Raw genomic sequence first — 50,840 nt, 5'->3', positions numbered from 1 at the left:
CTTTGTTCAAAATTACACAAGGGGAAAGGCTAGCAGGCTAGCAAGGACAGCGAAGGAATAAATATGCGTCGTAGACACGCCGTTCCCTGTCTGCCCGGGTTGGGGTAAAACGGTGTTCCAGGATATGTTAGCACGGTCTGCGTTGTCCTTGGCCATGGCGCGGAGTTCATCCTTGGTCACATTCCGCGGATTCGCAAAACACCGAAATTACTCTGCGCGTAGATTGCAATCTTCTTCGCCTTCGCCAACGGAACACCGTAACGGAGCACCGTGAACCCTCCTCGAGTTTGCTGCTGCTCGAAATAAAGGGGTTCGTTGCTGCCGACGTCTCGATTTCTTAGACGCAACACGTTCACCTGTCAGACCTGCGGCAGCCGGTATAGTACGCGGGACGCGGACGCGGGCACGAGGCGTTGTTCGCTTTTCGTGCGAACGATTCCGATTCCGTCTAGACGGGAGATTGTTAGAAGCGGGAGCAAAACGGAAAAACTCTTGCAAAAACTGGCAAAGGAAGAACGGTCGCTGCATGCGAAGGACACCCGTCTGGCAGGAACCGTGCAGAACGAGAGGAAGCAAAGAAGAAGAACCTCTGTTACCAGTTGAGGGGTTTCTAACTGTGTGATCGAACTGGGCTAGCTCGTGTGGAAAATGAATGTGAAATTTATTTCAATATTAAAAAAAACTATTGAAAATAAAATATTATAGATCGGGAGCATATATTTAAGTTGATTAAGCAGTTGTTTTAGGTATCAATGTTTATGTTATCATTTTTTTAAATTTTCTTTTTCATAATTTAGTTTGCGTTGTTATGTTGCATTTAGCTATCATACTTTGCTGCACAACGATAGACTAAGGCAAATATTCTTTCTAATTAAAAATTGCATAAAAATGCCATTAAAATATGAATTTCAATCTTAATAGCCGCTCGTTTGAAAATCTTCACGTCGGCATCCTATAATGAGAATACTTCAGTTTCCAAGGAAATACGTATTATTCTCAACAATAACTGCTTTGCCGATTGATTTACGATCGCAGCTTTAACGTTCTTGTTCTCCAGTGCGTTCTCTTGCATCCGCTGACACAAGAAAGAATCAAAGAAGATTACCCAATTAGAATCCAAAATCAATCTCTTTTAAGTTTTGTGAGCGGTTCGCAGTTTCGCGAGAAACGGCTGCACTGCGCGCCGCCCAGCGTCAGTGGCACGTTGCGCCCATGATGACATAAGAAAGCAACAAAAAATACACACAGAAAAGCCATCCCTCCAGCACACAGGCACATCATGCACAAGCTTGCGCATAAAATTCCATTCTAAGGTCACCCATGCGTCTCGCGCGTTGCAACAGTTCGCATCCCGCCGCATAGCCAAACAAAGAAATGAATGAATTCGTGTACGGGAAGCCAGCAAGCAAAAAGGAGAGAGAAGGAGAGAGAGAAAAAAACTGTTCAGCGAGGGGACCGATGATTTGAAATTTTATTGCCCATGTCTGGCGGTGGCGGCAGGAAAGAACCAAACGGTACCCGGCGTCTGCAAAATTGGGCAGGGGCAACAGCAACAACAAAAAATCGGGGGGAGACTGCGGACCGCCGGACAGACGGACGGACGGACGGAGACCACCGAAGCGACCGAGCGCGCTGGTCCACGAAATGGAAGTGGCAAAGCGGCTAGCCGAAATGACCGAAACCAAAACCGGAGCAGCATTCAGTGCAGCATAATTAATGGTTCGCAAAAATCTTCACTTCCAGCAAGTCGTTTAGCGGAATGGCGCGGAAGATTAAGGCCACGTGCGGGGAGAGGGCGGATCGTCTAGAATATCGCAGACAGTCTGCGCGTCTAGCGTCCGTCCCGCTGCACAGACCGCAGCAGGGTCGGTTATGCGAGGTTAAGATGAGCAAGGGAGTTTTTGTAGCTGTTGCTGTGTTACGTTTTTCCTGTTTATTGAGTGGATTAGATTTCCTTCCAGACGGCCAAGCGGCAGCAAAGTAAACAACCGGGATGAAGAAAAAAACTGATCCAAAAAGGGAAGGGCGATGATGCGTCCGTATGCTTCGTCTTTGTTCCGTCGGTGTTGGCATGTTTCATAACCCCTTTTTGGTCGGGTTCGGTAAGCATGTTGACGGAGAGTGTTGCGTTTAATCCTTTCATCGATACATTACTGTTGACATTGCAGTACTTTGTATCGGTTGTCTCGATGAATTGGCCGATGAAACGCAATTCTTTATACGTAAATCCCCCTCTGCAGGGAGCTGGAAATAGAAACAAAGCGACGAGCAGAGCATTTGCAGCAAGAGAACGAAAGAACGGAAAACGAATGATCGGGGAACACGTGTTTCGAGTTGCCGAGGGAGGAAGTTGCTTTTTTCTCAAATGATGCGTAGCACATTATGCTGTAGACGGATGAGTTGCAGCATGTTTGGCCATTATATTTTCATTATATCATATTATATTATTTGTGGGGAGATATTTCAAGCATTTGCACAACAATTGCGCGTACATCGTTCAGTACATTCGCGCTCGCACCAAATGGAGGCGCCCCGCCTCTGGTAAATAAAAGAAGCATCGTTTCGGCACAAATGTCACATAACCGCGGCGACCCGGGCGTAACATCCAAGCGTGCATTGGAATATTGCAGCCCTCCGACCGAGCACAGCACCACGCCACGCTCCAGATTTACACACTCTATTTACACCGATTTTGCCTCACATTCGGTCGGTCGTAGTTGGCGGTGGTGGCGACGAACCCGGCCAGAGGACAAGCGACGAACCGTGTGTGTGTGTGTGTTGCGTTCTTATGCTGTTGTACCATTTTTGTGACGTTTCCAAACCCTTTCCATCATTTCGTCCGACGGGACGGGAACAGCATTCCTCCTGTCCCTTCTGTCAACCCCAAAGCATCCCCTCCTTTGCTAGTCTGTCTGTCTGGACGAGTTTGCCCCCATGCACAGCACATGCTTTTTAGCGAATTCGTTCGAACAGAAATGCATTGGAGTGGGGCAGCAGCAGCAGCAGGGAAGAGGCGGAAGGCCGGGAAGCCAGACAGAATGGGAGAAGAGCGAGAGAAGCACACGATGGTAAGCGATTTGCAAGCGCCGACTGCCGGGGCCGACACTTCCATGGAACGGAAGCAGGGTGCATGCCTGGTGATTGCATCGTGTGAGTGAGCGTGAGAGCGAGCGAGAGAGAAACAATAACGAACGCCAAAGGGGGGGATTTCAGGAAGCGTGAACATGCGCGCGCACACACACACGTGCAAAGAAGCGTTCGTTCTTTCGGCGAGTGAGTGCGAGAGTGAGTGAACGCACGCATAGAATGTGAGGAGATCTCACCGCGCGAGAATGATGCGTTGTGGCTGCACAACACAACGAATGCACCGGCGGGTGATCGAGATGCAATGCATGGGGTGAAACAGTGGGGAGGGGTTGGGCATGGTGGTGGGTGGTTTTGGTTTGAGCGCATCGGACGTCGGAAGAGTTCAGTGATCGGACCAGATTGACCTTGACGGATACGGGCGCACACTAACGCCTGAGTCGTTAACGACCGTACAGCGCGTTTGTGTGTTCAATATGCAAAATATTATAGGCTGGCGGGTGCCATGCCATGTGCATGGGGTCTCTCTTTCTCTCTCTCTCGCTCTTTCTCTCGATGGGGTGCGCTAGATGATGCGCAAAATGCCGGCTCAGTCCAAAAACGTTCTTGTTGCGCTCGATTTCCTTGTCTTTATTGGAATGTATTTTAGCACTCATCTGACACTGACAGGTGTAGTGTAGGGAAAAATGATGAGCAGAATGGATTACATTATTTTAAAAATATTTCCCATCAATAACACTTATTTTTCTGTAGCTTAGAATGCATATTTATGAACAATTCTGTGGAAAAGTACAACATTTAACAAAGACTTCTTCACTTACTTGGCAAAATTAAGCACAGAAACGAAGCGAAAAATTGGAGCTCCCCACAAAATTATATCATCTGCCCCAGGTAGACGGTAACCTGATCCCCGGACTAGAGGTTAAGTCTATGAAAATACACCGTCCAACGCCCGGGCTCTGTCTCGCGCGTCAACCCAACCTTGTCACCTATGCTTTATTGAACGGTCCTCCTAAACGGTCCCCTTGTTGGCTCGCTTCACAAACCATTGGCCTCCAGGCCGCAGCATGACCGAACCAGAAACCCTCGACACACTGTCAACGATGCCCTTTGCTGTGGGGAGAATGGTTTTCAAAATTTTGCGCGCCATTTTTTGTGCGTGTGTGTGTGCGTCTTCCCCCAAAATATAATGCTTTCCATGGCACACTCTGTGCCACCAACCGTGTATACACCACATACATCGTTTGAGCCAAAACTTCGAAGGTCTCATCCCCGCCTGCTCCAAAACCGTCCTTCGAAACGGCTCCGATCGAGTGTGCTCTTATGTATTGCTCTCTTTCTTTCCCTTTCTTGCTCTCGCTCTCTCTCTCTCTCATTTTCGCTTCTACGCATTCTCCCAGCCTTTTTTGCCAGTGCTTTATTTAGTTCCCGTTCCCTTCTGGGCAAAATTTCGTGTACCGGTCGCAGACGCAGACAGTTTTGCGATTATGTAATGTGTGTTTGGCTGTGTGTGCACGAAAGCACTCCGAAATCCCGCACCGAACCGCCACACGGTGTAAAGGACGACGAGGACAACGATGGAGGTGTTTTTGCAGTTGAGTTTTGGTGTCTGCCGACGGCGTGTGGTTTGGTATTGGTGAGTGCTCACATTCCTGCATGCACTGCGGTGTGTACAAGCGTTCCTTGACCTTTGCCGGCTGGCGTGTGTTGTTTTTTTTTTTTCGGGGGTACGCCAATGTATCGTGACGTTTCGCCGGGCAGCAGCAACATGGTGTAGGGGTCCGCTGGGGATGTTGTCGGGGTTGCCGGTGCAAACCAGACCGAAGGTCCAGTGCGATCGGCAGTCCTTTTATTTTACCCTCTTCCCGCCTGAACTTAGCCGCCATGGAGGCGTGTGTGTGTGTGTGTGTGAGCGTGCTTGAGTTTGGGATTTGATTTCGGGTTGTTGTGCCGTAATTGCGCCGAAACGCAGCAAGCCGAGCGAAAAATAAAACAGACTGAACAGGGGGGGGGGGGGACAATAAACAGACGCGGTCTGGTGTTTTTGTTCGTCTTATTCCGTCCGCCGGGTTGGGTTTGGTTTTAATGATCTGTGCCGATTTAATGGTTTGCATCTGAAATCGCTTTAAAATCGTGGGAATGTATAATGAAATGGTTGTGTAGAAAATGGAGATAAGAGAGCTGGAATAAATCTGCAAACAAAGTTATTATTTTGTAGCTTTTATTGAGCAAGTTTGAGCGTCCCTGAATAATCTTCAAAATGGTTGATTAGGGCGAACTTGCTTAAGTAAATTACTCAAAACATTACCCACAACTAGGCACCTCCATCGCTTTAAAGGCTTTTTTTATATCTTCATTCGCTTCAAATCCTTACAACCAAATCCCCATGCATGCTCATAACTCAAGTATTTGAACAGCACTTGCACAATGGTCCAGACGGAAGAGAATCCAATCGTTTAGTGAAACAATAAAAGGAAGGAACGTTTAAATCGAGTGCGCGCGCGAAAAAAAAGGAAGGGGACCCGAGACCCGAGACACATCCACCAGACGGACCGAGGGGCTGTGGACGCTGGACCCGAGCTGGTCGGGTCGGATCGCACAAAGTGTGAATTGCATCCCGACATGGATGTTGGCGAGTTCGGTGCCACCCTAGGTGCTGGTGTAGCTAACGCGTTTGATATTTAACGTCTTTATGGTGAGAACACAGTGGGATAGATGGCTGGACAAAATATGAAAGGGTCTTATAATTGGTGGAAGATATATGTTTCAATCAGCTTTTAAATGTAAATTAAAAGGTAATTGGAGGAAACTATGTGAGAGTTAGGGCAGACATTTTAAATAAATTAAACAAATGGACACCTCTCTCCCACTGTGTGAAGCGCTTAGAAGCATCCGTTGTTCGTCGAACGCGAGTATCGTCTGGCTGAATGCGGGTGCGGGTGAGACCGTAGACCAGAATTGAACTGTCCCCGGATCGACGACTCGGTTTCGGAAGAATAAGAAATTACGTGACGCGACCAAAAGAATTAGGGTGTGACAGGCAACACCACGGGAGAGAAAGAGACCGACCGTACCCCCATCAGCTTGTGGACCGAGAATCTGGCACAACAGGAGCACAGGAGATGCGAGATGCAGTGAGGATAATTTGTGCGACAGAAAGTTCATGGCCCCGTGCTTTGTTGGCTGGCAAGCTCAAAGGGAGCAAAACGATGACGATGAGCAGTGAACGACCAGTGGTGGATCAGACACAAGCATTCCGGACGCTATACTGTCAAACGTAAACATTATGCAGTTTTGCATCAGAAATATAAATATATTGAGCTGACTGGAATGACTCCCCTGTAACTGTTATGAAGTTGGTACATAATTGATTCGCGGTACGATCCCTGACTAAACCCCTGGATCTACACGATAATCGTACTGAACCATGGAGCAACGATTGGATCCATCAAAAATTACTCTTTTGCTTCCCTAAACACACGTATTCCAACACGTCTGTCTGCGAAGAAAGAAAGAAAAAAAACCCATCCAGACACAACAATCACCCCTTGTCTTTGTCCTTTGCCAAAAGACGTCGTTTGTCTAGAGTCGCTGGAAAAGTGGAGCTGGCAAAACGAGCTCTAGGGGTGTGTGTGTGTGTGTGTGTGTGTGTGTGTGTGTGTGTGTGTGTGTGTGCGAGAGTCAGTACCAAAACCCCGACAGACATTAAAAGCGGAAGGATAATGTCTGAGGATAGTCACCGCATCGTCGTCTCAGCACGCTCCATTCGCCAAAGCCAAAGCCAAACAGCGGCACACAAGGGAGCTGCTGCGAACGTGACCATCGAGTTGGTTTGGATGCGTCCCCGGTGTCGTTACTATTTGAATAGGATCCGTAATTCGAGCGGGAAGGCAGAAGCGGTTGTGTTTTCGGCCACGGAAAGAACTTGCGTTGTTCATTTGCGCGACGTCACTTTCGGCCAGGAAGGTTGGGCCAGACAGATTTTAAACGCCGTGCTTCTTTTATTTTTGAGACTGGCGGCTGGCAAGGATGGGAGTTAGGAGCAAAGGAGTTTGCCAAAATAAAGGGGTTCGCTAAAATCAACACAAAGCAAATAGTGTGGTGGAATAATGGCTAGTCCGTAAGAATATTACATCATGCTTTGTTAAGGTGGAAATTGGAAGGGTATTGTTATGTGTGTTGGAAGTTTGGCAGATTGGAATGAGGAAGGAATTGGGTTGGAATTAGAAGATGAAAAAGGTTGTTGGACTAATATTAATAATTTAGAGTCATTTTGATTGGTATGAGGAAGGAATTGCTTTGAAATTAGAAGATAAAAAAGGTTGTTAGACTAATATTAATAATTTAGAGTCATTTTAGAGGGAATTCTAGCCCTATTTTGGCTTTGTTATGATATAAATACACAAACTATATTCAAGTCATCAAAAACGTGATTCAAGATCCATTTCTGCTGAAACCTTTGTCTAGAACGAACACACTTCCACACAGCTGAATAAATGAAGCGTTGGAAAAACGTGACGAAGGACGGGATGTGCTGAGTCCTCCTCACGTCTGCATCCTTGAGCAGCGAAACAGACTAAGGATCAACCGCGTGCCTGCGTCTGCCTGGGTTAGTGGATCGTACATTTTAAAACCATTTTTACTCTACACCGTTAGCACATGGCAAAAAAGCAAACACACACCAGGTGTTTCACCAGGCCTAATGATGAAGCAGTAAAAATGGGGGGTTTAAGCCTGGAAATATGGCAGGAAAAACATACACTTCAACAAACGACAACAGCGCAAATGCATGCGAAATCATTAGCGTAGCACCAATTCCAGGAATGGCCCGTGTTGTTCTGGTCATTGCTTTCTGAGGAAGAAGAAATTGCTGCACCACCGTGAGTGAGTGAGGATTAGAAGGATTAAGCGTGCATATTTTAGCATCGAAGCGATTACAAAAGACTCAGGCAGTATTGTGGAGGTCAACATTGTCGTGTGTTGTACGTACTCGACGTCTTGTTTGAGAGTTTTTCATTCTTTCATTCTTCTTTTTTGTTTAATAATTGCTGTAGAAGCGCATCATCTGACACATCAGCCACTGTGTGGGTAGGATTGCATCATGCTGCTATTTGTGTTACATCCTCTTACTGTCTTATCCACCGCGCTCTCTTATCTGTGGCAACTGCAGTTGCCGAGGGACCTGTGATACCTTGCACTGCCGAAAGACACTGCCCTGTTTTCGGGGGTGTTAAATGCACCGCGCCACAGGTCACAATTGTTTGGTGTGCACAACGTGAGCGCAGCAGCGGTTGCATTCGGAATTTGCGCCAACAATCTTATCAGCGCCAAGTTACGCAAGTCGCTGCATCGCGTCAATGAACGATAGCGCGTCGTGGAGCGCGCGTGTTTATGTGTTTGTGGTTCACAATCCTGCACTTTCATGCCGGATGACTTTGTATCACTTGCACTTGGGTGCAATGTGCATTGAAGCAAGCCATGAAAAAAAGGGTTGCCGTTTGACGTCCGCGGCGGTCCCGTTGTGGGTCAGATGGGTGTTTATTGAACTAGATTCCAGGTAGCATCGTGCTTTAAATTGTAAATAACAGGGGGGAGACTTAAATGTTTTATTATTAAACCATTCGATCTACAAAGTTGCTCAATATTGAATTTCATCATAAAGTTCAGTTCATTTTAATGGCCCGATTTGTTTTTTCCCGAAACACGCGACTAATTTGCGCAATAAAATCGCATTACAACGTGGTGGCAGCGCAATTATAACCTCTCACGTTACAGCACAAGCACTTTTACGTGCGGGAATGGAGTGTGCGGTGGGAAGAATAGTGCGCAAAACGGGGTGGCGGATGATGATATTGTCGCGTTTTAATTACGAGCCGTGTGTTTTTTTTTGCGGGCCTGTAACGGCGATAGTAAACACACTATTTACGCTCGACACGTGTTGAGTGAAGATTGTTGTTGTCGTTGTGTAGTACAAAGGGAAACATGGGCTGGGCAGTAGCGTGGCAGAGGAGCTGGACGGGATGGAAGCAGTTGACTAGAAAGCGTGTATCACTTGTCACTACATTGAAGCACCTTCTCCGCGGGGACGCAGGGAAGGGGTGAACAGCACACGGGCAAGAGTAGAAGGCGCATGTTTGGTGCGATTTGATGCGTAATGTGATGAGGCGCACGTTTTCCGCCTTGGGGCGAAACGCGAGCACTTTGGCGCAGGTGAGAGGAATTAATGGGTTGAAGAATAAAAAGGGCGAACCTCAATGTTATTAGAATCGGAACAAGAGACAAATGGTCACGTTCCGAAAGGGATTCAAAGAAGATAAACATATTCAGGGGTGGAAGAACTCACGCCTTTGCGTCCGATTGATCCATTTCTCAATCCACCCATCAGTTGAAATCGCTTAAAGCGCCCCAGCCCTCAACCCTCAACGCACCACTCCCTTCGGGCGACTAATTTTCAATTCAATTTTCCTACCTCAACGCGCGCGCACTCGCGCTTTGCATCGGTTGCACGCGGCCCGACAAGGTGATGGCACTCGGTTTCGGTTCGGTTCGGCCGTCGGAAAACGTGATCCTGCAGCCCCGGACACGGACACACACACACACTGGATTGCTTCCAACCACGAAGTTGGGCGACCGATCTCTGATTAGATTAACTAACGCGTGCTCGCCGGATATGACGGTGACCAGTGCCGTCAATGTGTGTGTGTGGAGATGCAGATTACACAACGGAACACAACACAACTGTGGGCGATCACGAGGATTCATCACGAGGAGCTGGTTGTTGTTTGGCTGGTTAAATGAGGAAACAAGGCGCCTAGGGAAACTGTGTAATATCCTTTTGTAAGCATTAATTGTTGCTTATTGTTGCTGCTAATTGAAAACTAATAAGACAACCTGTTAAGGAGTTTATGCAAACAACGAACCCTCAACTAAAAAGCAAAAGTGTTTTTTCTACCCTCGAAATGCAACAAATCACATGCCTCCCTTTTATTTGTAAAGAACTCCCTTGCTCAACCCTCCACCGATAAGCTTCCACTTCCGTAATCCATCGACGCGCAAATAGGAGGCGCATTTCGTTCGGGTTCTGTACACCACTTAATTCAACTAGATTCGGCACGTTTTCCGCTCCTAACTCGAGTCGGACGGCCTGGAAACGTGACGGCATGAGCTGATGGGGTTTGCTGCATCAGGGGGCTGGGCGGAATATACATTCGATGCCACCGTGCACTCCGGGACCGATCGGCCAGCGGCGACACGTGAAGTCCACTCGCCATGGCCCAGAGAAATGCATCGCCGTTGCATCAACTGCACACGTCGTCGGCGGGCGTCAAGAATTGGGGAGGATTCGTGAATGATGAATAGTCTATACGAGAGCAGGGTAAAAAGGAAACACTAATAAGGCGGTGGCGATGGAATTAGGTTAGAGATTGTGTTCAATTATTCACGCGTTTTGCACGGGGGCGTTGTCGCAAAAATCAATCCAAACTGTCAATAATTATTTAAATAAACACAATTGCGCAAAGAAGATCCTTGTTGCTGTTGAGCAACAGCTCTAAATCTACATAAAAAAATCCACCCCTAACGCTCCTAATTCCCTAGTAAGCGCAAACAAACGGGCATCACGCACGGGAAGGACTTGTGGGGCGTGCTTGCGTATGGCATACGCCTCACGTTCCCTGTCACGTGGCGTAGCCCGATGCCTTCGGTGGATGGTTTCGCGGTTTTTTGCGCTTGACTGTTATGCTTCTTCTTATTCTTCTTCTCTACACGTTTGTCCATCCCGTGCCCGTGCCTGGTTGGTTGCTTCATCGAATTACACAATGACCGGAGGACATGATATTACGTGTTTGCTGTGGGCATGAACATTGTCCGAACGATCCGATTGCAAATATCTTGTCTTTCTTCGTGCCTTATCGACGCTCTGACGACGGGGATGGTCAGGCATGAGAGAGAATGGAAGACGGTTTTCGGGGCAACCGGGGAAGTTCTTGTTCGATTTGTTAATCCAGTTCACCTGGAAGCGTTCGCGTGCGCGACGTTTGGTAGCCGATTGAAATTTAAATCGAAAGTGTGTGTGTTTCTGGAGCGCTCTGACCCGGGGAGTGGGACGTCTTATTGTGATGACGGCAGCCGTTTGAGGGTGGTTTGCATGCGTCATGTTCAAAACGAAGATCATGCGAGAGAATATTCAGTTCGAAATCTCAAGCAGAAGATTGCATAAATAATGAGGTTAAAAACGTTTAATCTGAAACGTGCGCCACATCCTGTTCTGATTCTGATTTGATTTACTTAACAGTTATGCAAAGTTGGTGTTCCTGGACGTCTTCAATCGGCATCAAGAAAGGTTCCATTTTGATATTGGTAGTAGATCGTCTGCAAAGATGCATTTAAACACTGAAGAAACTTAAAAATAGCTTGTTTTTTTTTAAATAAAATCTGTCATACTCTTGAATGATAAGAAAGCTTAGCGAAAGCTTTCTAATTAGCTAATGTTCCCTCACTTGTCATAATTCCATCCTCGCGTTTGACGAAGGAAAGGGGTTAAAATCCTCTGAAGGAGCTGTCCAGCTGTCCAGATAGTGCCACACCACACGCGGGACACGTCCTTTGTGCGACGCTAATGATCGACACGAGCTACATGATACCCGCACATCACTCCCCCCTCGCCCCTACAACCCTTTCACAGCCCTTCCTCCACGGTGTCACGGTGTGTTTACGATCTGAGGCCACGCGAAGCGTTGGAAAAATATTCCATCACACGGCGCTGTCGACGACGCTCCCGGCGAGTCCGATACCGTTTTACCGTCGCGCCAATTCGAACGCAAACCTCCCTTTTGCATGTAGTGTAGGACCCGTGCCATCACGTGGCCGAACCACGTGGGAAATATCTGCCGTTCCCGTCCGCAAAACCGACCGATGGTGATGACGATGGTCGCGCGATTTGGCGCTGCCTCGTGCAGTTTTTTGCTGTTGTTGTTGTTGTTGTAGTTGAAATTCTCGTTACAATATTCCTTTCTTTCACTACCTCCCACCACCCTCCGTTTCGGTCTAATCTTTGGCACATGCCACACGCGCCCACATAAGGTAAGCATTGCGCAAAACCGTTTCACTTCTACAAAGAGGAGCGCGGGGTTGAACAAAACGCGCTCGACTGCCGTCCGACGTGTGGTTGAAAAACGCGACTGAAAAATGCTAGCGTCGTCATCATCATCATCATCAGCAGCAGCAGCAACCGCAGTGCCGGTTACAGGCGGTTCTAAGAAGCTGCTCCGATAGTCTAAGCACATTCTCAGCGACTGGTGCACCAGCCGTCAACAACGGCAGCAACAGCAGTCAACGTGAGGTAATCGAAAGGAAGGAAGCGCACGTTATGCAATTCGCGCGGCAAGTTCGCGCCATCACGGGGCAGCTACAATGTGCCCGCGTGTTTGATACCGTTTGTTGCCGCGCTCCCTCTCCTCCCCTCCCGCTCCCAAGCAGAAGCGCTGTTCGCGCGGTGGTCGCGTTGTTGTTGCTGATTGCGCAAAAAGCGTGCGCTGGGTGGGCCTACCATACAACACACGTGTCGCTCGCTGATAATTGAATCATCCCCAACGCGAGGCCGGATACCCCATTCAAGCGCGTTCGTGCCCGGCCGTGAACGCGGCCATTCTCGGGACGCACGATATACGACGGGAGGGGGAAGAAGGGCAGTCGAGGGCAGTTTGATTGTTGTATCTTTCAAGCCCTATCAATGACTTCTTTGCGCGAACTATCGACGAAGCCCGCTAATGGAGACGTAAGTGGCGGGGTTTTTTTTTATCAGTGTCGACGATAGTGAGGTGAACGAAACGGAGCAGCAACAACCCTTTTGGGAAGTGTAGTGCAATTTGAAATGATGTAACAAATGAGGATATTAATCTCTGGACGGGCAAGACAGTGATCAAGGTTGATCGATGGGATGGGATTGGAATTATCAAGGTGAGAGGTAGTTGGAGGACCATTCATGATTTATACCTCAAGAAGAAACCGAGGAAACCTCTTTCTTATCGTTTATTGAATTACAAAACAGTTAACTTGATCCAATCCCTGGGGTGTGCAGTTTCAGCACCTTCAGCAACAGCTCCCCCGATTGCGTTGATTGCGTTGCAAATATATTCCATATATTCCATTGAAGCCTGCACCAAGCCCTGCTCACGTGGCATCTAGCGTCCGGGGTAAAAACAAAAACACTTCTCGCATCTCGCAACGGAAAGCGCCTCCAACGTGACCGCCGCCGGTTCGGTTCAACTTCAATGCTGCTGGTTTGCTCGAGACCCAGCGCGGTGGGCTTCTCCGCGGTGACCATAAAAGGTTAACGGCGTAGAACGCGCACCGATTCCGGTAACCTGTTGTGTCAGAATTTTGTGACAACCCCTTCTTCCGGGGTGCTGGAAGGTGGTTCATCTGTCGTAACTGTCCTCTTCTTACATAAGCTGTGACAGTATCTGTGACTCGACTTGTGAGCTTCCGCGAAAGAAGACACATGTGCTGAAGATCACCTCATGCGTGGCGATGCAAAAGAATCTGGTTCTCCGTTCCCCACCCCAACACACAGAGTGTTTGTGGAGGTTTTTGTATAATAAAATTCAGCTCGCGTTGCCACTGCCGCTTCTTTTGCTGACCTTCGAGTAGTCACTGCGCGGAGCTCCGGTGGTGGAGCGCGATGGTCAATGAACGAATTAAGGTCACGTCATCGTAACGTCCGCACCGCAGAACCACTGAATGTGGAATCGAGGAGTTCCAATCGGTAGGTGCTTCGTTAACACCGAACCACTTTGTATCGTGCTAGGGGATGGGATGAGATAAACGACAAGTTGGAAACTTGATCTACACGCTGTGGTTCTCTCAATCAGTTAGCAGAGTAGTTAAAACAGTAGGAAACCTTCCAAACGTTTTGGATGATCAGGAAGATGTCCTAAAAGTTGCTAGCTAAATCGTGCTGTGACACTTGAAGTTGCTCATTTACCAATCTATAATAAACGATTACTACACCAGCAGGCTTATAAAACAAAACGGTTTATGTATTTATGAAATTGCCCATAGTGTCAAAACCTTTAGAGATTGGTATTTTGGTTGGAAGGAAACAATACATTCTTTGATTATAATTGGCACAACTTTTACGTTAATTTTTGCATGTGTTTATGCATGCTCCACTCTTGTTCCTATGCAAGCGAATGTGTAACTTTCTTTCCCAAATCGGAAAGGTTTGGACGCTTTCTAAAACCCATTCACCAAAATTTCGACCAGCCATGCTGATTGGGAGGACATGCTGCTGCTTGGTTGGTCTGTTTGGTTCGGTTAATGCATACTAAACTCTCCGCTAATCGATCTTGTACGGGTTTGAATAGATTCCACTCACGAATGATCACAATAAAAGAGAAAGTTCTTCCTTCTTGAGAAGAAAAGGGGAAACCGGGCAAAGGAAATAGTTTATCATTTGCGGTGTTTTTATAGTCACAAAAAAGTGTAACATAAGAAACATATGAACTAGTACCGTTTAGAGCTAGAGCAAGTAAAGCAGCAACAGTGCGATAGCCGCTCAAGTGCTGCTGGAACGAGGAAGCTAAGACATTGAGCGCTCTCCGTGTTTACCAGACCGTCTAGTCAAGATTGTTACGAAACCTCTGACGTTTTTGCGTTGTTACAGCAAGCCACAGTCATCCTTCTCATTCACGTGGAGATTGTTCTTGGATCGCGCACACTAACTCGGTGACGATGTCGGCACTGTCACTAAGTGCTCAGAAGGTCAACAATAAACACACTACTCCCTGTCGTCGCTTGATAGTGGAGCAGAAGGGGAGATGAAAATGATTGCGTTACGAAGTTGTTTATCGACACGCGGTGTGACGACATCGAACCCGGAGTCAAGATAACCGTTTCGGAACGCGAGGCCGCGTCACTACGATACGCGCGAGGTAAGGGAGTTTCCTTGGTGAGCAAGCAGTCTACTCACGCCGGCCGACTAGATCGCTTCTCACGCTGTGAGTGGCCTCACAGTCCGGGAAACGTGCTTGTGCTGTGCTGCATCATGATCATCATCACGTAAACAGATCACTCTCTGCTCGCTGTCAGTTCTACTAGACATCGGAGGGGGATTTCGTCATCGGTTGTTGGAGCTCTAGAACGGGAGGTTGCACAACGTGAAGTAACGGACTTCCGCATTACGGTGTAGCGTTCTCGTCGTTACAACACCGTTCAATGGGCGAGTGAGTTAGAGGGAAGCATCTTCTGATGGAGTTCAGGATAGAGATGATGATTTTAGAACATGAACATTCAATGAGTATACATACATAGTATACATGTAGAATCACACCATAAGGCATACTCATCTCAACGCTACAAAACGTTTAACGTAGATCAACAAGAAATGACATAAAGCAACAAACTGCAGCATAATCGAAGGATTATCTCCGATTACTTCTGTTCATTTATTGGGTAAAGTGGTTCGCTGTTTGTACCGTTTTGTTTCCCCCATTTATGTCATCGTACCTGTGATGCCGAACGAAATTTCTAGCCTTACGGCCGCACTACCACCAGTGCAAAAGCGAGAAGGAAAGTGTGGCACTTATAATTTCATTCAATAAAACAGTTTTCTCCCACCAGCACACACCAGCCTGAGTAAAAGATCAACAAAAGAGAGGAGCAGCGAAGCGTAAAAGGTAAACAAAGCAAAAACAAAAGGCTCAAAAGAGAAAAAAAGCACGGGAAAGCACACAACACAAATGCGTCACCTGAGCAAAACTTTCCCATCGAGAAGGAGCAGGAGGAGGGAGATGGTTTCTTGCCCACTCTCACCCCTTTTAATTCGACATTCCATTAGGGAAAGGGTGAGGAAGTAGAGAGAAGGGGCGAGAGGGAGCTGTGACGCATTTCTGTGGCAAAAGCTCACACGGCAGTCAATCACCCGAAAGCCACGCGCACGATGTCCGTGGCCGATGTCAAGGTAAAACCCGGTCAACTGTCCCCACAGAAAGCTCGAGCTTCGAGGAGGAGTTTGTGAGTTTGTTTGTGTGTGTGTGAAGCAGTGGTGGTGGTGGCTAACCGACTGACTCAGAAAGGTATTCGGTCGGGCCTTTTCTATTGATTCGCCGCCCAAATTTCGGTACGGTTGTGATAGAGGAGCTTTTTTCGAAATTCAGTTTGATCTGTTCAAATTGTAGAAGTTGCATTAACTATTATAAAACGGATATTAAACGGATATGGGTCATATCTTGACCACGAGAGAACCGAATGAGAATCGAACGCAGGTCCTTTCTTGTGCTATATCGAACGCCTGACTATAAACCGTTGGGTAATGCCTCATGAAGTCATGTTGATAGTGGTACAGTAGGCGATGCATGAGTATATGATATTCCCCAAAAAGATGTAACAATTGCGTCATTGATTGCATTTCCTGTTTCCTGGAAGCTGAAAGAAGAAGAAAAACTCAATCTCAATGACTGATTGAAACTTCCAAGAAAATGTACCCAAATATCCCCCCCAGAAAAGGAAGTGTTAAAGTTTCACTCATCCACTGCAAAAGCTCCTTAAACCACCATTCACTCGTCCCATCGCGTTCCCTACCGGGTCATGCGTTCCCATCCTCCCCCCGAAAGAGACAGTACATTAACCTCCGGGTATTACATCCTCGTTCATCCGGATTTCTCTCCCCAAACGTCAGCCGGTCGAGTGATATTATGCATAATTGAAAACAGTCACCGGGCACGATCGCAATCGATCGTGCGGACGGACGGTTTCGTTGTTGACGCCGTTTTGTCAAACAGCGAGCGCGCGCGATCGATGACCGGAACCGCGTGAGACGATGGGTTTGAACTGACGGAGAAAGCGCTCAACAACAACAAAAATGACAACAACTTCGGTGGCGAAAATTCGTCTGTCCCCTGGGCGGTATCGCAACTTTCGGTCCGGTCAATGCACTCCGATGCTTGGGTCCGGTTGGGGTTGATCCCTGCCACTAGGACGCTCCGAGAAGGCGAGCGAAAGAGAGAGAAGGAACGGGAGAGCCGGTCTGGAAAGTTTTAGGGGAAGCATCATCGTCACTCGCGGCGGATTTCCCTTCCGGCGTACATGTCGGTGTGCGTATGTGTCCGTCTGTGGTCTGTTTGTTTGGGTGAATTTCTTTTTCCCGCGTGACACGATAACTGGTTACACAAAGAGATGACACTTGCCAGGGCACACCTTTTTATCTGTTTTTTTTTTCTCGCCACCAAAAGGGGCAACGGTTTCACCCTCGTACGTGGTTGTGAAAGCAGATTATGTATTCTAGCACTCCCCGAAAAACACAAAACCGCATTACACACACACACGCGACCTGTCCTGTAAATGGTTATTTAATTGCTGGTGACTGCAAGAGACTCCAACAGTCAGGTTTAGGTGAATATTAAAAGGGCACGAGGCACGGTGCCAGCAGCAGCTGGTTATCCTTCCCGGTGGACAAACTGCCCTATCAGTTGCATTATCCGGCGGTGGTTTGAGAATGTAATACCAATAATCACATCCATCAAATGCATTACACGAACCGACGAACCTTGATTGCAACTAAGGCAGGGCAATGGTGTTTTGCATTTTGTCCACACTCTTTTTCCCCCCATTAGCCGCACAGCGAGTCAAACAGGATCCTGTTTCGGGAAAGGAAATGGGCGGGAACCTGTGTATGAAAATATGAGCCCGCCCGCTGCAAGAACGCGATCGTGATCGATCAAGATTGGGTGCAAATGGGGAGCTTGCTGGGGCAAAATCCCGGCACACATTACAGTGCCGCTTGAACTTGCACTTGGCGACCATGGAACGGAATGCGAAAACGTCCGCCCTAGACGTGGAATGTTATCCGCTGGTGGTGTGCGCCCCCCAGCGTATGTTTGGTTGGTTTGTTTGTTTGTTGCGTTGGGGCGTTGTCAGTGTTGGGAAAGCTTTTTCGGACTCGAATGGCAAGGAAGTAAGCGGACAACACGAATTGCGAGATAAAAGCCCACCCTGTTTCGTATGATGGAGCCTGTCCGGATCGCTTTGTGGGTCATGATCGGTCGGTTTGGCGCTGGTGTCGGGTTTATTTCCCTTGGGGGGCGCGATTCGTTGTTGATCGTAAGCACATTAGACTCCGCTGACAAAGTTGCTGGAGGATTGTTGCAAGCGTTGTTATTAATGAGGTTGGTGTGCTTAATAAGAGCTAGTCTAAGTGTATTGTAAAATGTGTGTCATTGCTCCAGAAACGGAGGAACTGCATGCACCGAAGATTCGTCACCCAATTTCCGGTATGAATAATACGGCCAGCATAAGCCATGTAATTCCTGATTGCTATTATGATACGGTTTCACATCACACCTCCCGACCGGTAACAGTGAGTCACTTTCTACCACGGAACGAGGCGGGAAGCGCGGCCAGCTCTCGATGCTGTAAGCACGTTCCCGTGGCGCAAAAGTAAAATCGTCCCAACCCGTCACGTTTCCACACACACACACACACTCACACACACACACGGTGGAGAAAGAGGTTAGTGCCCTTTCACTTACCCAACTCATTTGCACTTTTTCGACGGTTTTTCGAGTCAGGAGTCATTGGACCGGACAGGACCGGAACCGGACCGCAATCGGTCACTCGGATGGCACTTTCTCCACGCGGTGGCCGGCTGCTGACGTCGTACGCAGTGGTTCCCGCGCGTGTTTTTTGGGTAAGCGGGGAATTTCTCCCCATTTGGGTGGGGGAGGCAGTGGGACGACCTACAGACGTCGATGACCGCAAGTGGCCGCGATCACGAGGTCGGGAAACAACAGAGAGACAAACATGTGTGTGTATGTGTGTGTCCCTTTTGTGTGACGAAGTTATGTCGCTGCCGGAACGCCACGCAAGACGCCACGGGCGAAAGCGATCGAAACTGTTGTGTGAACTCGCCCCAACAACACACACACACACCATCCCCCGGGTGGCCGGGAGGGGAACACAGGGAACTAGGTTGCAGAGGATTGCCGGGGTGTAAGATGTTTGCACGATCAGTTGGAGTGAAAAGTCAATGTGCTTTCGCTGGGCTAAATGTTTTGTGCACCGTTTTCGTTTCCTTCTGCTTCTTCGCAGCCCTGTTGTTGTTGTTGGGCGTGCGGCACCGAAAGGAAAGTTTTTTTTTTATCAACACCAGAGAGTGAGTTCGCAACGGCAGGAGGGGGCAACAGATGTTGATAATTCCAACAACGCAAAAAACAGCAACCGAAAAATAACAATAATAATCAGTACCGGATATTTTGGCGAAGCAAGGTAAAGCGGGCCATGTTCGTGCCGTGTCCGCCATTGCTAATGGCCATTACTTCATCGTGTCTCTTACCGGCAGAGCTTGTAACCACCGTCCACGGGTCCTTATTGTTTACATGGCCTCTGGATGAAGGTAATCTGTTGCTGGTGGGCAGTAAAGTGGGTTGTATGCGTTGTTTTATATGATGTTTGGAAAGCGCCGTTACTTCATATGATCATCATGGTTGGTATGGTAAAAGTAAGTTAGATAATTGTATGTAAGGTATAAAACAATATAAAAAGAAGGAAATTAAAAAGAAAAGAAGAATGATATTAAAACGAAAAACTAATAAGAAAACGAACAAAAGAAAAGCGAATAAATTGAACAAGTAGGAAAGAAGAGCAGACACAAACAACAATAACTGGCACACAGACATGGAAACACTCCTTAAAATTGATTTATTAACTCTACCATATTTTATGTTTTATGTTTTTTTCATGCCATGTTTTACTTCTATTTGTATTCTATTTATTCTATTCATTGTTTTATTTTTATTTTTTATTTTTGTTTCTTTATTTTTATTTATTTTTTATTTATTTTTATTTATTTATTTATGTTATATTTTAGTTTTATTCTATTGTCCTATTCCTCTCTCTCTTTCTTCTCTTGTTTGTTTTCTTCATCTGTTTTTCTATTTTCATTCCTTTGCACTCTCGTCAACGCCTTATATTGCTCATTTCTGATCATTTATGCATTGTTTTACCGCACTTATCGGTTTTATCTGTTTGTCCCCTAAGCACTCTAAGCAGCCTAAAACTGGTCAATCTGGTCTCCAGCTTCCTATCCTCTAGGGTGTGTTTGCTCGTGTGTCCACAGCGGCGGGGCGTGCAGAAATGGAGTAGAATAAAAGAAAACCTGCCGCACCTACCGCATAACACCCACCGAACCACATGCTCGCTCCAAACACTGACACACACACACACGGAACAACCCATTTCGTTGGGGCGATAAAAAAAGGAGCTGGATGCATTTATTTTGCAACGACAATTACAACCAACCGGGTGGATGGCGAGCAGGGTTGGAGAGGCCACGGCGGTACGCCAAGACCTTGCACGTTTGGTGGCTAAAGTTTATTTCCTTACAGTGCTGACTGTAGTACTGGTTCGCCCGCACCGTTCAGGCGGTACCAGGTTGTCTCCTATACCGCGGCCGGCATTCTGAAAGCAAGAGCGCGCGCAATTTAGCTAAACCGCCCTAAAGCCAAACGGTGTCAGGGGGGCGTTAAAGCCAGGCGAAACGGATTCGTTGCAACGGGGGTCGGCTTTTAATTTTGTGATATATTTTATGATCCGCTCAAACACACACACACACACACTTCCTCGCGAGCGGTTTTGTCGGTTTGTGGGCCAATGCCCCCTGGGTGTTTGTGGATATATGTGGGGTTTGCAGTATGAGAAATGAAATATTAGGTGAGTGGAAGGTAATGAACATATTTTCTGAAAATATATTCTAAACAAGCGAACTTGTTCTTTCGAACGTGCAAACAAGTGCCAATAGCACAAGGTTCATGGATTTTTCTCACACTGCAAGCCGCACAATCAGCCAAAGATAGTCCGTTTCGGGGCAGCAAAAAGAGCTTTTCCATGTCAACCACTATCAACCGTATCGACCTTTGCAATTGTTGTATCCCAGGCACCATCTTGTGGGAGTGCAGCTTGACCGAGGGGAAGCAAGCAGAGAAGGTTGATTTGTGGCTTATGGCCGCTCCACAGCCGCAACGGCGCATGAAATCGTGCACACACACCCGGGGTCCAAAAACCGTGATAAACGACCGACCGATGGTGCGCGACACGGCCACTTGCACTTTGGCGCGCGTTTATCTCCATCACGGTGCACCCGACTGCCGTGCGCCGTGCTGCAAAACAGGCGAACACCCACGGCTGACGGCTAACGCCCAGAACGAGGTCAGAGAAGAAAGTAACGGCCAGCACAATTAGCATGTCGCGAACGGTTCACCCCCTAATGCCACCGTTCTCAACGCGCAAATCCTCATTCCAGGCTGGACCGGTTTCCTTCTCCTTCACACCTCCCCCCCCCATGTGGGTTGGCGTGACCTGAGGACTAATACTGCTCGCCCCCCGTTTCCTCGCCCTGCTAAGCTTGCAATTAAACACAAAATTGACATGCTCACGTCCCTGCGAGGAAAGGAGGCTTTTGTACGGTGCGCGGACGAAATCGCACAACAAATATAGTACAATAAAAGCTGCCAACCAACTCCCAAGGCGTGCACACAAACGCTAAGCTCTGTGATCCTGCATTAACATGTGGCGTGTGGAAGAGAGAATAAAATGGCGTTGATTTATATCCCGTCTCGAAGGACCTACCGTTGAAGATGGGGGGCTGGGTGGAGCTCGGAGGTAAAATCGGGAAGCAAATCGACCTTTGTACGCGCTGGAGTTGGTTCTTTTTGTGTTCAAAGCCATTAAAATGCATCTATTAATTGGCACCGAATGGTCGGCCGACCGTGGTGTAGTGGGCGGCCTCGTTTCCCCAGTCCAGTCCCACCCGGATGGAATGTCACCAGCCTCGTCAATTCCACCGTGCATTTGATGCCTAATCCCAAATAAACTGGAACGATTGCGTTCGAACGAAAGAGAAGGTGGAAATATGATTCCCGCCGACCATCAAGCAAGCGTGGAAAAATGAAGCATCACCGTTACCTGGGCAACAACATAGACAGAAGAGGAAAGCCCCGCCCCGTTGGATGTATGTTTTTTTCACTTCATTTTCTTCTTCGTCGCTTTTCGCTTTGTTATTTTTTGGGGCCGGTGAAAGTAGCATAAAAATGGAAAGTGCACATACAGAGCGCATGCACGCGCGCACGCACGCACGCACGCACGACCCAGCGCGGTGGAAAGTAGAACGCGCACACCCCATGCGCCCAGCGTTAGCACCTTTTCCGATTCCGAAAGTGGAGATTTACTTCACCGGCATGAATTACACACATCCCACCCCCTGTGTGCTGTACACAGTATTGAATAATAATGATGCTAGTTGCATTTCCCTTCCTCCATCCATTCCGGAAGGCAGCTCCGAGAAGGAGTGACAAATGGAAAAACCGCGCTACCAGCGGGAAGAAAAGTGAAGCGAAGCCCAGTGAAAGGAAAACAAGCGCTGACCGCATTTTCGAAACGCATCGACTTTCCAATCATTTCCCACCCGTCCAGCTTGCTTCTCTTTCTCCCCCCTCCCCTCTTTTGCTTCTCTTTTGCTACCATTTTCGTGGAAGTATTTTAGGTCGCGCTTGTGTGCACTCTTCAGCGCCCAACCAACGGCTGAAGCAATCAGCGAAGAATCCTCACCAAGGGGTCGGTCTTAACGAGTCGATCATTACGAAACCTGTCAACGGATTAATTGCTTCCTGTTTTGCGCGACCCGCCAAGTGGCAAGGATGCACAATTATGCCCACCCATCGTCACAACAGCCTGCGGGGAGGAGTGCCCGCGGGATTGCCCTTTTATGGGAGAACGGTGCGGAGCGTAAATTATGCCACCCAACAAGGTTGAGGAAATGCTGCTGGAGTCAGAGTCAGACAAGAGAGCAATGAAGCTGGAGTGGAGTTAATTTTGGTAAAAATATTAAGATAATGATGTGTTTTCCCTTTTTTATGAGGTTCTTAACATGTAATTAGGTATTCTTATATTTTTTCTTGTGTTTGAACTAGTTTAAGTTTTCGCTTAAAAATAAAATCATTATTTTTATAACCCACATTTGCTTACATTTTATTATTTTATTTTATTTTATTATTTTAAAGTGTTTTTTGAGCTGTCGTTTATGTTTTTTATCTCATTTTCACACTTCTGTTTGAATTAATATTTGCTTGTATTACTCTTTTTACAGCTTTTTTAAGCCATTTTAATTTTTTTCCAATTATTCTATTTTTTAATTACTTTTTCTCTTATTTTCCTTCCTTATTTTCATTATGCTTCTTTTTTTCTACGTTTACAAGTTCTTTGCTTGTTGATTTCCCCGTTTGATCCCCATATCCATTATACATTCCATACCGTTCCACCATACACTGTAAAGAGATACCACCGACGCAGCTGCATTACTTAAAAGTGGAACAAAACCGGGTTAAGTACACCCACCCGACTAACCCGGACCCTCCCATCTATATGCCCTAATATCAGCATTCAACCCCCGGGGCCACGATCGCACACGCTGTTATGTTTTGCTTCGCAATCGCGTTCCATTTTATCCGTCGTCGGGTCGGGGTGGGTTCGTAATTTCACTGCGCCCTGCATTACTATATCTCCACCTGGGTGTTTGATTTGTTTTTCCTCTCGGTGGTGGGCAGGTGTACCGGTGTAAGATACAGCAACGCGTCTGGAGCGTGAGTAACTGAGGGTGGAACGGTGGAGCGTTCCTGGGACAAATATGGAGCGCATAAAGATAGCCGCTAGACGGTGTATCGAAACGACGGGAGACTTATTTCGTCCAGCATAGTTTACCTATTTAAACCACTGTTTGTGTTTTGTGCTTAAAATTAACTATTGAGCATAATTAAATGCAAAAATAGTCTGCTGCTTTAAATGCTGCTCAATGAATAAGAAGTTCTTCCGCTGATCCTCCACTTTGTGTGCATCGGAAAGTTAATCTGATCAAAAATATGCAAAACAAGATTCCATCGATTGCTTTCTCATAATTTATGCTTCACTTTCACAAGACGCCAACCGCACAAACGAGAATGAGCGTCTCACAGCCCCGAGGAACGGGGACTGCCTGTAAATCGAAATTTTATAACACACACACGCACGCACGATCCCTCTTGCTCTCTCTCTTTCTCCATCGCTCCCATGGCGCTCGAAATCGAATCTCATCGCGGCCGAAATCGTGCCAGCGGTGGTGCCGCATACGCGCTTAGTAGGTCAGCGACGCCTCTGCAATCGCGATCACGTTACACTTTCCACCGGCAGCTAGGCCGAGGGCTCTTCCGGACCCTAGCGGTTCTATACCGGTTTCCCCCGATCGAATCCAACCGTGGCTCTCTTTCTCTTTCTGTCCTTTCATTTTGCTCTATTCTCACGATCGCGTGATCGCACGCTCAGCGATGCCGCGGAAGATCGCGTTTAGTGCGGGATCAAGTGGGATGGGGGATGAGTGTGTGTTGGCAGTTGTGTTCGTTGGGTTCGAAGCTTTCGATGGGAGCAAACGCAACGGGAATTTCTAATGCTGTGATCGAGTGGCCAAACGCGACCGAGAACGCAGCAAACACACAAAAGTGGGATAGTGAAAGTAGACGCGGGTACGGGCAGCAAAAATAGGTTATGACATAATTAGGCTTGCTGCGCCCCATCGAGCCCCACAACAAGAACGCAGTTTCTGAGCGATGAAAAGCTTAATCTTTATTTAGCATCGTACACTGGACGATTGGTCCAAAACTTTGCCTTTCTTTAGCCGCAATTTCGAAATCTCTCTCTCTGTCTCTCCCCAGCGCTGAGAATGTGATGTAGCAAAGTTTGCAAAGTATTATGCGGCGGACACGTGGCCCTAGCACATGTCTCGTGTACGGCCACGCTTATGCCAATTCGGTACGGTACGGTTTTGGTTTCCTCGCGACACGGGCGACAATTTTTCTGTTCTGCCGTTTTGCCATTCCAGCTTGGCCAGCTTGGCGAAGGAAAGGTGCTATTTTCAGCACTCCGAGAGCAAAGAGCTTTCTCAGCGCGCGAACACAGTACGCCGCGATTACGTGGTACGGAGGATGGCCACAGGCTGGCAACGTGACTGGAGAAAGTTTGGAGTGTTTCAGCCCGAGTCCTCTGTGTGGCTAAATTTATCCCGCAAAAGGGCGCAGCGAGCTGTGTGTGTGCTCGAGATTGATGGTACTGGAATGGAGAGCATTGCATCACTTCCATGAACTACTAAAAGGAGTTTAGAGTAAGAAGGAATAATTCACCTGGATAAACAAAAATATAAATCATTCCGGATGTGCTTTTTTGGTAAAACAAATACATTGATGTACTATTTTTTGTTAATGCTCTTTAATCATAAATTACGTAAAATTAAATGCCAATGACTGAATGGTTAAATGATGTGGGAAATAACATTGAGTAATGGTAATGATACATCCTGGTAAAACAAAAAGGGACCAACAATACAATACATATTGTCATCAATGGACTATCGTTAGGCTCCAACTCAAGCAATAACAACGTAATTACACAAAAAAGTCCACTCCAACACATAACAAATTTTAACAAAAAAAGGCAATCCGATGAAAAAAAGAAGTTATTTGAGTGCATTTTTTTGGGTCTCAAGCATTACTTTTTCTCTATCACACTTCACGATTCTACGCCGCCCATTCCAATCGACCGCCTCGATGACGCACGACGCCGCGGCGATGGTGAAAGTAGGTAAATCTCATCGCTAAAGCGTTTTCGATGCGACCGGATAACTCCAGCGGACTGTGTGTGTGTGCATTTTTTTGGTCCTTCCCCCGGCCATGATATGTGGCCACGGTTCTCAAAAAACGGCCCAAAGGGAACAGAATCCCTCTCTCTCCCCCATTCCAAAGGCAAACAAAATCCGCCCGCTGGCCATAACCGAGATAGATAGGGAGAGAGTGTGGAAAAAATGGAGCTAAACACGGATATTCCTCTCTAATGCATTTGCGGACGCAGTTTTGACACCGTTCCGACACCGGCGGCGGCAGCGGGCAGGTGAAAGTTGATAGAAAGATCACTTCTTTCCCTTCCGATCCGATGCTTAATGGGCGGAGAATGAGAACAGAAGAAAAGCCGACGACAATTAAATGCCTCTCTAATCACCACAAAAAAGTGGCTGGTTATACTTCCATCCATCTCTTCTCCCCGTTAAATGTCACCTGGTTGAATGAAGGCGACTGCTTCAAAGTGGAAAATAAGGTCATACCTTTTGTACCCTCTCGGGGTGGTTGGTAATGGCGAATGGGGAAGCCAGTGTGACAGTTTTTAGCGTTATCGTAGCTCAAAGTGAAAGAAAAGAGGTAATTAAAAACTCTCATTTATCTGTTAAATTTCGACCGTTTTTTGGGGGCTTTAATTAGCACTAATTAAGCCACCCAGAAGAGACGTTCTAAATACTCTACTCCAATGGATGACACAAGCTGTGACACATCTGGAGTGCATTGCGGTGAGCATTTACCTCACACCTTGCATCGAACGAGGTCGTTGTGTTAAATCATCGATGAGTGTCCTTCGCTTGCCGTCCCCTCTTGGTCGTGTTATTACGATTCAATGACGTCATCCAGGCTGGACACGTTGTAATGTAATGAACGATAAATGCAGATATAAATAAGGTAGCATCACATGCATTTGCGTACGACACCAGCGTGTCTCTTTGTGTGTCAGCGCAGCGTGCAAATGCAATGCAAATGCTGCTTCTAATGCGCTCATCGGACGCGCTCGGCCATCTCGGGATGTGGTGTTCCGGCCTGCCGTGTGTGCGATGCATGTTGAAGAAGTATATCACCATCGGGAACGGGATATGATCGCCCGGAGTTCTTATAATGCGAGCTTTAAGAATAGTTAAATAAGAACATTTATATTAAATGATAAGAAAGCGCATAAAAGTCGCAAACAGAGCAATAAAATGTTATTCAACAGAACAGAAAAATAATAACGGCGACGGCTATAAAATGAATTGCCCTGAACCACCCTGAAGGGAGCGTAGAAATAGCATCACTGTACAGCATCGTCACTGATAAAGTTCGACCGTGGAGTGCTCGCGCCAGCGTTAGTTAGTAGCCAGCGACAGTGACAGCCAGCGAAGGACACGCGCAATCAAGCGAACCAAAAACACATTTCGCTTTAAGGCCTTAGATTTCCTGGATGCAAAAAGCATGGCGCTACCCCATTATCGCGCCTTCCTTGAGCATCAAGGGCTTGTTTGATAATCTGAGGTCTCTCTCTCTCCTCTCTCTATTTCTCTATCCTGCTCAAATTACCTAACAAGTTGTTGGGAAGGATGCAACATCAATGACACTGTACTGTGGCCTTATTGCTCGCACCTTTCAATGCAACAAAGTTAATCCGTACATGATGATGCCGGTCAAAATCCGGTGCCAAACACAATCTATCATCCGATCCCGGCCTGTGTGCGGGGCCAATCGGCAATGAAATCATAGTGCACGATTGCATCAAGCGGACAAGGAAGACGGAACAAACCACAACGGCAGATAAGCTCCATCTAGGGGTTCTCCTCGTGATGCACGCCTCAGCGATGGTCATGCCCTAGAGTGAGGATCTTGAACTCGGCCACTTCCACACAATCACACACACACGGTCCAGACGTCTCGCTTCCTTTCGCTGCAGACTCACGCGTCGGCAATTATTAATGATGTTATTCAATCGACGATCGAAAACGAAGACAAACGCTGCCGGGGGAAGGCGAGGAGCATGGGATGGGAAGGGTTTAAACTAACTAAAGCAAACCTCCGCCACCGAACACGGGCACGGGAGAACAAAGAAGCGAGAACACTCCCGGCTTCCCGGAAAGTGTGTCCACCACGCTGCCCCCGGCAAAGGGAGAGTAGTCGAACGCGGCCATTAATATTCGCATGAAGATTCACACGCACGCACGCACGCACGCGGTGGTGACGCGGTTTTTAGCGGTGCCGCAAAACTTGCCGGCCAACGGCTTTTGGCATTGGCGCAGGCAGACGCGCGCTTCGGCGAATCGGTCAATGCGCCGGCAATTAGTATCTCTGCCCGCAGGGGTTGGTTCGTGGTACACTTTCAATTAGCTCAGCCTCCCTCCCTGGTGAATGTCGCCCCGTTTTGAGGAAGTGTCTGGTGTATCCAGCGAAGTGGCGGCTCTGCCCGTTCTTGGAACTCTGGTGGCGTGATGCTGCAAAACGATCGGCCGCGAGTCGGTGCATCATGGTCGTTTCAATCCATTAAAGGATCATCTGAGTCACGCTAAGAATAGAAGACACCGTAGGATGCTTCTTGTTCACGAATATTCGGCGTAACTGAATTAGAACTGAACGCCAAAGCTACGGAGAAGCAAGAATTACATCATTTCACGGGCAAGCGAGTTATCAAGCACGCGCAGAACATAAATCAAATCCTCGGACGCTCGCGCTTGCCGCTAAAATCCGGTCAAGACAACAGACGCATCTAATCGCAATCGGTTAGGTAATCATCCTTATCAGCGCTAACCTTCCCCCCGTACCCATTCCTCTAACGGTGTCATTCCTTCTTCCTTCATGGCCTCATGGCGATGGCCTATTTGGTTTCGATGACGCACTCACTTGAACGTCGAACCGAACTCGTTTGATTTACCTTTCCTTTACCCTACTGGTAGCATTTTGCAAACCTCTGATTACATTCTTCACATACTTTTGCAAACTCTGTCTCTCTCTCTCGGGGGAAGACCAAGCAACAAGTGTACTTCCGCGGCGTAATCGCGCTTTAGAACACTTTACGCGCGATTAACACTACGGGAAGGTAAGAAATCCCCGATCGATGGAAGATTGTTTTCTTGTTGTTGGTGCAATGTGTTTCACTAGAGCATCTCCCTGTGTACAACTGCGCGCGTGATTATCAGGCTCGGAAACATTGTACATCGCGTTACGTCATGAGTTGTGGTTTTGGACTGAAAGAAGCGGTTGCTTCCGGCAAAGGCAACCTCGCCTATTCTTAGGCACTTCTAAGTGATCGTCGCGGAGAAACCGCCACTTGTGAAGATGTTTCAGTTCCAGCGCACTCATACAGACGTTAATTGGTTCTCCCATAAGAAAGGGCACACGAAGAGGGTTGCATGTGTGTGTGTGTGAGTGCGTGTCCATCATCTTTACAAACCACTATCGCCTTACGTAAGTGGCCGGTGTGAGTGTGTAATAGAAGTGGAATAACCATGATCACTTAATTCTATGAAAAACGTTGATTGACGCAAAACCACTTGAAACTGATTTATCACCCATCTTGCGATGCGATGGAGAGCACTCCGCATTGTGGGCCTCATTTTCGACCGCATGCTAACCGGTTGGCTATTTATAATGTTGGAAGTGATAATTTTTACACCTTGCCATATTTTGGGTGCACACTAAACGCCGTTACGCAGGGCTTCTAGAATTCCAGAAGATCTCAATTTCCGCATTATGGCTTGTCAGTAAGATCTACAAATAAAAAACTGAAGAATCAATAGAAAAACAAAGAGAAACCATCCGACCGGCCTTCACAGACAGGCCACCAGAACCAGATCCAGGTCAAGAATGGTGCGTTACTCATTGACCAACTGTCACACTTTCTAGACCTACCCGCCCAGCCCCGCGGGGTGCCTGAGAACCTCGACAAGCGCGACAAAACCACAAAATCAAACACAAATTGCCCACATTGTGGGGACGGTCTGCGCAAAACAAATCCATGAGGCAAAACATTAAATAAACGAAAATCCACCATGATCGAGCGTTTGTATTATCGGCGCGTTTGAATGAGGTCACACAGAACACAGTGTGTGAGTGTGCGTCTTCGTGTGTGATTCTTATGTGCTAATGTGCTATTCAATGGCCCGGGTGTCGCCAAACTCTGTTTGGCATTCGGGGCAGAATTACATCAGCATATGGTCCGAGTGAATTACGTAACATTACTGCGACGCGACCCCCCCCCCCTTCCCTCGAATGGATGGCAAAGCTTGAAGGGTCTGTCTGTAGGTCCAGTCGAAAAATCCTTAACCAGCTGGGGGGTTTGCACACTTTCTGAGCACTTCCACGGCGGGGCCTGCAAAACTGTGCCAAAGAACGGGTCGGCCCGAAAATTCTAGCTCAATTAACATATTTCATTATTTCGTTTGCTTACCTCCTTACCGCGTCTGGGTGCTTCTTGGTTGGTTCTTGGTCTTGCTTTGCCCTCTCGTTCCTGCTTCGTTCTGTGTGTTTTGCATTTATTTTTGTTCGTTTTGGAACACGCTGGTGGTTTATTTGTGTGTTTACTCACTATCCATGGCGTACTGCGATGGTTGTAAGATTGTTGCAATTTTGCCCGGCATCAGGCCTACTTAGCAATTCTTGCCCCGTTCGGTTAAGCAATGGTAAATAAATGGACGGCCGATTTTGTTTTAATAATAAAGTTATGTTTATCGCTTTTTTTTATTTTATCGCTGGGCTGTCTGGCGGGTTTCTTGGTTTCCTTTTGTTTGTACGTTGGTTGGATGGTGGTCTACATTAGAATAGCACAAAAAGAGGATTAATAAATTGAAACAGATTGAGGTAAATGGTGTGAAAATTGTTATTATGGCGTAAGTTAAACTGATTAAAAATTACTCAACGTTAAAGACGCTCTGTTCTGCTAGTTAGGTAAATCAGTAGACTAAAAAAAGCCTCAAAAAAGCAGTACAATAAATTGAAACACCCTTCTGCACTCCCCTGCAATCGCCACCCAAAAATTATGCCCAACCAAAGTTTTTGCGCAACCGTTGCGTACCACAAAACAAAAAAAAACGGGATTAATCCAATCGGGCATGTTTTGCTAACCTAAATCGAGCATCGGATCCGTTACTTCGCGGCCAGTCCGGGCCAATCGATATTCCTATCCGCACACACTTCATCCCCCCCCCCAGCGTCTCAAAACGGTTGCGCGGTTGCGATTTCGTTCGCGCTTACTACCAAACGGTCAGCCCACGTGTCTGTGTGTGACTGTGACTGTGATTGTGTATGGGGGAAAAAATAAAACCAAATTTGCAACCAAAACCGCAACCCGGGTGGCTGAAGTAGTAATGTGAGCTACTTCGGTTTCGATAGGCATTCGCGGTTCTGTTTTCTGCGTTCTAAAGTGGCACGTTGTTTTATGTTTTTCCCCCTTTTGCTCAACCCCCCTCCCCCCCTGAACCGTGCCACACAGCTACAATGTTGGCGCTCAATTATTGCTTCCCGTTTTGCAGCTGATCGACAATTCCCTTCCGTCCCCGCACGCAAATGGACGCTTCCACACACACACAGATCGGTCGGGGCACGTTTTCGTACCGAACGCCACCGATTTTCCGATGACGCGAACGTAATAAAATAGGCCACGAGTATTCACACCTCCCTCCCCCCCCCTCTTCCTCCCTTCCACCCAAAAGGGGCGGGTGGAGGGTTTTGTGGTCATGTGGCGTTTATGAAGATTACCTAACCTAGTAGTAGTAAAGGTGGTGGTGTTAGTGGTAGTACTCGATGGGCGACGGCCGGATGCTCGAGCTCACGTTATTGAGTCATATCTCGTGGGAAATGTGAGCACGTGGACATAGAGGGAGTGGAAAGGGCTAGATGGGGTGGAGGGGGGGGTGGGTGTGGTTGAGGAAGCGACAGCAAGGAAGCTTGTCGGTAGTTTAGGTTGCAGCGTATTTGTTTCGTACCCGTGCACTCGTGGCCGATCAGAATCAAACATACGACGATTACGTCCGGCGGCACAGTGATGTACAAAATGTTGCATTTGGTCTTATTTTTTATTATTGTTTCTGTTGTGGAAGCACAGTAGAGCCTCCACACATCCCAATGGTTTTGATAAATTCAGGAGGATATTTTGAGCTAATTTTTGTAGCAAATTAGTCAATTATGTTTTATCCATTTTATTTTGCAAAATATCAACAAACGAACCTTGTTCAATCGTACGTTCCATAAAAGTACAGAAAAAACATAATATTGTACAGAACTATCATCACTAATCACTCGTTTTGTGCCACACTGTGCCTCCTCTCCACCCAGAACACGACAGTGTTGCATTCCGCGTTGAGCAATTGTACATTTCTTTATGCGATCAGGCCAACGATCAGTGTGCTGTGTTGTGAGGACCACCCCATCAGCATACCATCCGGACACACGTGTCACCTCCCCGGACTGCCTTTCCTCGATGGCAAACGTGCCCGCAAAGGAAAACGACCCTTCAATGTGATCCGATTCAGGTGCAGGCCGTACGAAGAAGGGAATGCGCATCAAGTGTCATCCGTTTCACATGTCCGTTTGCCGTTAGCACAGACACACGAGCGATGGAAAGTCCGTTGTGAGGTGTGCAGCAGACGACAGACCCACGGGGCCGTTTGCGGAGAACGATCATGCGCCATTTCCCTCGAAAAAGGGGGATTGAGGGGTGCAAGGTTCCATTTCCAGCTCGTGTGTTCTTAATCAGTGGGCAAGCGTGGGAAGGTAAAGGAGTGTGGTTGAGTTGAGGTTTGTTATTGAGTTTATGTTTGCCAATGCTCCCTCTCCTCCTCTCCCAGTGGTTCCAATGATGTTGATGCTGACTTTTTTATTCCATCTTCTTTTCTATCGTCAAGGTTAACAGCGAGGCTGGTTCGTTCTGGTTTCTAATGCGACTTAGAATGGGTTTGATGTTGATTCAAATCTTGTCCATTGCATAAGCGTCGTAGCCGCTTGTTTTGCGCGTATGCTGCGTATTATGTGTGTGCGCAATCTGAGCATGCGTTTCAGTCGTCCGGAAAGTGTGCCAATTGAGTGATTTCGTTTCCCATGATAATTTGTGTTTTGCGCACTGCTGCCGCTCTCCTGCGCTCAACAAGAATGCCCACGTGGGCACAGGAATTTGTTTTGCACAGTTTCGTGCAATGTTTTTCTTTCCTCGCTGGTTTTTTGCGCATTCCGCAAACATGTTTAATCTCTCTCGGGTCACCAGGATTAATTTACTGCCTTATTACGTTAGCCGGGTGGTGGTGGTGGTGGTGGTAAAGTAATCGAATTGGACCAGCAAACAACAAAAAACCCCTCGCGCTAGTAATCATTGCAGAACAAGGCATTGACCTATTTTATCAATTCGAATTGAGCTTCTTACCGAGCACTGGGTCTTTGTGTGTGTTTGTGTGCCTGATTTATTTCAATAGCAAAAAAAAGGAGAAGCAAAAACCCTTGACTCATCACGCTTGAGAACGAAAGCAAATGTCTAATGCACGTTTGGCACGGGGAAAATCAATTGACTCGTGGTGAATCATCGCTGGTTGAGGTTGAGGAACAAATATTTTTTCCGCCCGAAATTCGACCAAACACGGGGAGTCATTGGTTTGTGTGAAGAATGATATGCATGCAAAAGCATGAGCATAGCTATTATTAATCTCTAGCAAATGCTAATTTGCACACGAATTAGAGCATTTGTCAAAGCGAGCTGTTGGAAGCGTGCAATGAGTCGTTGCAGGGATGTAGTCTGATGCTACATTAAATTTCAATACCACACATTGTGCAATCAAGCATACCTCCCTCAACCTTAAAAAAGATAACATACCCAATCGAGAAGTGATTCACTGTTTGATACTTGCACGAATTTTCATGTTTTTAACCGAAGAAAGATAAAGCGGAGGAACCACCATGTGACCTGAAAATTCCTGCTGACGTAATGTGGCTGAGAGCAATTTCCAATGTGACATCAGATGCACATTCTTCGGTTTGGCAAAGGCAAGTTCTTAGCTGCCTTTATTGCTAGAGCGTGCGGCCGGCGTTTGCATTAGAAGACAACGCTGCAACACGTGCATTCGATTGCAGCGCACTGCATGCGGTAGTCGACGATGGGGCTGAAAATAGAAATAAGCTGGAGGGACACAGAAAGTGCGCGTGTGTGTGTGGGGGGGGGTCCATGGCGTCAGCCATTCTGTGTGTTGGTGATGCAAAAAATAGAATGCATGTGTAGGCCCAGGAGGGCTCCAATGGTAGGAGACAGAAGATTCGGTGCTGCAGAAAACTAAGTAAAACATTTGTCGTATCGTAAATTAGACCAACCGGTAATGATAGGACGAGGCTAAAAGCGGATCTTCTTGGGACGCTTTGAGGGGATCGAGTGTAATTTGTGCGAAAGCGATGTTGTAACAACGTTACGTGATATAACAAGAAATTATCGCTAAGACTGTTTTCGCTGAATGTTGAAATTAAATGAAATTTCATTGAAATGTGTGGGATCATTTCTGGAAAGCTTATCAAACATACTGCATCCCCGTGAAAATTAATTTAAAAATCATTTTTGTCCTTAAAAGTAAAAAAGCAGCTAAAAATGATAAAATAAATCCGTCCAAAGTTACTAATTCATTGTAAAATATTTTCAATAATTTTCTTATCAAGCAACCTTCGCTGTCCGGATATCCCCTTGCCACTTCCCCGCAGTCCGTAACCTTCACCTTTTCACCCCGCGTCACTGATAAGTGTTTTAGTGTAAGGCTTTCCCTTTTGCCACCGCCCCCTAACCTCCTTCTCCATTCATCCTCCATTTAATCAGCGCGCTAACGCCTCAACTGACAGATGACGAGGACGAACGGAAGTGCGTACAAAAATAGCATCCGAACGCACGTAGAGCCGCCGCCCAGCAAACCCTCGAAGCCCCCATACTGCGCGAGCACAATTATCGCGCTAATGAGAGCGTGTGTGTGTGTGTGGCGCGGGGAGTGGTGGTGGCGTAGAACCCGGCGTCACGTTGCAGTGCATCGTGCCGTGCCAGTTCGCCCCACAGTTTCGGAGGCGTTATCTGCCACCCGCAGACAGGTTAACTCCGGCGGCAGGTGATTTGAATCCTCGAGCCGCCTCCGGGCGATGTTAGGCAAGATGATGCAACGAGGAAAACGTAGAAGCTATGCGAATTCGGTCGTAAATGCCATCATACATATCCTTTCGGGGCCGAAACATGTGAACCGGGTGACAAAGCATCCCTGCCACGTGCATCCAAGTACACGCAGGAGGCGTTGCTGGTGCTGCTTTGATGAGTCATCTCTTGGAAACGTAACAGTAAAATGTCAAAAACAGGAAACAACTCAACGAGAAGCGTTTGCAAATTTGCTATTTCAGTACGAAATCATAAAAAAATGCTCGTAATATTTGCAAAACGAAAACAGTCATTCTTCTTCGCATTCCTCCCTCTACGACGCCTCTGTGTAAGTGAGTTTGCTTCTTATTTTCCTTTCCTCTCCTCTTCATTGCTTTTTCGCATTCTATTACTTTAGTTACTTCAGAGAAAGAACACCGTTCTGTTAAGTGCAATGTATCGTCTGCGAAATGTGCTAACGAGAGTGCTTACTCACCGCTTCACCCTTCCTCTTTCCGTCCTCACCCTTCCACACATACGCACACACCCTCGCACCCCTTCTGCCCGTTCAAGATTACCTCGATGCAGTTCTTTGTTGTCCGTGTCAGGGCAGGGATCGAAGCAGAAAAGAAAACTCCAAACTCGACGTGTTCTTGGCGTCTTACCCGTCGGACTACCACAACGGCGGCGACGGCGACGACAACGACGACGACGACGACGACGGCTACGATAAAGAAAGCGAAACCTTCGTTCCGGTATGGCACACCAGCGGGGAAGCGGAAGGGGTTGGTACAGTATGCGCGCGGACTCGAAAACAAAGAGAATCCATCGTCCGTCTGGCCGAGCGACCGTCCCTTCGTGTAGTTGCCGTCCTCCCTTTTCCCCCCATTCCCATGCAACCCCTTTCTCCATTGCAAGCGCATACACACACACACACACACCCCTTCGTCTCTATTACGTGTCCCTTTTGGCGCAAACGGATAACAACAACACAACAGCAAGGTAACGCCATTTACTGCAGACGCCATTCTTCGCCCCAATGCCGTGTTCTTGCGTACACGTTCTTCTTCACCCTCATGCACTCACACACATAGAAACATCTGCACTAATACACGCGCATGCACACTCAGTACGGGTTGGGGTGGCATCTTCCATCACTGACCTGGCATAATTTCTCGCGCCGGCAGAGCAATGGGGAGAATAGAAGAAAAGAGTGAGAGAAATAGATTGTTAGAGAGAGAGAGCGAGGAAGGGAGCGAGAGCATGAGAGCGCTCCACTTTGGGCCCTACTGGTGGTACGAAGAAAGCAACACATGCAACAGGGCATTATTGAATTGTGGTTCTGCAATTTCCTTTGAATAATTGAGAATTTAGCTTAAACGTCACAATACAATCTTTTACTAACACGTAAATGCTAAATAGGTTTAGAAATGAAAGGAAAAAAGGGCAAAAAACAAAACACACAAGCATGCTGCAAGTGTGTGAGTGAGTGTCTGCCCGAACCAGACGGATTGAGTGCCCGAAGTCGGGTTGCAGGGTTAGTGGTTGAGGAAGAAACCCATGGATTGTAACGTTGTAATCCGGTGTAATTTTGATGTATTTTCAAAACGGTTTTTTGAGACAAAAAATTGAGTCAACTATTCAGTTATTTTGATGATTTGTAAGAACCATTTTGACGGCAAATTGTGTTGGAAGTGTGTTTAAATCCACAAAGCCCTTCCACCACTCACTGTGCAATCGAGCAACGGTCCCTGCAAATGCGCATTCGTGCGATCGGGCACTCACACTCACTCGAGTGCCTGCGAGCTGGCGGGCCCCGTTCGCGGCTTCGAGTTGCCGTCCGTTCAGTCGAACGCAACATTCTTCGAAAAACTCGCAACCGCAGCAAACGCGAAAAGTGGCGCTCGTGGCCATCGGTGTTTGTCCGCTGTTTTTCAACACAAAATCGTAACACACACACAAGTCCCCGGTAGCAAGCACCGTACAGCGCAACTAAAGTGTGTCGATGCAGCTTTGGTTTATTACACGGTGAAGCATTAATTTCTGTGTGAATTTTACGTGAAGTGTAATTTGGAAGCTTTTTGCCAACCAGATAAAAGGCAATTAACAGGAAAAAAATTGAGTTGAAAAAAACACCAAGTGAAGTGAAAGAAGAAAGGTGGAGCGCAGTGCAAGATCCAGATCCAGTAGACAGAAACTAAACACCTCAGAGAGAAGCAGTGTTGAGCGGTGGCGTGGAAGCGGTCTAGACCTTGGGCCGTACGGAAACGCACACGCAGTGTGATCGCATGACGGTGTTGTGTTGTGTGCACATAGAGGCAACATATAACCGACCGTGACCGTGGTGAAGGAAACGCATCCGTGAGCGAGTGCAAAAAGTGCACCGCAGCGAACAAGTGCAACCAACTGCATACGTGTGGTTAGAGAAGAAGCAGAAGTAGTAGTACAAGAGTGAGAGATAAGAAGAAGTGAAGTGTGGTGTTGCTGTGAGAAGATTAAACAGAAAAGAAAGCGGCACAGAAAGGGCAGAAAAGTAGAGCACCCTTTTGTACGATATATCGGCATTGCATTTATAACACTTACGACGACGACGACAACGCGGGTGTTTGTGCGCTGTGTTGGTGTAGATTGGGCAGGTGTAGTGTATTGCCGTTCAACAGAAGAAAAGCAGTAATCAATAAAAAAAAGAAGCTTCGGTGGGAGAGCAAAGTGCATTAACGTGAAAATCTATTAGTTGTGGAGCAGTGTTTTAAGAATTTAAGCTTTTAACAACACACGAAAAAGGTGAAAAGCTAACTTCCTACACAACAGTGAGCAGCAAGTGAGAAGTGCAGAAGTAAACTAAATAGCAAACAAAACAAAAGTGCATTCGGTGTCTGCAACAACAGTCGGTGCGATAATAGAACAGCGGAGATCAATCGAGAAGGAGTGCAGCGACAGTGCAGCGACTCCAGCAAAGTTTTCTTATCTCGGCACTCGGAACGGAAGTGCTGCTGTTCATCGGTTCCCCGAAAAGAGTGAGTAGTTATCCTACCTGATTATCTAAAAAAAGCTGCGGGGGAGTAATGTTCTTTGTTGTGCAAAGACGAATGACACATGATTTATGAGCGAGGATCTATTTTTACGTTCAAACAGGCGAGGGTTTTCTGAAAAAAAAAATCCATAAAAATACGAGTAGAGCTAATTGCACTAAAAACGCGTCAAAACCCCTGCAAACACTCATCCTCCAAGCAACAGTTGCGTATTACCTCATCGACACAAAAGCTCAGCTCAGTTCATCAGTACACAAACACAATCCAAGTAGCAGACGACAACTAACCTCACGAAGGTCGTTGCCGCCTGTTTTGCGTGTTTTGTTTGGCTCCTTTTTGAGGACAAATTACGTCGCTTCTGCTCTGAATGTGTGTGCATGTGTGTGCGTGCGTGCGTGTGGCCAGTTTTATTGATCCTCCCTTCGCTGCCTCATTCGACAATCGGTGATAACGCGCGATGTGGTGCAATCACTATTGACACAGTGGCCTTTTGACCTTTGGGGCTTTGCTACATATGCAAAAGGTTACCATGGGAATGCGTAAGTGCTGCCAGTGTCACACGCTGTTTCGTTCTGTGTTTGTGCGAATCTTCTGGAAATTCAAATCAAACGGTCAAACAGGTTCGAACGGCAAAGTCGAGAAGTATCGAGATTCACTCCAAAACATTTGTTTATTACTATTCCTCGACAGGTGTGTGTGCTTGTGTGCCTGCAGCGGAATTAGGGTAGCTTATCAACGTTCTGGGCTGGTCCCCCTCGTTTCTTCTTCTATCGCCCCCTAAACCCTTGCCCGACGGGCTGAGCCGATGAGTTGACAGTTTTTTCCTCCCTCGACTTTCATTACAATTTGTTTACGGTTTCACCACGCGTTTAACCCCCGCAAACCGGCAAACGCAGGGGTCGATCATGATAAGCGTGAACTATGACCTCGTTGGTGTAGGTACACATGGTTGGTTTTGTTGGAGCACGCCACGCCACCGTCCTTGTTCCATCTCGACCAACTCTACACCAGGCAAGATGACCTTCTTTCGTGTCACATTTTGTTTGTGTGTGGGACACTTTGCCGTGTTATTAGATCATCCACAATTTGTGAGCACGTGTGTGTGTGTGTGTGACGGAAATAAAGCACAATACTTTCTCATGGTGCTCGATTAGCGGTGAGTAGCAGCGTGAAAGAGAGAGCGAGCGAGCGAGGGGATGTTTTGTTACTCACTCACAGACAGCATTCAGGATCTGACGTCATTTGGGGCTGTTGGGGTGGGAAGCGAGTTAGTAAGAGAGAGAGCGAGAGAGAACCCTCGGTCAATGTACTTAGAGCGTGTCGAATCGTGTTGTGATGGGGCGCCCAGTAGAACGTTCCACGCGAGGACCGATTATACCACCGCGACCCGACCCCGCCTCCCAATGATTAAGGGGAGCGAGGGGTGGATGTGGATTTGTTTTGTTGTGCCTTGTGCCTTCCCCACGCTCGCCATTCCCGCTCAGAGCAGCAGCCAAGATTGCAAAACAAGGTGAAATATTCTATTTATCACCGACAATCCGGGCGGGGGGTGGGAGAATCCGATGATCCGATTGGGGGATTCCTCCCATGTGCCCGAATCCGCCACCCCACTCCAATTGTGGTGAAGCAATTTTCGACCGATTTCATCATCCCTTTTGCTCATTCCCTTTCTTGGCTTATTGTGTGGTTCGCTCAGGATTCATTATTTCTGCTGACGAAACATAATTTGCAAACGCGCGCGCGGTATTGGTGTGCGTACGCAATAGAACTAGTATTCATGTTTTTTTGGTTGAGGGGCGCCTTGCTAGAACACGTCCGAACATGCTATACACCCTTGGCCGACGACGCAGTTCTTGCTGACGATTGACAACCGGCAAAGAAAACTATCAAACTGGAACGGATTCCATTGTGTGGCTGTTTTGGGAGTGTTAATTTGGCTGGTGGTTTGGAAGTCTTAAAAAAAGAGGTTGCTCTACTGCTTTGAACTTCCCACCGACCAAACGGCGCACCAGACGGGAGAAGAGAGGGTTAGGTGTTTGTTTTTGCCGGCATGGCATGGGTTACGTTACGTCGCTCGCGAGCTCCAAAATGACACGCGCGCGCGCTCGCGATCAAGGTCGGTCAGCGACGCCATTAGTACCGCGAGAATCTCGATCGAGCTCGATGTATAATATCCTTCCTCTTCCCTTCCGAAGCGTCAATTGCTGCCGCGAAGGGGGAGTGTGGGTGCAAAGTTTGAGGGGGGTAAATAAAAGCACCTTTACTCTCCCGAAGGTGGTTTACCTCGTGCGGTGCGCGGTGTACACAAAGCCCCAGCCAAAACAAGCGCCACTTTGTAAGGGGGAAAAGGGCATGCAGAACGACGGAATCGTTCTTACGCTCTCAGAACCATCCCCACAACCATCCCCAACCACCCGATCCGGGGAGGGGATGATCGTGAAGAGATCGCTCAATTTTTGAACGTGTGTGTTTAATCACGCCGAGTGGCGATGAACTTGTTGCCCACGAGGTGTTTGTGCTCTCTCGCTCTCTCTCGCTCTCTCGTTCTTTGGAAGCTCGAATGCAGAATCGTAATATCAACCCCAAGGAAACCATCGGCTATAGCCGGGAAAGGGTGGTTGGGTTGGGAAAACGGTAAATAATTCCTTGAGTCGCGCAGCATCTCGCGCTCGCGCTGCGTTTTGCGCCGCGGTTTTATTCTCACGTACGCTCGGATAAGGAAGGAGGAGCATGTGGGGCAGCCCCCAGTTGGCCGTGGCAGGGGCAAAATGACGTAATTTTGACGTTTCGATGGGGGGACCTGTTGGGACTCCGGTTTGAGGTGAGCGCGGCCGGTGGTGAGATACCTGTTTGAATTCTCCGCTGCGTATTTGGAGTGGATCGTTAAACGGTGCTGGGGGGATGGGGATTTCATCATCCTCGGTAAGATGTTCGGGTCAGGTCGAAGACCTATTGCCAAGAAGAATCTTTTGAATAGAACGCCAAAAAGAATCTGATGAAATATGATGAAAAGAATTGTCTAGATGTTGCTGAACAGATGTAAAACGAAGAAACTATTTGTAATATACCTTCAAATACACCTGAACATTGAATTCGTATTATCGTTCCGTTATGACTCACTGAACAAAAAACCCGGAAGCTTCAGAATTGGTTGCAACTAGGCATGACTCACATGACACACACATGAGGAAATGGAAAATCCATCCAGATAAGTGTTAGGTAATTTCCATATCAAATCAATGACGTATCGACATCCAAGTGCGCCATGCAACTCTGATTGCGTCGCAATATCATCACCGAGAGAGATCAACAAGCTCTCACCACGCAAACGAATCCGACGTAAACGAAGACTCTAATCTGCTCCAGAATTCTACGCAGCGCTCAGACGCAATCGCGGAAAGCATCGATGGAAATGATTCGACGCGTAAAAATAACCTCCCGATAGTGAAGATGTCCAGATAGTGGTACTACCCGAACCTTTTGTGATTTGTTCCTCATCCGATATAGCTGCTCTGCGACCCGATAAAAACTCGATAAAGTCGAGAGACCCTCTTGCGTTCCCCTCAAAGACGACGCTTATCTGCAACGCACTGTTGTCACCCTCACTTTTGCTGATAACTGGCGACGTGTGGAGTGGCGCAGGAAAAGGGACAGTGGCCCCCGGGGTTTGGTTGATAAGTTGGGCGGGTGTTGTACACCCGTGGCTTCAATTCATGGATCGTGCCCCTCTCCCGGGAAGGACGTTGACGCGTCACCGAACCGAACCGGCGTGTCACAACTGCGTGTTGCATCATTTCCTGTTGTGCTTAGAAAGAGAGATAGAGAGAGAGAGAGAGAGAGAGAGAGAGAGAGAGTGCGCAGCCTTCTGATAACCAGAGGCGCGCAGATTGTTTACGCGTGGGAGACATCAGTTGCGTAACAGGAATGGTCTGACGGGGCCGCGATTAGATTCCACCGAGTAAGTTGTTGTTTTCTTGCAAGGGCGGTAGCCTTTTGCACCCAAGAAGCAGATAAACCATTCGGGCTAGAATTGCTGCTGAACTCCTTCTGGCCTCTTTATCTACACGTCCTTGTGTTGTTGTTGTTGTGCTTCTGGGTTGCAAAACAGTCATCACGACGGTTCCGCAAGATCGAAGTTCCGCTCCAATGAAATGACGTCTCCGACAATTGACTGAGAGCGGCTTGGTTCCGGCTGGCTCCAAAATCCCCCCCAATCGTACACGATTGCAATCAATAACAGTCTATATGGGGGGGAGTTAGATGCAAACTCGGAACGCACGTGGAACGTCGGGCTCGTCGGCCCTTGCTGATGGTGCGCTAATGACGGAGGTTCGCCGTTGCGTGATCACTGCAGTGAGCGCGCGCGTTGCCTCACATTCCGCGCAAGCACGTTGTCACATGTTTCGTTCACGTGCGCGCTCGGTTGAAGTGCAGGTTGTTGTTGATTGTTTGCTTGTTTTGCTCGAAACTGCGTTTCCGTGCGGTTATTGGTGGAATGTTGATTTTTGCCTTGTGTGCCTCCTCCTTCTCTCCTGCTAATCGTTAGCTGCATGTGGTGTAAATATTTGCTTGATTTGATTATTCTTATCCCACGGTGACCGTCGTGAAACGTGATTAATTGCCAACTGAGGCTTTTCACACCAGCTATCTCTATGTGCTCCAATCATGCTAATTGTACGCGCTTTCTCTTGTTATATTTACTTGCAGATGCACCAAAACTAGGCTCGAGCGAAATTATTATGATGGTGGCGGACTTTGTAACACGCCAGCAGAACGGTTCGCCGCTCAACGGTGAAATACCCGGCCAGAATCACAACTCCAATTCCAACATGCCTGGTGAGTTTCTTTCTTGAGACTTTTACTGTAAAATCTTCAGAAAAAAAACTGTCTTGAATGTAGCAAGTACAAGAAAACGATTCCGTGGCTGTGGGACTGATGTTTTGCCTTCCCTTCATGTTCATTTTCTTCCCTCACAGCCCACAGTGCCTTACTGATGAGCAACAACAGCAGCAACAGCAACAGCTCCGGCCGTGCCAGCCCGCACACATCCTCCGAGTCGGAGTTCCCCCAGAACAGCTACGAGCTGGCGGCACACCTGAAGCGCAAGGAGCTGTTCTCGCAGCGCAAGCAGCGCGAGTTCATCCCGGACAACAAGAAGGACGACAGCTACTGGGACCGGCGGCGGCGCAACAACGAGGCAGCGAAGCGATCCCGCGAGAAGCGTCGCTTCAACGACATGGTCCTGGAGCAGCGCGTCGTCGAGCTGACGAAGGAAAACCACGTGCTGAAGGCACAGCTCGATGCGATCAAGAGCAAGTACAACATCTGCGGCGAGAACTTGGTCAGCGTCGATCAGATCATGGCCACGCTGCCCACCAACGAGCAGGTGCTGAGCTCGACCAAGCGCGTCAAGCTGGCGAACGGTCAGGCACGGTCCAGCTCGCCGACCGGCTCCATGATCGGGTTCCCGCTGTCGCGCAGCCCTTCGCGCCAACCGCAGGCTACCTCTCCCTCGCAATCGCACGGCCGCGCCTCGTCACCACACAGCCCACCGGCCGCCAATGGCACGCCCCATCTGCAGCAGACGCTGCTGGCCGTCGTCCAGGGCTCGCCAACGACTACTACGACGACGCCATCGGCGGCCGCGGCGTCCCAGCTGCCTTCGTCCCAGCAAGCTCCGGTCATCCATCCCAACCCGAACGTGGAATCTCCACCGCCAGCGGCCGCCGGCTCGTCGCCCACCGTGTCCTCGGGCGGTGCGATCCAGCACACGAACGGTGGACCCGCGTACCTGTCCCCAGTTCATGCCATCTACCACCGCAACAGCACGATCATCGAGTACGAGCGAGCCTCGGAGGGCGGCAAACTGTCGTCGGCTGAAGGAAGCAGTCGCAGCCCCTCCCAGATCCGGCTAGAGCTGATCGAACGCAACCTGGACGATCATCATCACCTGCAGCAACAGCTTGCCCAGCAACAGCAGCAGCAGCAGCAGCAGCAGCAGCAACAACAGCAGCACCATCATCAGCAGCAGTTGGCATCCTCCTCCCAGCACCCTCTTCACCACTACAGCCATCATCCGCGGGAGGCGATGCGGGAGTCGGTGATTGATCATCACCATCCGCATCATCCTCACCATCCCCAGCACCATCAGCATCAGCCCCAGCATCAACCTCATCCGCATCAGCAACACCTCCAGCAGCAGCAGCAGCAGCAGCAACAACAACATCCTCACCATCTCCACCAGCGAGTGTTGGTTTCCAACGGTGACCTGGACCGGGATGATCGCTCGCCGTCCCCGCTGACGCCCTCGGCCGCCCCGCGGTTCGGGTCCCCAACCACCACCACCAACTCCTCCTCCTCGGCTCCGATCTCATCCACCACGCCGCCAACGATCATCTCGAGCACGAGTCCGGCCGGATCGCCCCCGGCCCACGTCCCGGTGGCCCATGCTCACTCGCACCACTACTCACAGCACCATCATCACCACCCGCACCATCTGGCGGCGCACCACGTCCACCCGCCGCACTTTGTCGTGGGTGCCAGCTCGCCGTACGCCAGCTCAGCCCTTCCCGCCAGCGGCTACCCACTGACGGCGGCGGCCGCTGCCGTCGCTGCTTACGCGAACGGAGCCAGCGCGCTGTACGGATCGCCCCCGCGCACTACCGAGATCGCCAGTGCGCTGCTGACGGCGAACGTGCTCAATCTGAGCCGCCGCGCTCCGTCCCCGTACGATGCCAGCCCGGCGCAGACGGCCTCCTCGACGGCCAGCGCCGGTAGCACCTCGGGCGGCGAGGAGGAACCCGACCGGGAGCGAGAAATCCACGAGCACGCCAACAGTCTGCCGGTGAAGCTGCGGCACAAGTCCCACCTGGGCGATAAGGATGCGGCCACCGCACTGCTAGCCCTGCAGAACATCAAACAGGAACCGATCGGCCACCGGTCGAGCTCACCGGCCTGGGACGACGGGGACGGCTCGTCGGACGAGCGCGACTCCGGCATCTCCACGAACGAGTGGCCGACCAAGGCGGAGCAGAAGATGATGGTACCGCTGCCGGGCTCGCCTCCATCGGCGGCCAGCTCCAGCAGCAGCGCTGCGAGCGGCGGTGCCATCGTCAGCACTGCGGCGATGGTAGCGGCGGTCGCGAAGATCACCTCCATCCCGGCGTCGGTCGTGATCAGCAAGAAGGCGGAAGAGAACATCCATCTGCAGTCGAAGCTGGCCCGGCTCGAGTCCGAGGTGGCCACCATCAAGAACATGATGATCTCGAACACGACCGGCAGCGGGTTCGGCGTAACCGCCGCCGCCCAGTAGCGCAAATCGCGCCGGCACCGAAGACGACGGCTGCAACGATGCTGACGTGTGACCCTAGTTCCTGTACAGAGAGATAACTGGCGACGACGACATTGAGAAGTTGTCGCTGAGAAACTAACCCTCCCAAGGGGGGTCGGTTCGTTTGTGGCATTCCTAGCGCCCCAGGGCCCAGTGGAGAGAGCTGCGGAGAGATCATCATCATCATCATCGTGGTTCGATCGAAGACGAAGCGGATGAAGCGGAGAAACGGATAAAAGAACGGCACGAGAAAGACGAGAGAAGAAGCACGCCATTTATGTTAGTGGGTTAGTTGATCGGTTGGAATTTCTCGGACGTGCGCGAGCGCTCAGCGCGATCGGATCGGCTCTTCCCAGCGTGGCATGCCGCCGTGTACGCGTTGCGTGTTGGAGAAAGTTACCACCACACCACAGCCGTCCACAGTACGTTCGGTACGCTCGCAAAGAGAAAGGCGCAGCTAAGGCAACAAGCTCGTTCGGTGGCTTGCTGCTGCTCTGCGTAGGACGCTGGAGGAGAAAGCTCAACACAGCGGTTGGTTCGCTATGTGTGTGTGTGTGTGTGTGTGTGTGCGTTCGGCCCCCTCCGATTCAGTGCGGTGCTCGGTCCTTTCTTGTGCTCCACTGGACGATGCGGCTTAGCCGCAAGTCAAGTGGAAAATGGTGCTTTGGTTAGCCGTTTTTTACTCCCGCCTTCTTCCACTTCGCTGCTCCAGTCGCCGAAGAAAGTAGCGATCTCTACGCACGCTCCCACAAGGGGCAGAAACAAATAGCGAGAATGCCGAGACCCTTCGAGACTCTTTACGCATGATTCGGCTGGCAGCTGGAAGTGTGTGGATGTATTTACTTTGGAATTATTTAGCCGGCTATGCTGGCCTGTAAATTAAAATCAGATCGCTGATCGAAGCTTCTGTCGTAGAACAGAAAAGCGAAAAAGGGGTTTTCCCCCATTTTGTAAAAAGAAAAGAACTAGAGCGAAAACAAAATAATAGTGTATGACACTAAAAACAAGCAGAACTGTAAATGTGAAAACCGAACTACATCAAACATATTTATATCCACGGTAGGTATAAGCGAAGCTGTGTAGCAAGATAGCAGGAGAGAGAAAGAGAGAGAGAGAGAGAGAAAAAAGAAACAAACTATATATATCAAATGAGCATATAAAGTGTATTTTAAATATTAGTGTTAGCGAAGGGAGAGAGAGAGAGTAAGAAACCTACAAAAAAAAACAAACACAAAAAAATGGTAACACATAAACACTCAGTCCACGTAAGATATGTAAGTGCAGAAAGTGCTGACACGGTTCTACAAAGGGAAGCAACAAAAAAAATCAGCATCGAAGTGTGTCGAAGGCAGCAGCAGATTCGATGTTTTGTTTTATGTTTTATCTTCAGAGAAGATGATCCTAAGCGAATGGGGGAAAAAATAGAAGAAGGTATAAAACCTATACGATTAAGTGTAGCATGTATAAAGGAATGAGATTTATTGATACAATTTTAAGAACACCCTATCATAAAACCACCTGCAACTATTAGTTCTGTTTACAACATAAACACACATAAACACAATGAAGAAGAAAAGGAAAAACACAACACGATACAACAGAAAAGAAACAAAAAAGCTAACAAAAAGAAACCGGAGGAGCAAACTTGTTCGGAAAAAAATGTGATATCGTAGGTTTGGAACTATTTTTACACACTAAAAAACGAAACACACATACGTATAAACAGACACAAACACAAGAGGGAGAGAAAGAGAGAGTAAGATGATGAAAAAACAAGAAAGTACACTCGCTACAGGTATTACGCAGAAGGTGTGCGGATCAGTAGCGGGTTTGATGCCTACTCTGATCTCGCCCTTCGAGCAACACCCTTGTTTTGAGGCGCGCAGAGTCGTTTGTATTTTTACTTTGCTTTTATTATTACGTTTAACGTTTACTATTATCACTCCAAATGACACTCTCTGTTTGTTTGCCGACAAGACTACTACTACTACTGTTACTCGGTGATATGTGTCGTATGTGTCGTGTTAGAGTTTTTTTTCTCCTTGTTTGGTTTTTACATTTACTACTTGCTAGTTTTGTTTTTACTATTACTCTGTTAGATAATGGAGACGATTATTATTATTATGATTATCAATATTACTATTACTACTACTACTACTACAGTTATCATCAGTACGATTATACAGCTACAGCTATTGATTTGATTATTATATGTTTTCTATTGAAAAACAAGTTTCACCACGTGAAAACGAAGTATGTCATTGAGAGCTAACTGCTACAGTTAGCTGCTAGTACACGTGCGCGACTATTACTATTGCAGTAAGATTTTGTGTTTTTTTTCTTCGCTAGAGTATATGCAGTCTTTTTTTTATACAAGTATATGTAAGAGCCTTATTATAAAAAGAAAATTAGGAACAGTTTCTTTTCCCACTTTTTTTTTGTCTAAAAGTATCTCCCCAGCTCCTTCCCTCTCCCCACTTCCAATGCAGGTGAAGATAACGGTTGGAAAAGAATTGTTCTCTTTTTTATTTATTATATTTTTATACACAAAACACAATCATTAAAAGAAGGATAATAAAAATGAAAATCATAAAATGAAAAACAAACAAAACAAAAGGAAGTAATTGTGTGCAACGAAAACAAAAAAAAAAGAGAAACAAAAGGGAATGAAAATGAGAAGAACAAATGAGAACTTGGTAACTGGAAATGGTAACCGAAAACAATCAAATGGAAGAACTGGAAAAGAAAAGTGAAAATGCTCTCCCCGTGTTGTGCTATTGTGGGGAAGTTGTTGCTCTTGTTATATCTTAGTATCACGATTGCACCGGGATATAAAACAAAGGTGGTCAAACAATTGAAGTTTTAAAGGTATTCTTTTTAACGGCCAGCGGCAGGAATGCATAGATTTGATGCATTTCTGCACTGTTCTCTCGATCCAGCTAGGATCTTCGTTTGGTTTGCTTTCATTGGAAAGTTGTACGTGTTGTAGCCACGTTTGCATTTCCCGTCTCGTATCATTTATGTGCCTTGTAGGTATTTTGTGACACTCTTACATAAGACTTACATTGAATTGAGTTTAGTTTGTATCTTCTGCTACCTGTTTTACACATAACGACGAAGAAAAACACACACACACACATGTGTGGTGTACAAATAATTCCTGTTCGCTTTTAAGGCTTTACTCAAAGTGTGTTTCGATGACACTATTATACACATACACACATCTTACATCTACAAAACTACTTCAACCAGGCTCCTTGGAAATGAACGATCAAAACAGTATCACGCGAAATGTAAAATCTTTTGAACAAATGTTTGTGTGTGTTAGCAAGTAAGTCGGAAATGAAGGGACAACGTGATTTTAGTAGAGATCGAGAGAGGTATGGAAGGCTCGTCGTGTTTGTTTATTCATTTTTGACGACACATTTACACGCCTCTATCGGTTTACGATGAAGGAAATAGAGAGCGAGGGCAAGAGAGAGAAAAGAGAGAAATAGAGAGAGATAGATCTAATATAATATTGAACTGGTCTTACAATACGAACTGTTTACTGTATAATTTGTATCAAATTTACGTATGAAATACACTCACTTTCCTAAAAATGCAAAACAAAAATCGCTGTTATCTTGTTATATTTGCTCTAAAACCAGTTTAATAATAAATTTGAGAAAAAGCAAATAAAATGGTAAGTATGTCCAAAGCACACGGTCTTTTGGAAGGTCTTTGGATGAAGCTCCCCGTATCGTATCCTCCTCCCCGTAGCACTCCACACAATTGAAACCGTGCCGCGATCACGTTGCAATCCGCAGTCACATTGCACGAAAGGTGAGGCGCGTGTATGTGATGATGCCTGTTACAATCGTGTAAACGTGCGTTCCTTGGATGTATGGTGAGAGAGAGAGTGGAGGAGGATAGAGGGCCACTTACGCGATCCGTTTGACGTCGATAAGAGGCGCGCAAGTACGGAATCTCTCTTTGGCCGGTGGCGCGACCGAACTTTCTGTTTTCATCGCCTGACAAAAAGCAGTGTGTGCGACGGAAAAGGGCTTGAAGCAACGTGTTTGAACGCAGAATAAATGCTGCTGGAAAGGTGTCAAGTGAACGATCGGCTTGTTAATGCACTAAACAGTCGTTACAGTCGCGTCTGTTCCTGTTTACGTTGTGCAGGTGAACCATTTTCAATCAATCGTCAAAAAGCAGGTTTATTGCAGGAAGTTGAAGCGATGCCTACGCGGAACTACCCGCACCATTACGAAGCAGAATCCCTCAGAACGCCCATCAGCAGCCACCACCCAGAAGGGACTCAACCATCCGTACCGTGCGATGGCGTAAGCGAAAGGGTTTCTTGCCTCAGCCCCACCGACACAAAAAAAAAACCGGGAAGGGCAAATAGTGCCAATCGGCAAAGACCTTGTCCGGTGCCGTTGACCTATTTTCTCCCTTCCCTTCTGCTTTGTTTTGCTGTGCTGTTTCACTACGACTACACACACATACACACACACATGACTCCACTTATGCTGACCACCCTGGTCGAACGGCCGACAGTGGGGACGATTTCCCTCTTTTCAAATGGGTTTGGGGCGTTGTCGTATGGGCGGAAGTGTCAGGAAAAGCGGTGGGCATTTGAGCGATTTGTTGAAAGGGTTGGTGGGCGAAGCACAAGTTGTAACAATTTGTTTGTGATATGGTTTTGCCCTAAAGGTGTAGGTGTAGGTTGGTATGTTATTTGAAAAATTTGTGTTTATCGAATGCTCGTGGGCTTGAAATTTCCGCCTGTAATTCGATAGTTGTTCTGGTTACTCGCCGCTTAGACACATGAGACACTGCTCGAGTTGATCGAAGGCACACTGTAGGATCGTAGTAGACCATGCATTCGTGTGAAGTGGACACCGTGTCCCTTTCCTCATTCAGAATGCATACATACTGCGTCTACAATCATCACAAGCTACAGCATCTACACAGAAAGCTCACCATCTCAATCGAAGCACACCATGGTTGGGAAGAAAGAAAGCCTTCGCTTCGTCCATACCCGCGCGTTGTCAGTGAAACTAGAAAGCGGAGGGAAATTTAGGTGACGACGATGACGAAGCTAGGAACGACGACGACTGGGTGATGGGAATGGGGGGGGGGGTGGGGTGGGAAAGTGTTGGTGTGGCGCTATCGTGCGGTAAGCTTTCTTTTTGCTTATCTGTGCAGTGGATGCTACACCCCAAGATCGTTGTTGTCAAACCGCACGCAGCCCGCGTGGGGAGGAGAAATGCAGTCGCGGTTTTGCACGTGCGCAGCTGCCGGTGCGATTGCGTTTAGCGCTTCACTAATCGCGCGTTCGCTCACCAAAGCGTGGTGGAAACGCTGTGTCCCGGTGGTGGTGGTGTTAATAGTGCCGCGCGAAGGCGGCGGTGAAGTAATAATGAGAGAAAACTGTGATAATAATTACAAAACAATCGATCGTGTGTTGCACACGCTGGAAATGAACATAGGGCGTAATAATGGGCTAGTGGCGGATAATAGTAATAGCTGGTACACACGGTCACGGTCGCTTTAGTTTCTGTTTCTTCTACATACTCAAACAGGCATTCTTTAAATGATTTTGCGCTCGACAAGGCGTCCAATTAGGACTTATTTTG

At 47.8% G+C, this 50,840-nt stretch overlaps 2 protein-coding genes and 1 long non-coding RNA gene across 6 annotated transcripts; 1 reads left to right on the top strand and 2 right to left on the bottom strand.

The window, feature by feature from the left end:
- Positions 1 to 10,051: 10,051 nt before the first annotated feature.
- Positions 10,052 to 12,218, bottom strand: LOC120904650. Of its 3 annotated transcripts, XR_005739802.1 has the most exons (3): positions 11,583 to 12,218; positions 11,376 to 11,454; positions 10,052 to 10,444 (listed from the first exon to the last, which is right to left on the bottom strand). XR_005739802.1 is itself a non-coding variant. In XM_040314825.1 (2 exons), the coding sequence occupies exons 1-2, from the start codon at positions 12,171 to 12,173 to the stop codon at positions 10,409 to 10,411; spliced, it is 411 nt and encodes a 136-aa protein (XP_040170759.1). In that variant the 5' UTR covers positions 12,174 to 12,218; the 3' UTR covers positions 10,052 to 10,408. The 3 variants fall into 3 exon arrangements, 1 of the variants encoding a protein (XP_040170759.1); XR_005739801.1 differs by having other exon boundaries at positions 11,376 to 12,218; XM_040314825.1 differs by lacking the exon at positions 11,376 to 11,454 and having other exon boundaries at positions 11,799 to 12,218.
- A 12,584-nt stretch (positions 12,219 to 24,802) lies between these two features.
- Positions 24,803 to 35,943, bottom strand: LOC120900006. Of its 2 annotated transcripts, none has more exons than XR_005739131.1 (3): positions 35,348 to 35,943; positions 30,163 to 30,522; positions 24,803 to 25,209 (listed from the first exon to the last, which is right to left on the bottom strand). It is a non-coding gene; the product is annotated as an uncharacterized LOC120900006 (long non-coding RNA). The 2 variants fall into 2 exon arrangements; XR_005739130.1 differs by lacking the exon at positions 24,803 to 25,209 and adding an exon at positions 29,768 to 30,092.
- Positions 35,944 to 36,692: 749 nt separating this feature from the next.
- LOC120900005 (basic-leucine zipper transcription factor A-like) lies at positions 36,693 to 47,936 on the top strand. Its single transcript, XM_040306470.1, has 3 exons — positions 36,693 to 37,868; positions 42,591 to 42,719; positions 42,860 to 47,936. The coding sequence occupies exons 2-3, from the start codon at positions 42,623 to 42,625 to the stop codon at positions 45,193 to 45,195; spliced, it is 2,433 nt and encodes an 810-aa protein (XP_040162404.1). The 5' UTR covers positions 36,693 to 37,868; positions 42,591 to 42,622; the 3' UTR covers positions 45,196 to 47,936.
- Positions 47,937 to 50,840: the final 2,904 nt, after the last annotated feature.

The sequence above is a fragment of the Anopheles arabiensis genome, chromosome 3, assembly GCF_016920715.1.
Source record: "Anopheles arabiensis isolate DONGOLA chromosome 3, AaraD3, whole genome shotgun sequence".
Lineage (NCBI taxonomy): Eukaryota > Metazoa > Arthropoda > Insecta > Diptera > Culicidae > Anopheles > Anopheles arabiensis.
This window is presented reverse-complemented; position numbering and strand designations above follow the sequence as displayed.

Bases quoted from the DNA above. Each gene is read 5' to 3' on its own strand.
- LOC120900005 (XM_040306470.1), top strand. From the start codon at position 42,623: ATGATGGTGGCGGACTTTGTAACACGCCAGCAGAACGGTTCGCCGCTC. The intron at 42,720-42,859 runs GTGAGTTTCTTT...CTTCCCTCACAG, and splicing joins CTCCAATTCCAACATGCCTG to CCCACAGTGCCTTACTGATG.
- LOC120904650 (XM_040314825.1), bottom strand. From the start codon at position 12,173: ATGCTTACCTTATGTGGGCGCGTGTGGCATGTGCCAAAGATTAGACCG. The intron at 10,445-11,798 runs GTAAACACACCG...GCTCTCGTATAG, and splicing joins GCTTCGCGTGGCCTCAGATC to ACTATTCATCATTCACGAAT.